This window comes from Rhamphochromis longiceps, linkage group LG3, assembly GCF_057381845.1.
Source record: "Rhamphochromis longiceps isolate RC_006_pf linkage group LG3, R_longiceps_female_GT1.1, whole genome shotgun sequence".
In the NCBI taxonomy this organism is placed as follows: Eukaryota; Metazoa; Chordata; class Actinopteri; order Cichliformes; family Cichlidae; genus Rhamphochromis; species Rhamphochromis longiceps.
In genome coordinates, this window is record NC_140559.1 from 1,772,995 (window position 1) to 1,843,153 (window position 70,159).

Here is a 70,159-nt window from a genome sequence, read left to right on the forward strand (position 1 = left end):
TGGATGGATTAGCATATTAGCACAGATATCAATAAAGGACTACCGTATTAAATAGTTTTACTAACCTCAGGCAGACGGACAGGCGCTCTGCAGGTGGGATTGAGCGTCTGTAGTTGGTGTTTAAGCGGGCGATGCTGGGACCGACGAGGGAAAGCAGGTCCTCAAACTGGCCGACGGTGATAGCGCTGGAATCGGCCGTCATCCAGGCGCAGCTCCTGGAGCAAGTGGTGAAACTCACCAAACTGCTCATGCCTCTGGAGGACCTGATGGACCCAGGTACGGCGAGGACGTCTTTTACGCCGCTGCTCTGCTCTCCACAGTACATAGAGAAGGGAGACTCTCTCTTCAAGCGCTAGCTCGATAGCTGCCATCTTGCAAAGATACCAGTCTGGCACAACTCCCTCCCACATTCCTCCCACATTTCCGGTTCACGCGCGTCAAAATATCATATTTTGAGGCGCGATGGATTTTTCTTGGACACGCGTTGAGACGCGAATGTACACGCGTCAAATTAGGGGCGTTTGGGGCGTTTTATTCGCGTCCATCGCGTTCGGTGTGAACACACCGTTACACCCTGGCTGGATTACAAACTTTAACCATGTGTTGAACTTTGGCCCGGCGTTGATACCTCTTGTTAGTATAACGACCTCTTCTTAGCTTGTATGTATGATGGTGGATAAATGAAATATAAAAACAAATTAACTATATTACAAAAGAACATCTATCTTGGAAACATCAAATGACCGGAGCATAACTTGTCAACTAGTCCGAAACTAAGTTATGCAGGAACAGTCAAAGACACACCTTCTCATGTCACATTTCTATTCATTTCTATATAATTAGATTAGACAATAAAGAGTTATCTAATCTAATTATTCATTCAAAACTCTTATGCATAGCTGTACTTTATACAGCTCATACAGAATTCAAAGTACAGGTTCATGTGAGTATTTAATGTACGGCTCAGATCTACAGAATTTCAGAGTTTCTAGAGCAGACACAGAGCTCACGTCACAACAGGCTTCAGGCGCCATTTTACTGACTTTAACAATATATTACATTTTAATTTCGGTCTAGCTGACATTAGGTTATGTACGCAGCACGCAATTGAACCACATATTTTAGAAGCCAAAGGTTCAAATTAGCTGGGAGCAGCTTCACTTAATTATAACAGTGGTTTTGTTAGGAAAACAGTTGGATACTAAATTGCGCTGACCTCAACGGCTAACGTATCTAGCTAATCGCTACTGTTAGCACAACATTAACAGCAAGCTACAATGACGAGTAACGAAAACAAAACAGTAATAAGGTTTCAATGAAAATGTTTTACCTTTTCCAACAGTCCCAGAATCCAGAGCTTCAAAGTCCAGCAGGTACTGAAGACTGCTATCCGTTTCGCTGTCACCGTCCGTGAGTTTTTTTTCCCGAAAGGTCAAGGCCCGCCGCTCGCACACTCTGTCTGCGCATGCGCATCCCAACGACGGACCCCTCCGTCCGCTCCCGGGAGGTTATAGTATGACGTGTTCTGACGTCACTCTCTCTCTCCCTGTCATTTATTTGGCTCGAAACACATATTAACAAATTGCTCAGTGATGAACAACTACTCAGATCATTTACCTAAGCAGTGCGCTTTGTCAAAACGAAGTGTGTGTTCATTACACTGACATTCTGTTCTGCAATTGTTATTTACTTGTATTTTATAATTTGACTTTACATACTGCTGGGTGGTTTGTAAAGTTTACAATAACTAGTATTATCATTATGCTATATTTTCAAAAATATATAATAATCTCAAAAGCAATGCCTTGGAGTAGAAAATAGTAATGCTTTATTAAAATTTAAAACTAAAGTACAGTATTTGAATGTGTGTATTGTGTCTACTGTTTGCAAATATTTCTAACTTTTATTTGAATATTCAGCTTCCTACCATCTTCTCTTAAAGGGTAATTGCCAGGTATCCCGCCCTCCCCCTTCGCACACACATGCACACAAAGAAAACACACAGTATAATTCACAGCCTCATTATAGTGAATAAATATTTATGCCATTTACACCATCAAACTTAGATTGCTAAGGATGAAGAACCTTTTGTTCTTTAAAGAACCATTTGTAATAGCTGAAGAACCATCCACAAAATAAAAAGGTTCTTTGACGTATGATGGTTCTTTAAAGAACCATGAAGACATCTGAAGAACCATTTAAGAACCATAATTTTTCTGAGTGAAGTTCACCTCTAACATTGCCTCCCTAACCTGCAGGAATCTTCCTGTAAAATGAATCCCATACAAACTTGGTCGGTAAATATATAAACAATTGTCTTTGTTTTCAGACAAGCAGTGTGTGTTTTAATCCTTGCTTTAATGTACAAACTTTGTCCCTAATGTGAAAAGTAAACCTAGCTACTAACAAAGGCTGGAGGGTGAACCATGGAGGTTATCATTGGTGAGTGTAATGTGGGGAAGGAAAGCATCCAGCACAGGGTGCCACGAAAAGACTTTAACACACCAGTAGTGTCCTTGTATGTCTGAACAGGGGTGAACAGCCCTCTGTCAGTTAAATTAAATTAAATTAAATTAAATTAAATTAAATTTAATTTAATTTAATTTAATTTAATTTAATTTAATTTAATTTAATTTAATTCTTTATTGTCCCACAAGAGGAAATTAGTTTAGTAGACAAAACAATAATATAAAATAATAATGACAATAATAGTAATAGAAAGTCACAGGATGGTTATTTGCCATTAAGAAGACGGGATGCAGTAAGGATAAAAGAAACCTGGAGTCTTTTGGTCTTCCTCACAGGTACGCGGCCGGAAGGCAACAACTTAAACTCACTATGAAGTGGCTCATACAATTAGCATCTGGGCCGATACTGTAAAATATGTGTGTACTCATACTCGTAAAAGTTAACTGATACCAAAAAGCTACAACAGAAATGACAAACCACCCTCTGATTAATGAAGTAAGTTGGTATCGGTTCATGGATTGGCCACTAGGGGGACATCCCACGCTAAACAGGCACAGGGTTAGGTGAGTGAGACTGGCGACTCCAGATAAAAAAGAGAAACTGGAGGCTGCTGTAGCTAGACTAAACAAAATGTCAGCAGTGTGGACCGGAACAGCCAACTTTAACTCAGGTTTTGGAAAAGCGATGAAAAATGTCAAGAGAGAATCCACGGGCAGCTTAAATAACAGAGGCTCTGACTCATTTTATCGCTCTGGATGACCAGCCAATGCCGGTCATGGAAAACATAGGATTGCACCATCTTCTCAGCATACTCGAGATGCCATATGAAATTCCCAACTGCCCACACATCAGGGAGATAATGGTGCCAAAACTTTCTGAAGAGGTAAAGACAAGCAGTGTGTGCGCGATGTCAGTCCTCGGTTTAACGGCACAGTGGACTGATGAGGAGTTTGTTCGTCAATGCCAAATACTTTCGTTATTTTGTTTGTTTGTTTACAATATGGACACTCTGCAATAATTTAAAAGTTTATTTTATTCTCAAACCTTATTTGTATTTATTTTATTCCAAACATAAGTGTTTATTTATTATTCTGAAAGCTCGAGACAGTGCCAATAGTTCAGTGATATTTTGTAAAATTACAATGTGGAGACTCTGCAATAATTTAACAGAAGTGCTTATTTTTCACTTGAAATTTTTTGTGGTCATTTTTATTAAGATTTTATTTTTTATCGGCATGGAATATAATAAAACCTGTCTTCCAATTAATTGTATTTGTGTGTGTGTGTGTGTGTGTGTGTGTGTGTGTGTGTGTGTGTGTGTGTGTGTGTGTGTGGTAGAAGTATCGATTTTTGTACTCTGTATCGGCAAGTATTCAGATCCAAGTATCGGTATCGTATTGGTTTGAAACAATTGGTATCGTTGCATCCTTGATAAACATATAATAAACATATAAGAGGAAATTCCTCTAACACTTTACCATTGTAGTCTGTTTTCTCACTCACCCATAACCAATGGTGTGCATTAAAATGCCCACACCATATAATATTTCCTTTCATGTCTATTTCATCCAGCTTATATCTTAAAGTGGATAACTTACTGTAAAGATAAAAGAAAAGCGACTTTTCAAACATAGCGGAGGTGAAAATACATGCGGGCCGGGAGGGCGCAAGATGGCGTGTTGAGCAGTCGTACAAATTAGGAGCTCGTTGAACTTGTCCCAGAATTTACTTTGTGTTCGTTATTGTTTCCACTCGAAAGTAGTAAAATGACTGCCCCAAGTATAGTTAAACCTGCTAAATTCAAACTCGACCTCAAAAAACAAGAAACAACATCGCCATGTGATGGAAAGGAAGACAGCAGAGAAGGAACGGATCATGACTATGTAGCAGTGATGAGCAAAAGGGAACGGGGCAACGATTCGGTTCCATCTACACCTTGTAAGAAGCCTGCAGAAAAGAAAGCTAAGTCAGCAGAGATAAGTGAAAGTGACGAAGTCTCCAATGCTACTATATTGAAAGCGATTGTAAACCTTGAAAAAAGAGTGGACGAGCAGCTAGCTGACCTGAGTGTGCAATGCAAGCAAGCTAGTACGATGCTAGCCAGCCTAGCCAAAGCGGTTCAGTTCAACTCGGAGGAGGTGAAAGAATGTAAACAAAAGGTTAAAGAGTTGGAGAGACGAAACGAGCAGTTGACCAAAGATAACTACGATCTCAAGGAGAGAGTGAGAGAGCAAGAAAGGTACAAAATGAGGTGGTGCCTCCGGATTAAAGGATTAGAAGAGAAAAGAGATGAAGGTGTCAGATCGCTGGTTATTGGAATTCTTGGCAAGATCGCACCTGATATGATATCAAAGCTTGAAGAATCTGTGGATGTGGTGCATAGAGTTGGGAAGAAGATTGAGAACAAGGTCCGACATATCATCATTCTGTTTGCTCTGAGACACGTGAAAGAGGAGATTTGGCGTCGCACCAAAGATTCGGCTGTCTGTAAGAACGGGGGTTTCCACTTCGCTGAGGTACTGCCGCGGGAGGACTGGGAAGAGAGGAGGCGGCTGTGGCCGCAAATTGAACAAGCCAGACGGGCTGGGAAACGGGCCTTTTTCCGGGGTCCTCATGGATACATCGAAGGACGGAGGATCATCGACGTTGAATGAAAGACTTGATGTAAGACTGTATACAGTGGAATATTATTAATGGGACAAAAGAGTTCTACTTAAAGTTAAAGGTTATTAGTCACTGAGTTGGTGACAAGTGTTACAATTTAAACTCATGTTTATATATTTTTCTTTTCTTTTTAAAAAAAAAGTTATTTTCTTAGCATATTCTTATTATGGTTCACTCAAAAATTTCTTTTGGTTCATTAAACGTTCGGGGTTTGAAGGAAATTGTTAAGAGAAAGGCACTTTTTTTATTTTGCAAGGGGCAAAAATGTCACTGTCTGTTTTTACAAGAAACTCACTCTGTGGATGCCGATGTTACCTTTTGGGCTAATCAGTGGGGAGACAAGATTCTTTTCAGTCATGGATCTAACAGATCTGGAGGTGTGGCGATTTGTTTTAATAAGTTCCCAGGGGAGATTATAACATATAAAGCTGATAGTGAGGGTCATTGGTTAACTGCAGTCTTGAAGAGCGAAGGTATATTTCTAATTGTTACAAAACTTTATGGACATAATAATGAGGGTCAAAATAAAAGTCTATTGGAAAATCTAACAAATGTTATTTCAGAGTTTAAAGTTATGTACCCCACAGATTACATCCTAGTAGGAGGAGACTGGAACATGACACCAGATGAATGGATGGACAGATGGCCTCCTCGCTTAGGAAGGAGGCAACAGAATAACATTATTGAGAACTTTTCTAGTGATAATAATTTTACAGACATTTGGAGAAGTTTGAATCCTGGAGTTAAGAATTATTCTTGGTTTAAACCTAATGGAGAAAGCAGGTCAAGACTTGATTATTGGTTAGTGAGCGATGACATTTTGAGGTGTACTTCACAATCTAAAACCTCCAAAGCACCCCTTTCTGATCACTGTTTCATTGATCTTGTCTTAGAACCAACAAGGACGAAACGTAGTAGCAGAGGATATTGGAAATTTAATGCCAGCCTTTTAAATAAGGACAAGTTTTGTGATAAAATTAGACATATAATTATAGATATAAAAAATGATGACTCAGTAGTGGGTAATATACAGAAATGGGAATTTGTTAAATTCAAAATCAGAGAATTCACTATAAAATTCTGCAAAGAACTGAACAGGGAAAAACGGGAATATGAAAGTGATTTACTTCGTGAAATAACTCAGTGCTGTAGTAAAGAAAAACTAAACGTGCAAGAGAAGAATAAATTGATGGAGTTACAATCTAAATTGGACGATCTTTACCTAGAGAAAGCCCACGGTGCCTTTATAAGATCGAGAGCCAAGTGGATTGAGGCAGGTGAAAAGAACTCTTCATATTTTAGTAAGCTGGAAAAGTGCAGACAGCAGAGAAATCTAATCTCAAGCTTGTTGATAAATGGGACTGAATGTAAAGATTTCAGAAAGATTGAAAAGGAAGTCTTCACTTTTTATTCCAAATTGTACTCCTCAGAATATTCAGCAGCTGATTCTGATAGTTTCTTTGATAAGATTCATAATCTCATCCCATGTATTGACAAGCCTTTCAAAGATCTGTGTGATTCAGAGTTTAAAATTGAGGAACTGGATTTGGTGGTCATGAAAATGGCATTAAACAAGTCCCCAGGGACAGATGGACTCACTACTAATTTTTATCAATTCTTCTGGAAGGACCTAAGAACTTTATTGTTTGATGCATTAAAGGAATCGATAGAGAAAAGAGAACTGATGCCGAGCATGAAACAAGGGTTGATAACCCTGATTCCCAAATCGGGCAAGGATAAAAGAATTTTAGACAATTTAAGACCCATCACCTTACTAAACACTGACTATAAGATCCTGTCTGGAGCTGTAGCTGAGAGGCTAAAGAAAGGCATCTCAAACATCATCAGTGAAACACAATCAGGTTTTTTGAAAGGAAGACTAATTCATAACAATATTAGGCTGGTCTTGGATCTCCTTGAATACAGTGAATTAATCCAAGAGAGAGGATACATCCTGTTCTTGGATTTTTACAAAGCTTTTGACTCAGTTGAACATACGTTCATATTAAAAACTGCAGTCTTTTGGTTTTGGAGAGGAATTTGTCAGTGTTATAGAGATGCTATATAATGACATTAACAGCTCTGTTTTGCTAGAACATGGTACATGTTCAAGGTTTGAGGTTAATAGAGGGATAAGGCAGGGATGTAGCAGCTCACCACTTCTGTTCATCATGGTTGCTGAGCTGTTGTCTATTTTGATTAAAAACAGTCACATTGAGGGGTTAACTGTGATGGGTGAACAGATAATAATCAGTCAGCTCGCAGATGATACCACCCTGTTTCTAAAAAATGAAGACCAGATTCCTTTAGCCTTACAGGCGATCAACCATTTCTCCAAAGCTTCTGGCCTACAGCTGAATATTAATAAATGCGAAATTCTAGCTCTGCATGAGTGTACCCTGCAAGCAATAGATAATATACAGATTAAAAAAGAGGTTAAGTATCTGGGCATTGTAATTTGCAAGGATAAGACATCAACTGAAAATAAGAATATCTGTACCAATATAGAAAAGTGTAAGTCTATTTTAAACAGGTGGCTGCAAAGGGACATAACTCTGTTTGGGAGAATTTTGCTAACCAAAATGGACAGTCTGTCCAGACTAATCTATCCAGCCTTTTCTCTGCCCATATCTCCAAAACTAATTAAATCTATAAATAATCTTAATTTTAGGTTCATATGGAGGAACAAATGTCATTATATAAAGAAAAATGATATGATTAAGAATTATGAAGAGGGTGGGGCTAATGCCATTGACTTTGATGTTATGAATGGTGTACTAAAATTGAAATGGTTAAGATCTTTCATTAGGAACAAAAATTCCTTTTGGAACATTATTCCCAGTGTGATTTTTGGCAAAATGGGTGGAATAGACTTTTTGTTACGTTGTGACTTTGATTGCAGTTCGTTACCTGTTAAACTCTCAGCTTTCCATCAGCAGGTCCTTCTCTACTGGAAATTAATCTACAAACTAGAGCAGGGCGATATGGCCAAAAATATTTATCACGATATATATTTGAAAATTTGCGATAACGATATAACCGACGATATAATTGATGCGAGACAAAATACAACTCCACAACATTACTAGCGCAAAAAGACAACCTTCCATTTATATTCACTTAAACAAGAAGCTGGTTTTTATGTACATTAAAGCTTTATAAAAATGTAACAGTGCAAATGCAAATTCCTTGCTGAAAGTTTAACCAAAAGGCATTTCCAGTAGAAATGGGCTGACATATCCTGAGCATAACCATGTATAATATCCACTGAAGTTAGAAAGAGGTGCTTTGCAACATTAAACTGCAGTGTGCAGTACGCATTTTTCGGACCATAAGGTGCACGGGATTATAAGGCACATTAAGCGAAACAAAGCAGTCAGATAAATCAAACTTTATTAAACTCATTCTTCTTGCTTCCTCCATTTCTGTACCATTGATTCCTTAATGTTGAATTCTCTGGCAGCTGCTCTATTCCCATGTTGTTGCAGTATATTAATGACTAACCTCGTATTGTGGATGGATTATCTCAGTTGTTCTCCTGACTGAAGTTTGGTCCGTTTACAGCATCCTGCCATGCGATTGCATTTGTCTCTAACCATGAAGAACCTTAACGTTAACTTTTATAAGTGGAAAAGTGTTAGTGTTCGTCCTCCAGCTTCACTGTTTATGTTATGCTAACATAGCTGTGTCGCTAGCGATCACGTAGCACATCATTATATACCAGCTAGCCCAACTTCAGTAACCCTACAAACGTCACTGCTGTTTAGTTTCCTGTCTTCATTTATGTTGCAAGTGATAGCAGAGCTGTACGTTTGATTTTTTTCAGAAATCTCTCAGTCAGAACATGCAATATCATGCTTAGGTAACTAGCGAAACTAGCGAGCTAACTTCCGCTAGCTTCCTGCTAACTTCTAACTCCGTTAAATGTAATTACTTTTGTTTTCATGGATGCCTGGAAGTTAAACTTTATAGTTACACCTGGTAAAGCAGCAATGCTGATCGTTTTATTAAAGATGAAAGAATTTAGACAGTTTTTAACTCTAAGTGATGCTGCAGTGTTGTTTGACCTGAAACATACGGAGTTTAGGACCCAGATTACTCCCAGATTTAAGAGCATCTTAGTCCGACAAATACGACAATAACAACGGCCGCTTGCATGTTCTGCAAAAAAATGTGCTTTGTTGTGTATCTGACGGACAAACACCAAACCAGTTCCACATCACGGAAGTTGCACCATTTTTACAAACCAATTCTGGTTCATCTGTTTCACTCAACAATCGGCCATGTGCGTATGAAAACAAAGGCACTGCGCATGCGCGTTTTACTCCCATTCTATCGCGATATTTCATTTTCCTATCATTGCCTAACATTATACCGGTATTACCGTGAACGGTATAATATGGCCCAGCCCTACTACAAACATAACTTTACTCCTCACAATACCCCTATATGGAACAACAGGTATATCCGTTTGTGTAGGAAATCTGTGTACGTGGATGAATGGAGATCTAAAGGGATTTGGGCTGTAGCTCATTTTATGGATGATAATGGGGTCTTATTAAAGCATGAGACGTTTTGTGAGAAATTTGATGTAAGATGTACTGTTAAGAGATATAAATCCCTAGTTGTTAGAGGAAAAATGATTCTATGTAACTTTCTTCAAAGAAGCATCCACCTTTAAACCGAGCTTTAAAGAACCTGTGTGAGTCGTTCTTACAGGAGAGAGCTTCAGAGGATCTCTGCAGTCTGCACTCTGAGAAACTCAAACTCTTCTGTCTGGACCATCAGCAGCCAGTGTGTGTCGTCTGCAGAGACTCAGAAAAACACACCAATCACAGATTCAGACCCATCGATGAAGCTGCACAACAACACAAGAAGGAACTTCAGGAAACTCTGGAGCCCTTAAAGAAGAAGTTAAAGGTTTGTGAAGAAGTTCAAGTGAAGTTTGATCAAACAGCAGAACACATTAAGGTCCAGGCCCGACACACAGAGAGGCAGATTAAGGAGCAGTTTAAGAAGCTTCACCAGTTTCTAGCAGAGGAAGAGGAGGCCAGGCTGGCTGCAGTGAGAGAGGAAGAGGAGCAGAAGAGTGGGATGATGAAGGAGAAGATGGAGGCTCTGAGCAGAGAGATAGCAGCTCTTTCAGACTCAGTCAGAGCCACAGAGGAGGAGCTGAGAGCTGAAGACGTCTCATTCCTGCACAACTACAAGGCTGCAGTGGAAAGAGTCCAGCGCTGCCCCCTGCTGGATGATCCACAGCTGCCCTCAGGAGCTCTGATAGACCAGGCCAAACACCTGGGCAACCTGACCTTCAACATCTGGAACAAGATGAAGGACATGGTCTCCTACACTCCTCTCATCCTGGACCCAAACACTGCTCATCCAAACCTCATCCTGTCTGAAGATCTGACCAGTGTGAGACGAGGAGGAGAGAAGCAGCAGCTTCCTGATAATCCAGAGAGATTTGATTATTACATCTCTGTCCTGGGCTCTGAGGGCTTTAACTCAGGGAGTCACAGCTGGGATATTGATGTTGGAGACAGTATACGGTGGGCACTAGGTGTATTTGCAGAGTCTATGCAGAGGAAGGGAAGCATACTGTCTGGATTTTGGGGAATAGTGTTCAATACAAGTAAATATTTTGCATTCTCACCATCCGCTAAAACTGTTCTCTCAGTCCAGAAGAAGCTCCAGAGGATCAGAGTGAATCTGGACTGGAACAGAGGAAAGCTGTCGTTCTCTGATCCTGATACTAACACACACATACACACCTTCACACACACTTTCACTCACAGGATGTTTCCATACATTAGCACTTTTGATGGTGGTAAAGTGAAGGTGTGTCCGTTGAAGGTGTCAGTGTCAGTGCAGCAGATGAGTTGAGGATGATGATGTTTCTAATGTTGTTTCCTGTCAGTGAGTTGAAGCTGTTAAACTGCAGCTGTCCTCCTGCTGCCTCGTTGTTCCAAAGCTCTTTGTTTCTCTTTTAGTTTCACTGTTTCTTTCTGTTTCTGCTGTCCACCTTTTCACATGGAAAATCATTTCACTGTTTCTCACTGAATGACTCCCCAAACTAGATTTGAAATTCTATCAAGTTTCTAATCATTACAAGTGATTCATGTTTTTTATCTGTCTGTCTATTGAGATATATGGAGCTTAATTAAAACATATGAGCTCCAAGCTTGTGTGTTAATAAATGTTTTATATACTCTTCTTTATATATTCTTTATACTAATTTTATATCTTTTTTTAATTCATTGTTTTCGACAGTTAGAAGTTATTAAGTACATAAACTGTTTTTATATTAATTAAAATAAAAGTAGCTCATGACTCAAAAAAGTCTCACATATCTTCACTAAATGTCACAAAGCACAAAGAGATGCAAAACATTCAAATATTCTTTTGCCAGATTGAAACAAAGCCCACCTGAGGTTTGCAGGAGCAGAGTCTGAGTTTGTAGGAGGAGTTTAAGAGCGAAAGATGCACTGAGCCTCAGGATAGCCCAGCTTAAAGATAAAATATGAATAATGTTATAACGAAACAATATTTCACAAATAAGTGTAAACACCATGAACAAATGATCCATCGTGGCATTTGATTGACTTTGTCTGATTATAATGAATTTGAGATCCTCCTACTGTGGAAGTAATGAGTCAGCAAAATGAAAATGAAATCATGTTTAGGCAAAACCTGTTTAAAAAACAAAAAGATCATGGTCTCAAAAGTTGAAGGAAAAACAAATGAAAAAACATTTTGTAAATTATCATGGATTTGAGACCAATACTGGCAAATATCTTTACAGTCCCAAAAGATGTGGAAATGGTTCGCTCCATCTCCCCCACATCTCCAACATTTATCACCTATTCCTCGATATCTTTGTTGAGCAGGGGTAATGAAAAATCTCATAATGCTTTTCCAGCAAAATTCACGTCAAACGTTAGACCCAGTGGTAGCCCACTGTATCTTGCATGCGTGAGCCCAACACTTCTCTGTAATTGTCAAATTACCCTCCTTTTCCCACTTCGCTTTAATATACAGAGTGCTGTCGTTTTTACACCGCCGGATGCTGTTATATAATTTAGAAGTAATTTTGCTTTGCACTTCAGATTTGGTTAGTAATAAGAATGTTTCTACAAATTGTAATTCGTTTAGGTTCACTTTTAAGTTTTGATTAAAATAATTTCTGATCTGTAGATATCTAAAAAAATCATCAGATCCCAAGTCATGTTTACTCCTTAAAGATTCAAAGCTTTGAAATGCACCCTTATGGACAAATGAATAATAATTGGTTATACCTTTTGAAATCCAGTTTTTGAATCTATTATCATATTGATTTGGAGTAAAATCTGAATAATATGCACACCATCTTAAAACCTTAGAGGCATTTTCCAAACCACCAATTTTTATTACTTCTTTCCAAGCTGATATCATTATTTGTAGTATAGGTTTATCTGCCATATGTATTTTATTCTGCAATTTTATGTTCGATATTAAAGCTGAAACTGGTATTTCTTTTACTATTGTTCCTTCAACATCTTTCCATCCGGCAGTGTAGTTTGGACAACAGAGACAAATCAGCGGTCTTAACTGAGCTGCACAATAATATTCTCGTAGACAGGGAAGCCCACGACCTCCCTTTTCTTTCTTTAATTGAAGCATTTTATATTTAACTCTAGCTTTTTTCCCATTCCAGATATATTTTGACAATGTTCTATCCCATACCACAAACTGTTTTTGTGGTATGGTAATCTGTAGAGACTGAAACAAATACAGCAGTCGGGGAAGAATATTTAATCTGATTGATTCAATCCTGGAGTGTAGGTCCAGAAATGGAATAGTGTTCCATCTTTGTATATCTGATTTTATGGATTCATTTTGAGGGGCATAGTTGGCATTGAACATTTTGGTGAAGTCACGATGTATTACCACCCCTAAATACCTAATGCTATCTGCATCCCATTTCCATTTATAACGATTCTTAATTTCGACTGGTGGTTCATAATTTAAAGTTAATACCTGCGTTTTATTTATATTGACCTTATATCCCGATAAAGAACCATACTTTGATAGTGCTTCCATGAGATGGGGGAGTGCCTGTGAGGGACAGGTTAATGTTAAAAGTAAGTCGTCAGCAAATAATGCTAATTTCTGTTCCCCTCCTGGCGTTCGTACTCCTGTTATATCCTGTCTCTGCCTGATCCACTGACTAAGTGGTTCTATAAACAAAGCAAAAAGCAGCAGTGAAATGCAGCAACCCTGTCGTGTCCCTCGTTCCAGTATAAATGATTCGGTGAGGTCCCCATTGATTTTGATTTTAGCTGTTGGTTTGTTGTATAGCTCTGAGATAATATCAATTATAGATTTATCAAAATTAAACTTCTCAAGCACTTTGTATAAAAAGGACCATCTCACTGAGTCAAACGCCTTCTCGGCATCTAAGCTTAACACTAAGGTCTCTAATTTTTGTTTGTCAACTTGCCGCAATATGTGCAAAACCTTTCTGATGTTGTCCTGGGCCTGTCTATGTTTAATAAAACCCGTTTGGTCATTATGTATTAACCTAGGTAATATCATTTCTAGTCTCTTACAGATAATAGATGTCAACAACTTGTAGTCAATATTCAATACACTGATTGGGCGATAGTTGCTACATTCTAATTGATCTTTTCCTTCTTTTGGTATAATGGAAATTATTGCTTCCCTCCATGAAGGAGGGATAATTTTCTTTTCCATTACCCAATTAAATGTCTTTATCATGGTGGGGATCAAATGATCCTGCATTATTTTATACCATTCAGGGCCGAACCCATCTGGCCCCGCCATTTTCCCTCCCTTTAATCTTTTAATTGCCAAGTAAATTTCTTCTTTAGTTATTGTGGACAACAGCATTTTATTTTGTTCCTCTGTCACACCTTGCAACTTTAGACCTGACAAGAAAATATTGACACTAGAGTTGTTATCTACAGGAGATTGGGAGTAAAGTTTTCTGTAGTAATTCTGGAAGCATAGTTTAATTTTCCCCAGTTCAGTTTCTATTTGTCCATTAAAAGGATTCTTTATTCTATGTATAGTCCTCTCTGCTTGTTGCTTCCTAAGTTTAAGAGACAGAAGTCTTAGTGATTTCCTCCCTACGTCGCATTGCTGTTGTTTAATAAAAACGATTTTCTTTTGTATATCCATCATATTTAAATCATCTATTTTTTTCTTAAGTTTTATTATGTCAGATTTGATATCATCATCCAGCATCACAGAATGTAGATGTTGTAGCTCTAACAATTTGTCTTCTAATTGACAACGGTTTTCCCACCTAGATTTTTTCAGGTAAGAGGATATACTAATTATTTTTCCTCTAATTACTGCCTTCAATGCATCCCATAATATTCCTGGAGATACCTCCTCATTTTCATTATACTCTAAATAAGTTTCTATTTCCTCTTTCAAACTCTCTTTAATATTTGGATAATTTAAAATGTTTGTATTCAGCCTCCATAAGGTTGATCTATTTTTGCTATTCGGGCAGATCTCAAGATAAACCGGGTTATGATCTGAGATGGTACAAGCGCCTATTTCACAGCTTTTAATTCTAAATAGGTCATTCTTAAACATGACAATATAATATAGCCTAGAATATACGTTGTGCGGAATTGAGAAGTGGGTATACTTTCTGTCATTTGGGTGTAAATCTCTCCACACATCTAGTAGTCCAAAATCGTCCATAAAATGCACCATTCTTCTTCCAATACTCCTCTGATCGTTTTTTGTGCAATGCACCAGTGGATAAACTGAATTCCAACGACAGAAGACTCCTGTATATCCTTCTGGTCGCAAGTAAAAAGCCTCTTACGAGAAGATGGCTTAAGCCTGAACCACCAACGATAGAAGACTGGATACATTCTGTACAAGGGATCTATACAATGGAAAAAGTGTAATTTTCTCTTAAACTTCAGAGGGATACCTTCTACGGAATATGGTCTAAATGGACAGACTATGTTAAGCATATGAGGTGTGATTTTGTGTATGATGTTACAACCCTGAGTACTACGTAAACCTACCTGCCCTGCTGCCTCCTAACCCTAGTTTTTTTTGTTTGTTTGTTTGTTTGTTGTTGTTTTTTTTTTTTTGGGGGGGGGGGATTGTTTTTGTTCTTTTCTTCTTTTCTTTTCTCTTCTTTTTCTGTCTTCTTTATTTTTCAATTATAAGTTAAAATCTGACAGCAAAGAAAATGTAAAAAGGCAAACTACTGTTATGTTCAACAGCTGTCCCAATAAAAGAGATAATAATAAAAAATTTAAAAAAATCAAGTGCTTTTTTTGAACCTTCAGGCGTTTTCTTTTTTGTCCTCTATATTAGAAGTGTTAACATTACAACAATATGAATTGGGACCAATTTAAGAACGCATACATACAGAAACCCATGAAAGTTTAACAGTGTTTAAGAGAGCTCACGAACACTTGATGGACTGACAGTACAAGCTCTTATGAACTTAATAGGAAGACTTCAAAGTGTAAGAAGCAGTGTGTAGATCACTGGTGCTTACACACTTATCTGTAGTTTGTCACTCATCAAGGATTACGAGAGTTACCAATTCTGAGAGAACTGGGTGAGGCAAGGAGAGGGAAGTGACGGGAAATGCCGTAGGTCACATTAGATGCTGGAGAGTTGACAAGAAAAAAAACTCTAAATGTTAGCTCACAAAGCTTCAGTTATAGTATACAATCAATTGACAAATAATAAACCAAATTTGTATAATCATCTCCATCAGCCTGGAGCACAGGGAGGAGAAATTAGACGCTCTCCAAGAATACAACGACTTTACTGACATCCTGGAATCAGTTGATAGGCGATGGTCCAGCTTGGATGCGATGTTGTCCCTGCTGAAGATTTTACACCAGGAATTTAAATCCCCGCGGGAATCTCTGGAATTCAGCCAGAATAAGGTGGAAATGGTCACTGCTAAAAAGTCCTCGCTACGGGACTGAGTTAAGTCTGTAAATGAGAATGTGACCCATCATAATACAGAAAATAAATGCAGGCCTGTAGTATGAGAGAAAACTATGTGTTTTCTGGTATCTCGAGGTCTACTGAAGAGGATGCAGAAGCAACTAATTAAAAGCTGCGCTCGAGTCCATCGTCTCAGACCTAAGAGGGTGCCGGGAGACAGCATCCTGTTGTGGAAAGACCAGCGAAAAGTTGCATCAAGGAGGTGAAAGGATTGGACTTCAGCATAAACCACCATTTCCCTAAAGAGATCCTGGAGCAACGCAATGTCCTGTTCCTAAGTCTTCATTAATAAGGGCTCTACGTGGACGGACAGCTCTATCGTGACCCTGCATCACTCCCTGGTTATATTAACATCACTGCAGATAAGAATCTGAGATGTTGCTTCAGACACCAACTACACTTAAAGAAAATAGTTCTGTAAAAATGAATTCTTGCTGTAGAAAAAGTTGAAAAATATTCAATATTCACAGCTTCACTAAAAGGATATTTGATTAAATATGAAGATTTTGTAACGCTGTTGTACTTTGTATAAAATCAAAGTTAAAAACATGGACGTATTATTATTATTTATAGGTAATTATTAGAGGTGGGAATCACCATACGTCCCACGATACGATATTATCACGATACTTACGCACGTTACGATATTATTGCAATTTTTAAAAATATTTTGCGATATTCAGATTCTGTACATAAAGGTAAACTTTATCAAAATTCATTTATCTAATATCAAAGTCTCACACTCAGTCTTTCTCTCATTTCAGTCAGTTTTATTGTTGACAAACTGAACGGTTTGTATTACAGTCTAGTCCAACTTAACTGAATGCAACCATCTGGTACAATTATAGCTATTCTGAACTATGCAATTTATGAAAACTATGCAGCCCATTCAGCAACTGAAGAATTTGAAAGTAAATTAAAACAAAATATAATTTTACATTAAATAAATTTTTTTTAAACGTAATTAAAATAAAACGTGTCTTAAATTAAAATAAGTAAACTGACATTTGGACAGTGAAGGAATGTCAGGATCCTTTCTCAGAAAAAGGATCAACACGCTCTGAAGTCAGAGCACAAAAACCTTTTTTGTAACAAAATATCGATTTCTGCTGTCCCTGTATCGATACATTATTAGCAAACAAAATATCACAATACTACACAGTATCGATTTTTTCCCCCACATAGCATAACATAGTAATTATGTTATGATTGTACTGCTTTGGCCCACTTTACATCTAATTAGGCTGCATGTTGCCCTGTAAACTAAAACGACTTTGACACCCCTGATATACACTATAATAACCTGACTGGAACATCAGCATCTGTCCTCTGGGAAGCAGGGAAAGCTGCGATGAGGTAAAATTATTTCTTTCTTCTTTTTTTAATGAAAAAAAGAACAAAAACATTCCTGAATTGGAAAAAAAAAAAACATCACCAGTGGTGTTAGTTACGTTCATAGGAGGAGATCGAGATAGAGAGGGATCCAGGGGCAACAACAAGAGACAACATCGACACATTAGAAAGGTATAATAAAGAAAATAAGTGACACCAAGAAAAGAAGCAAAATCTGAAACCACTTCAATTTTATTGACAATACAAAGGCAGAGTGTAGAGTGTGCCAGAAAAGGATATCACATAGAGTCAAAGGAGCTTGCAAAGAAAAGCGTCTGGACTTCTTTAAGTTACTTGAAGACGTTTCATCCGAGAAGCTTCTTCAGTTCTAAGGTCAAATGGTGGAGAGTCCCAGATATAAACCTAGTGGGAGTATCCCCCCACAGAGGGACAAAAGGACCCCCTGATGATCCTCTAATCGCCTGAGCCAAGGTGTGAAAGCAGGTGTGGGTCCCAATCAGCCAGAGTTTCGGGTGAGTTCATTGTGAAACTTGGCCCCACGTTATCATGCGAATTCCTGAGATCAGATGGCCCAGGATGTGAGTGGGTGTTAAGGCGTCTGGGAAGGGATCTCAAAACTGGATTATAGATGGCAGAGAGTTGGTGTCACAAACCACCGCCTCTGTTCAAAGATGGTCGCTCACAGTGGACATAGATGGCTTCTTTCACTCCTCTTTCAAACCATCTGTCCTCTCTGTCCAAAATGTGAACATTGGCATCCTCGAAAGAGTGTCCTTTATCCTTCTGACCTTAGAACTGAAGAAGCTTCTCGGATGAGAGGTGAAACGTCTTCAAGTAACTTAAAGAAGTCCAGATGCTTTTCTTTGCAAGCTCCTTTGACTACGATGACTGAGAACCTTCACAGAGATATCACAGAACTCAAACAACCTGCACAGAGACCTGAGAACAGTCCACCCATCAGTGCACTGGGAAGATAAAACACAGTCAAATGAGAGTGATATTAATGAAGGTGCCAGTGTGTCTACTGCAACTTTAGCTGCTGCAGTATCTACAGCATCATGCAGTATACCACCACAACCACCTAAACCAACCCAGAGCTCTATAAGAAAGTTTTTGCAGAGGTCTGTGACCCCAGCAAGACAGAACTTAATTGATAAAGACCTGTCCAAAATGATTGCACTTGATTTCCAACCATTTTAGCTGTGGATGATAAAGGATTCAGGAACTTATTCATGCACTGAATCCTATGTATGTTTTCTTGCATGCAGATTGAGGATAGTTTCTTGCTGATGGTTGAAGTCCCGCATAGTCTTGATGTTTATTTTAGAAAGAACCGCATCTTCCACCAGAACACGATGCTGGATTCGCTCACAGGCCTTTAAAATAGAGACTTTCTCTGGACTGTTGTGAGTACCCTGAGGTGAGCATAACCACAAGTGTTTAGTTTAACTGTTGCTCCGAGTGCTGATGTCACGTTGTGCGGGTCCCTAGCACTTGGTCATCTTTACTCTCTGTATAAGAGCAGCATCAACGAGGTCATCCCTGTCAGTGTGGCAGTAGAGGGTGTTGTCCCAGTGGGTCTTGTACAGCTGGTTAAACTATTGTGGCTGCTTGTCATGCCCCTCCACACTGAAGGACCTTGTTCCTCTGCTCAGCGGTAAGTGATAATTTGTCCTCTATCAGGCTAATCTCCACAAACACAGAGCAGAACATTTCCAGCTTTTCAAATCCAGGATGGCTTTTGTACTGCAGGCATCTTCCTGTAAAATGAATCCCATACAAACTTGGTCGGTAAATATATAAACAATTGTCTTTGTTTTCAGACAAGCAGTGTGTGTTTTAATCCTTGCTTTAATGTAAAAATGTTGTCCCTCATATAAAAAGTAAACCTAGCTACTCACACAGACTGGAGGGTGAACAGTGGAGGTTATAATTGGTGAGTGTAATGTGGGGAAGGACAGCATGCAGCACAGTGTCACATACCTCCTCGTCACTCTGCAATGTTTCACCGGGATCATCTGGCTCGGGTTGCTCAGGCTGAACCACCTCCTCCTCAGAACCAGGTCCATCACTGACGATGTCCTACAGAGAGAAAATTACAGTCTCCTCTGCTCTGGCTGAACAAGTACTCCAGTCTGAGTAATTCAGTGGATGTGAGATCAGCTGGGCCACAGATGTTTACTTCTACAGGTTCTCCAAACAGCTGCTGACAGCAAGTGTTGAGGCAATTGATCAGTGCTGCAGAGTAAATCCTTTACCACCAAATACAGCATCTGAGCTCCTCCTTCCACCTTGCAAAGCCACTTATCAGTGAGGACCTGAAAACAACAATAATAATGGAAATGTCAATGACATGACTACAAGTGTAATTTGTCACAAGTATACAGATTACAGCCGTGTACCTGAAATCATGTTAGGAAGTTATTCGTGAAAACCTTCCAGGCTGTTGCTTCCACGCAGACATTTTTAATCGGGAACATCCACGTTGTTTTTTCTTGTGGTACCCACCCTGTACATGTTTGTGTCTGCTGGGTCCTGAATGCACTCCAGGTGTCACTGCTGTGCTGCCCTCAACAATGACACCTGGAAATAAACAGACAAACTTTATGTGATCTTCAGTTTGTCACAATTTAAATTCTTGTTTTAATAACCTTCTGGAATGAGGACTTTCCTACCAGGTGTTTTGAACAGACTCACTCCACCCTCATCCAGCCCAGCTGGAACTTTCAGCTCCTCAATAACCAAATGGATGATCCGAAATGTTTCCTCGGGCGTCAGTGTGACCCTCCGCACATGCTGTTTTACCTGTCCCTGGAAATGTACAGGCAGACAACTGCAGACACAGACTGCATTGTTACTGGGTCCTTTGCTCTGGCGACCCTTATAAGCAGCTCGAGGTCTTCGCGGTTTTAAGGCAGCAGCGCCCCAGCTAGTGCAGACTTAAATGCTGAGTACTTTGCATGAGACTCTGTACGGATGGCTGCATCAAACCAGGGGATCCAGTGAAAGATGTCCAGACACACAACCATCCCACAGTCCACCCGAGGCTGAAACAAGGCCTCTACTACTGATGGTCCCTTTGCACGACAACAAGCATCCAAAATGTTGGGAACAGGCTGATTGGCCAAGTGAAACCTCTCAATGACTCCACATCACATTGGTTCCAGCTTGTCAAAGGACTCCTCACAGGTTAGCACAAAGTGCGATTCATGTGATTCTCTTTATCTGCCGGTTCTGTCTCTCAGAAGGCGTGCAACATTCTTATCCACACCACGCCTGCAAGGACTCTCACAATTAAGATCTTGATGTTAAATTGAGTGAGCGATTGAAAAATTAAAAAAAACTTAAAGCTTTTAAAATACACATGAACATGATGGTCATTTTACTCACTTGCTAGTCAAGATGGCAGGGAACATGGCTTGATGTCCCTCACTGAGCTGTGATTAAATTCCTGAACTCCAGGCGAGCCACCAACCCTCCTCTGCCACTTCTGCCTTTGTCCATGGCCCGCAGCACAGGACCTCAGTAAGCATCATGCACCAGTTGGACACATCACAGGTGTGACGTACCTTAAGTATATAAGGAAGAAGAGGGAAAATGTAAATATGAATCCAGGATAGGGGTTTTACTGTTTACATTGGAGTAAAATATTAATGTGAAATTACACGGTGGTGATAGCCAGACTTATATAGGTGAACCTCCTCACACTCATCAGCTTGAGGATACTTCTAGGAGCACTTTCACACTCCAACAGAGTGCCACAAAAAATATGCGGCTGTGAAAAAAAGAGCTGTACACTGATCACAGCACCTCAGGATAGGGATGCAACGATACCAATTTTTTCAAACCGATACGATACTTGGATCTGAGTACTTGCCGATACAGAGTACAAAAATCGATACTTCTACCACACACACACACACACACACACACACACACACACACACACACACACACACACACACACACACACACACACACACACACACACACACACAAATACAATTAATTGGAAGAGAGGTTTTATTATATTCCCTGCCGATAAAAAATAAAATCTTAATAAAAATGACCACAAAAAAATTTCAAGTGGAAAATAAGCACTTCTGTTAAATTATTGCAGAGTCTCCACATTGTAATTTTACAAAATATCACTGAATTATTGGCACTGTCTCGAGCTTTCAGAATAATAAATAAACACTTCTGTTTGGAATAAAAGAAATACAAATAAGGTTTGAGAGTAAAATAAACTTTTAAATTGTTGCAGAGTGTCCATATTGTAAACAAACAAACAAAATAACGAAAGTATTTGGCGTCCGTTGTGCCGTCGCGCACACACTGCTTGTCTTTACCTCTTCAGACAGTTTTGGCACCACTATCTCCCTGATGTATGGGCGGTTGGGAATTTCATATCGCAGCTCGAGTATGCTGAGAAGATGGTGCAATCCTATGTTTTCAGCGATAAAATGAGTCAGAGCCTCTGTTATTTTAACTGCCCGTGGATTTTCTCTTGACATTTTTCATTGCTTTTCCAAAACCTGAGTTAAAGTTGGCTGTTCCAGTCCACACTGCTGACATTTTGTTTAGTCTAGCTACAGCAGCCTCCAGTTTCTCTTTTTTATCTGGAGCCGTCAGTCTCACTCCCCTAACCCTGTGCCTGTTTAGCGCGGGATGTCCCCCTAGTGGCCAATCTAAAAAACGACAACAAAAATGACAAGCCACCCTCTGATTAATGAAATAAGTTGGTATCGGTTAACTTTTACGAGTATGAGTACACACACATTTTACAGTATCGGTGCATCCCTACCTCAGGAGGTTCTGGTGGGTAAAAACAAATGTGATGTGATTTCATCACCCGTCGCCTCTTTAACACAACAGTAGTGTCCTTGTATGTCTGAACAGGGGTGAACAGCCCTCTGTCAGTGTCCTTTTTAAGCCAGGAAAAGTCACCAGATGGGATATATCAGGATTTTCCCAGAGACACGCCCATCCCTCTGTCTCCACTTGAAACACACACAGAAAACATAGAATACAACACACACATACAAATGCTCTAACTGAAATTGTTTGGATTTCAAATAAACAGCACTTACAGGTGAGTGACTCAAAGGTAATTGTATGGCATGATCATGACCCTGGGATGCAGGTGACTCACTCAGTCAAACTGTGTCATGTTTTTGGACCGTACAGCAGCCTCTGTGGACTCAAAATTATTTTGATGTGACTGTACAGTGGTCTCAAACTCCTTGGACAGGAAAGCTGAGGTCTGCCCAGTTCCCCGCTTGTCAGACTTCACTCCAGGACGAGGAGTGTTGGGACTTTAGTACATCTATAAATGGGATGAACAAGTAGTTTTGTAATTACGATTACTTTGTAGAAAAAGGTGGTTCCCCATCTCTCCGTTTCTTTGTGGGTTTGTCAGTAGTGATGTGACGTTCTGTATCGAGGCTTCGAAGCTTGTGTCGAGTAATGGAGGGGGCGTTTCCGCGAAGCGCGTATCGAGGCTTGCTTCATTTATGGGAGGAGCTGAAAATGATGACGTCCGAAGCCTCGCTGCCCGGCTGTACCACGTGACTGGTTCAGGAAGCAGTTCGAACTTTGCCGCAAATGATCATTTTCCATACTGCCAGTATAAATATACACAGTATACTGCCATCACTACAATATAGGTGTTTTACACACTCCTTTTGTTGTTGACATTTACAGGCTGTGTGCAAAATGCCACACTCTTCAAATTCATGCCAACTAATATTTTTACGTCCAGTAGGTGTCCTGCTAGAGCAAATGAAGCTTCAAGAAGCTTCGCGTTGGGGTGAACCAATTGGATGAAAAGCTTCAGTGCTTCATGAGGCTTCATCTGCCCATCACTATTTGTCAGCTCCGTTCTGCGCCTGTCAAGTATGCTGGAATCATGCATACCGTCAGCAATATCATCGTGAATGTTACACACTTAAAGAAAGTTTACAACGAGCAACATATGCTGACAATAGCCATTCTCAGGTAAATGAGTATTAATGGTTTAGTAATCCTGCCTAGTATGATATTAAATATATGATACACTTACTACTTCATATATCCGACATCGTTTGTAACGAGCCACCGAAGCGGTGCCTTTTCATATTGTCCTAATGGCACCACCAGCTCTCCCAGACACTGCTGACGTGAAGGCGCGTGGATACAATCTGCTCGGAGAAGCTTCTCTGCGTGAGTCAACACAGTGATTTGGCTGAGCAGCTCCAGTGGAGGTTTGGAGAAGACCATACTTCCCACAGTAACGTGCCTCTTTGGTTGTCTTAAGTAGGGCCGAGTGACGACGTGCATCGGGATTAACAACGCGAATTGCTGGTGTCGCCACTGAAAAGACTAGAAATGGCAGTAATAGGTTAGATATTGGCCATGACGTAAAGGGTTGAATGAGCTTTTCATCCTGGTGTCATTTCAGCTAAATCCAGATCCAAATATCTTAAAGTGGATAACTTACTGTAAAGATAAACGAAAAGCGACTTTCCAAACATAGCGGAGGTGCCGTTGTTGTTTTCTGGTGACGCAACTTCCGTCGACAGACGATTGGTAGTCTACAGTGGGCCAGCTCTCCTATTGGTCCACAGTCTGCGGGCGGGGCGAGCGCTTCTAATAATCAGAAGAAAGTTTGAAAGAAAAACTGCCAAACAGCTGCAACACTGAGTCATGCTTTATTTTCTGAACTTCACAAAATGTTTAATTTTTGACCTGCGGTGACAGTCTGCGCTCTGCTGTCACACTCACACATTTATAAGAGGAAGTTGAATGAATCTCCGCCCCACGTGTTTAACACGCAACAAACCAGGAAACTGGCTTTTTTTTTTTTTAATTTAACAAACAATGAGTATACAACATACGAACAGATGAAGTATACAAAACAACAGAACATTAACACAAAAAGCCAAGGGTAAAAGAAAAAGGTAACAGTTATAAGAATACACGCAAAAATTCACATACATATATTGTTTTGAGAGCCTTTTTGTTGGTGGAGTCTGATATTGATTGTATGTACATTTCCACATCCTTAAAATAATGACAGAAATATGGTGTTTTGTTAGTAAACTTAAATTTATGGATAAAAAATTTAGCTAAAAGTATTAACAAATTTATCATATAAAAACATTTATCATACTTCTTGGGGAACTTAAAGAAACAGAATAAAACATTTTCCCATCGTAAAGAAAACTCCCTTAAAATATGGACAATAACAAACCTGCTAAATTCCTTCCAGAATCTCTGTGTAAAATAACAGTACCAAAAAAGATGTGTCACAGTTTCTGGATGATCCCCACAGAAAGTACAATTAGTATTAATGTCCCTTTTAAATTTTACCATGTAGTGACTGGCTGGATAACATTTATGTAGAATTTTAAATGAGACTTCTTTTACCTTATTTACAATCAAATATTTATGGGGACCATCCAGACTGTCTTCCACTTGATATCTGGAACATATCGGTTCCAATAAGATATTATATATGGGAGAGAGACGATATCTTCTTGGAATAAACTACGTATTCTCTTATTACTGTTAAAAAGTTCCTGTGAAAAGCAGATTTTTCCTATTGGTGACTCAGCTGGATCAGGGAGAGTGACTGAGGCAGATATTGAGCTGTCAGTGTTTTTATATAATATTAAAGTCAATGAGGGTATGGCACCAAGCACCATTGAGAATTCCTGAACACTCATTGGAAAATTATATAGTGCAATAAAGTCGTTGTAAGTAAGTAGTTGTCCCTCTTTATTAACCAGCTGAGCCACCAATAGGATCCCATTTTGGACCCAAGTTTCCAGGAAAAGTGATTAATTTTTATATCTCTTTTGTTCCAGATGAGGTATTTGTGAGGTGAGAAGTTGTGTTTATAAATGAGGGTCCACGCTAAGAGGACCTGCTTATATAAAGTTTTTTTTTTTTTTCGAGCGTCGTTCCAGACCATACTCCGTACCACTTGGTGGCGGTAATGCACCTTTCAATTGTTTGCCAACCGCCAGTACAACTGTAAGAAAGAAGAAGAAGAAACTGGCCGTTCTTTGTCCTCAGTGCAGAGAGACGCACAGACGATCAGACTGAGCTCAGACCAAACTAGCAGCTTCCTCTGAGTGAGTCCAGCTACAGGAGAGAAAAGTGGAAAACTCCAACACTGCTGCTTCAAGCTGCTGACGCTCCACACACTGAATGTGAGTTTGAGCAAAAACACGACTCAAAGCAAGTTTCAGTGAAGGTGGTAGAGGAGGGAGGGGAGCCAGGACTGACTGTACTTCCTGTCTGCTGTTTTCAGCTTCACTCACAGACTCAATGGCTTCCAGCTCAGAGGAGGCTCTCTGCTGTCCGGTCTGTCAGGAGGTCTTCAGAGATCCTGTTCTTCTGTCATGTAGCCACAGCTTCTGTAAAGACTGTCTGAAGAGATGGTGGAGAGAGAAAGGGGAACGTGAGTGTCCAGTTTGTAAGGAAATATCTTCAAAGAAGCATCCACCTTTAAACCGAGCTTTAAAGAACCTGTGTGAGTCGTTCTTACAGGAGAGAGCTTCAGAGGATCTCTGCAGTCTGCACTCTGAGAAACTCAAACTCTTCTGTCTGGACCATCAGCAGCCAGTGTGTGTCGTCTGCAGAGACTCAGAAAAACACACCAATCACAGATTCAGACCCATCGATGAAGCTGCACAACAACACAAGAAGGAACTTCAGGAAACTCTGGAGCCCTTAAAGAAGAAGTTAAAGGTTTGTGAAGAAGTTCAAGTGAAGTTTGATCAAACAGCAGAACACATTAAGGTCCAGGCCCGACACACAGAGAGGCAGATTAAGGAGCAGTTTAAGAAGCTTCAGCAGTTTCTAGCAGAGGAAGAGGAGGCCAGGCTGGCTGCACTGAGGGAGGAAGAGGAGCAGAAGAGTGGGATGATGAAGGAGAAGATGGAGGCTCTGAGCAGAGAGATAGCAGCTCTTTCAGACACAGTCAGAGCCACAGAGGAGGAGCTGAGAGCTGAAGACGTCTCATTCCTGCACAACTACAAGGCTGCAGTGGAAAGAGTCCAGCGCTGCCCCCTGCTGGATGATCCACAGCTGCCCTCAGGAGCTCTGATAGACCAGGCCAAACACCTGGGCAACCTGACCTTCAACATCTGGAACAACATGAAGGACGTGGTCTCCTACACTCCTCTCATTCTGGACCCAAACACTGCAAATCCAAACCTCATCCTGTCTGAAGATCTGACCAGTGTGAGACGAGGAGGAGAGAAGCAGCAGCTTCCTGATAATCCAGAGAGGTTTGATCATTCCTGCTGTGTCCTGGGCTCTGAGGGCTTTAACTCAGGGAGTCACAGCTGGGATGTTGAGGTTGGAGACAGTATACAGTGGGCACTGGGTGTATTTGCAGAGTCTGGGCAGAGGAAGGGAGTCATAGGGTCTGTTTTATGGAGAATAGGGTGCAGTGCAAGTAAATACTACACACTTTCACCATCAGCTATCACTGATCTCTCAGTCCAGAAGAAGCTCCAGAGGATCAGAGTGAATCTGGACTGGAACAGAGGACAGCTGACGTTCTCTGATCCTGATACTAACACACACATACACACCTTCACACACACTTTCACTCACAGGATGTTTCCATACATTAACACTTACGATAAAGCTAAAGTGTTGCCTTTGAAGGTTCAGTGTGAGTGGGGCAGATGAGTTGAGGATGATTATATTTCTAATGTTGTTCCCTGTCACTGTTAGACCTCTGCCTCACCACTACATATTTCAAATACAACGAAGGCTTTTACAGATAAAAACATGGCTGTGTCATGGGCTCCCCCGTGTCACCTATTGTAGCCAACCTTTACATGGAGGAAGTGGAAAGAAAGGCTCTTGGCTCTTTCAAAGGAAGAGTACCCAGCCACTGGTACAGATATGTGGACGACACCTGGGTCAAAAATCAAGACACAAGAAGTGGAATCCTTCACTGCGAACATTAACGCTGTGGATAAAAACATCAAGTTCACCAGGGAAGACACAAAGGACGACTGTTTGCCTTTCCTGGACTGCGCCGTGCACATTGAAGAGAACGGCAACCTCAACATCGAAGTTTACCGGAAGCCCACACATACGGACCAGTACCTCCTGTTTGACTCCCATCACCCTCTGGAACACAAACTTGGAGTAATTAGGACCCTACACCACCGGGCAGAACATGTTCCCTCTCAACCTGAAGGAAAAAAGAAGGAACACACACATGTAAAGGAAGCACTCAAAACATGTGGTTATCCTAACTGGGCGTTTATAAAGTCAGCATAGATGCACAGGAAAGAAGACCAGACACCAGCGAGGGAGGATAAGAAGGACAGACGCAACAACATTGTCATCCCCTATGTAGCCGGTGTATCAGAGAAACTCAGGAGAGTTTTCTCCAAGCACGACATCCCAGTGTACTTCAGACCCAGCAACACACTCAGACAAAAACTGGTTCACCCGAAAGATAAAACGCCAAAACACAGACTTAACAATGTGGTGTTTGTTGTACAGTGCAGTGAGGAATGCTCAGACCTCTACATTGGAGAGACCAAACAGCCACTTCACAAGCGCATGGCACAACACAGAAGAGCCACCTCCACAGGACAAGACTCAGCAGTCCATCTGCATCTTAAGGATAAAGGACACTCTTTCCAGGATGCCAATGTTCACATTTTGGACAGAGAGGACAGATGGTTTGAAAGAGGAGTGAAAGAAGCCATCTATGTCCACTGTGAGCGACCATCTTTGAACAGATGCGGGGGTTTACAACACCAACTCTCTGCCATCTATAATCCAGTTTTGAGATCCCTTCCCAGACGCCTTAACACCCACTCACATCCTGGGCCATCTGATCTCAGGAATTCGCATGATAGGCTGGGGCCAGGTTTCACAATGAACACACCCGAAACCCTGGCTGATTGTGACCCACACCCGCTTTCATACCTTGGCTCATGTGATTAGGTAGAGGATCATCAGAAGGTCCTTTGTCCCTCTTAGTGGGTGGGACACTCCCACAGGGCTTTAATCTGGGACTCTCCACCATTTGGCCTTAGAACTGAAGAAGCTTCTTGGATGAGAGGTGAAACGTCTTCAAGCAACTTAAAGAAGTCCAGACGCTTTTTTTCTTTCCAACAGCTTCAATTCCTGTCAGTGAGTTGAAGCTGTTAAACTGCAGCTGTCCTCCTGCTGCCTCGTTGTTCCAAAGCTCTTTGTTTCTCTTTTAGTTCTCACTGTTTCTTTCTGTTTCTGCTGTCCACCTTTTCACATGGAAAATCATTTCACTGTTTCTCACTGAATGACTCCCCAAACTAGATTTGAAATTCTATCAAGTTTCTAATCATTACAAGTGATTCATGTTTCTATTTGATGTGTGAACTATTAAGCTTTAGTAAGCTATTATTAAGTTCTTATTTCATCATTTATAAAGCATTAATTCTCCTTACTGTTCATTTCTAAATGTTTATTCTTGATTAATACAGCCCCATATAACATGTTCATTGTATCATTTTTAAATAAGTGATAAAGTATTTAGATGCACATCTAGCTCATGTCTGTGTGTTAATAAATGTGTTATAAATGCTTATTTTAAAATATAATTTTGTAATTCATTGTTTGCCACAGTTACAAGTTATTAAGCATTTTTTTGTGACCTCATCTAAAGTGAAGTGTAATTTTGCCTTAAACTGTTTTTATAGTTGACTCAAAAAGTCTCACATGTCTTCACAACAGAAAAATGTCACAAAGCACAAAGAGATGCAAAACATTCAAATATTCTTTTGCCAGATTGAAACAAAGCCCACCTGAGGTTTGCAGGAGAAGAGACTTAAACTCCTCCTACAAACTCAGTCTGAGTTTGTAGGAGGAGTTTAAGAGCGAAAGATGCACTGAGCCTCAGGATAGCCCAGCTTAAAGATAAAATATAAATAATGTTAATACGAAACAATATTTCACAAATAAGTGTAAACACCATAAACAAATTGTCCATCATGGCTGATAATGCAGGAGTTTGTAATAGATCCCACTTTCCTCTGGATTGTAGTCTGTTAGCTTTAGTCAGACAAGACAGCATCCAGTCAGGTTCAGTTTCAAAATGCTCCTGAAGTTAAAGAAATACATGGAGACGATTTAGTTTGCTGGGATATGGACGGACATGTGTTTAGTGAGAGCAGCAGTTTGTTGTTGCCCAGTTGATTCTTTATGACAACAATAAATATATTTTTAAACAATGATTCATGTTCAACTCCATATATGAAATGTTTCTGATATTTCAATTGTGGTTGTTTGCATTTGATTGACTTTGTCTGATTATAATTAAAGTGAGATCCTTCTATTGTGGAAGTAATGAGTCACTTCCCTCTCCTTACCTCACCCAGGTAAGGAGAGGGAAGTGACGGAAAATGCCGTAGGTCACATCAGATGCTGGAGAGTTGACAAGAAAAAAACCTCTAAATGTTAGCTCACAAAGCTTCAGTTATAGTATACAATCAATTGACAAATAATTAACCAAATTTGTATAATCATCTCCAACAGCCTGGAGCACAGGGAGGAGAAATTAGACGCTCTCCAAGAATACAACGACTTTATCGAACTCCTGGAGTCAGTTGATAGGCGATGGTCCAGCTTGGATGCGATGTTGTCCCTGCTGAAGATTTTACACCAGCAATTTAAATCCCTGCAAAAATCTCTGGATTTCAGCCAGAATAAGGTGGAAACGGTCGCTGCTAAAAAGTCCTCGCTACGGGACTGAGTTAAGTCTGTAAATGAGAATGTGACCCATCATAATACAGAAAATAAATGCAGGCCTGTAGTATGAGAGAAAACTATGTGTTTTCTGGTATCTCGGGTTCTGCTGAAGAGGATGCAGAAGCAACTAATTAAAAGCTGCGATCGAGTCCATCGTCTCAGACCTAAGAGGGTGCCGGGAGACAGCATCCTGTTGTGGCCAAATTCGGACATTTCAAATAGAAAGACCAGCGAAGAGTTGCGTCAACTTGGACTTCAGCATAAACCACCATTTCCCTAAAGAGATCCTGGAGCAACGCAATGTCCTGTTCCTAAGTCTTCATTAATAAGGGCTCTACGTGGACGGACAGCTCTATCGTGACCCTGCATCACTCCCTGGTTATATTAACATCACTGCAGATTAGAATCTGAGATGTTGCTTCAGACGCCAACTAAAGTAAACAGTTCTGTGAAAATGAATTCTTGCTGTAGAAAAAGTTCAAAAATATAAAATTTAATGTAAGTCAACAGCTTTACTACAAATTAGTTTGGTTTGGTGGCATCCTATTGTTCGTGCAATGCCATAAATGTTAAAGTGCAATACTATGTTGTCAGTTGTTTGTATTTGTGCAACACTTGAATTAAGAAAGCAAAAGTTGTTATATGTTTTGAAAAGGGATATCTGATTAAATATGAAGATTTTCTAATGGAATTGTACTTCTTTGCATGAAACAAGTGAAAAAAACATGGACTTATTATAATTATTAATATTAATAGGTAATTATGTTATGATTGTACTGCTTTGGCCCACTTGACATCTAATAAGGCTGTATGTGGCCCCATGAACCAAAATGAGTTTGACACCCCTGATCTACACTATAAAAATCTGCCTGGAACATCAACATCTGTTCTCTGGGAAGCAGGGAAAGCTGTGATGAGGTAAAATAATTTCATTTCATTTTAAAAAGAAAAAACAAAACAAAATATTCAGGGATTAGAAAAAAAACATGAAATCCTTCGAAGAAGCCTTCGTGTCCCAACAGGAACAGGAAATACTGAACAAACTATGTAAAACTCGAATTAAATGAAGTTATTAATAAGACAGTCAAGCAATAACGCTGGATTGACCGCTGACAACTGGTGAACTCCAGCAGGAATTAGACAGGCTATAGTGATTGAGGGCTTAAGATGCAAGAATGTGGAACATAAAAACACTCTTTATGATGTTTACTTTTTCTCCAAAACTCACAAACCACTCTCTCTGAGGTAATTATATTAATAAACTTTTTTTCAAGATTTTCAGATTATTCAGTATCTATACTTCTTCTGATTAATTGCTCGTTTCATAATTCTTCTTCTACACCACTGCAGTCTGAAAATGTAAACCCCCGCGTGTTATCTTAAAAAGCTACAAAGGACCGAGGACAAAGAAGGACTAGATCTGCCTAACTTCTTAGCCAACAGGCTTAGGATGGTTAAAACATACCCTTTCAGATGGGCCCTGGCTAGACGTAGAACAGGCTCTAACAATAACAGAGAGATTTTGGAACTACCATTTATCAGCTCAAACATCAAATGGCATCAATATCAGCTTCTTCCTGATAGCATGGTGGGAGTTTCTAAAAATGATGAGTCTTCATTAATCCCCTGCAAACATTCACCTATCTGGAACAAACCTGACATATTACAAAACAATAATATGATTAACTTCCCAGATTGCAGTTGTAAAAGAATTAAATACTTGGAACATATATTCTAAGGAACAGACTTTATTCCATCTGACAGACTAGCTATACAGTGTGGGATTAACAAGAATAGATTTTTAGAATATCAACAAATTAAATCTATAGTAAAAAAAACAAAAACAAAAAGGAATTTAAGGCTAATGAAGTTAAATAACAAACACCATCACAATTCCTTAATCTTAAAACCCCCAAAGTACTGTCTAAAATATACAGGACAGTCTCCATAATAGATGAATCTTCCTATTGCAAAATGGGAAGCAGATTTATCAGTCAGTTTAGGCCAAAAGTTCTGGTCTCAGATATGCGTAAAAAGCTTTAAATTGATTAGAAATCCCAGTCTACAACCAATACTGTACAAAACACTACATAGAGTGCAATATACAGGTCAGTGGATGTTCAGGATAGTTTTTAACAACTGCTCACACTGTCACGGGAATACACCTAGCAACAAGGTGTATTAGGAGGATACAGATAATTGTCAGGCAAAATGTCCTCAGTTTGATGAAATAATCCCCTCCCATAATACACCTACCGTAGCACAACACTGGCTTCATAGACATTTATCCTTTCTTACTTGAACAAATTGATCTGTTGGAGGCTGGATGAGTCACTTTGGTAATACAACTGATAAACAGATGTCTTGCCCAGAGGTGTGTTATAAAACTGAGTTTTGAACCCCCCCTTAATGAAGTACCAGCTGATCTATTTGTTAAGGCTAGTGTTTATTTACGGGATGTTTGTGTATATATATACATATACATGTACTTTGACATTGGAGTTGTGTCATTTATTTTTATTGACTATTGCTTCTAATTATTTTGTATTTTGAATACTACAATTGCAGTTTTTCCTCTTTATGTTTTACGTTATTGTGCTAGTGATGTTAATGATGGTAACTCTGTTTTCTTCTGGGCTCACTGGTGGCAGTCAGTGTGCAGAGTCAGGGTAACAGGCTTCATGTTAGCACCCGGTTTGGTAGTGGAGTTATGGACAATTGAGTGCGATCACTGAGGGGCTCCATACTGTTCTGCATCCTCCATCTGTCCCCTTGTTTCCCAACTTAATCTTTAGCAGGACAGGTTGATTTGTTTTTCATATAATTAATAAAACCGTGGATAACAGTACAAATTCAATAGTGCTAACCCTTCTTCTTCAGAACAGCTGTTAGTAAAGCAAGTTTACAATGATGATTAACTTCAGCCACAAGATGGCAGCAGCTGGTCTGAGATCCTTTATCGGAAAGAACAATTCAACTCTCAGGTGTCATCAGAGACAGTCTTCACTTTCAGAGATGAATTCATGCCTGCACTGCCTTGTTGGTCGTAAACATGGCATTATGAGGTTCTTTTTCTTACAGAGAAAGCAAAGACAAAGAGGAGCCGGGAGGCGTGTAGAGAAAAATATTGGAGCTTTATTTAGTATCAAAGCGGAGCGTGTCGTCCAGCCGGAGGAACGTCTCCGACTGCTTCACATGGAAACGTCAGCAGGACGTTTGTAATGACGGAGCTCGTTTCATCAGCTTGTTTTACTTCATTTACAGCAGAAGAACTGAAAGTGTGTGGAGGGGAAGGGATTTAAAGGAGCAAAGCGCTGTTTTTAGAGCCTTAAAGAGAAATCACATTTCCAGTCTGAATCCTGTAAACTTCACACGATGATCCAGCATGAACCTGCATTCACAATCACTTCCTGTGTGCTTTAATTCAACGTCTTTTCACCCCGCTGACAGTCTGTTCGTCGCTTCATCTGCACGTCATTAAAGCCCAGATTCATTTACTTTAAATGACTTTGGACCTCTGAAAATCTGAGAGCTAAAAGAAGAATTTACGAGGCCCCGTGAGACATTTGTAACTAGCGCTCACAGAAGATGAAGCTCTGACTTCTTCTTCATGTGATTCATATATTTCCTGTTTCACACACACTCACAAAAAAGTGTTTTGGATGAGAGACGTGCTGCTGATAGACGCAATCTGCAGATTTCAACCCTGAGTTCAAAATAAACATTTTATCTGTAACTTAACTATTTCATTAATTCATCACAAATATAACCAATCACAGCTCAAGCAGGGTTTATTGTGAAGAAGACGCACTAAATGTAAGTGACAGTTACCAGAGGAGAGATTAGAGTAACAGCTGTGGTTGAAACTAAAGAGCTCCAGCAGAAAAGCTAAAATTGCTTCTTTAAAGTAAACGTTTGTCTTTAAACCATTTCTAATATTAACACTTATGATATGTGACTGAATAATCAGCGGAATGAATTAAACGGCTCCTCAGAAATAAATAGATTTGTTCTTTTTGTTTGTTTCACATTTGAAACACTAAGTAATAAGCAGTCATTAAACAGCGGTTAGCAACAGCACTCGAAATCACATAAATCACTGAACTATTATTGACAAAAATACAAAATTCACAACAAATACACTCAATATGAACTGAAACTAGAACAGGTGTGTTAGACTTTTAATTTGGAAGACATTCTTTTTTTTCACATTAAAAGTCTTCCAGGCTGGGCTGCTCTTCTCAGGCTTCAATGTACAAAAGTTTAAAATCTGAGGCGTGCTGCATGTAAACATCTGTCTGAACCTTAACTTTGTCCTGTTATTACAATGATTCACAGTATGATGGCTGAGTCTTTCTGAGTAAATGAGCTCAGACTCACGAGGGTCCTAAAGACTGAGCGACGGTCTGAGAAAGGAGGCGCGTTCGCAGGATTTATGATTAATGAGCCGACAGCAGGAAGAACAGCGCTTTGTCCCTTTAAACCGGGGACTGAGAAAAGCAGCAGAGACGAGAGACAGCAGCTGGACGACCGACAGGAAGAGGATTTAAGACTTCATCTGACAGGAACCAATTATCAATATGTGATGGATCAGCTTCATCGACAGAGACGGGAGTAAACAAACAGGCGATGTGCTGCAGAGAGAGAGGGAAGAGTCCAGACTCCACAGGTACAAGTGTGTGTGTGAGAGAGTGTGTTGGGGGTGTGTTTTGAAGGCGATGTGCCCCTCCCTCCCTCCATCGGGCTCAGCATCTCTGGGGTCAAAGATCATCACATGCCCTGCCTGATGCTCTGGATGATCTGGAAGATGGCTGCAACAAACACAAAGGAGGCATTAGCAGCAGGTCACATGACACAAAACTAGCTCATCCGTAGACACAGAGAGACGCTGACACCTGTTTTCTTAAACACTCTTAAACTGTATTATTGCTCAGTGAATCAAACCTGGAAATTGTGGCACAAACGTTCAAAAAACAACCACAAACGACGCAAAGCAACGAGCCACGATCGCTTCCTGAGTTTTACTCCGAGGGCTGGAGGCCTGCCAGCCGCCTGTGTTTGTCACGTAACACTAGCTACTGTATTTTAAAGAAGATAAATGTTATGAAACGGAGGTACCAAACAACCGTGTGCAGCGGAGATAAGATCGCATGAATCATGTGACGTGTGAACGCGCTTGAAATGATGGCGAGGTGATGTGCTCTGTTGTTGGCTGCAAATGCAGAAGTCTCTGCGTTATCACTCTGCAGCTGCTCGTGTGGTTTCACACGTGTTCCTCAACAGCGAGCCTCCTCACCAGCTCGCAGTGGAGTCTTAAACAAGAACACTAACCGTCCAAAGACTCCGAGCGCACGCAGTCATGACGGACGTGTTTATAGCAACGTTTCTGTAAATGTAAATAAAAGCACAGTTTGTGTTTCATAAGCTCCTCGAGTCTGTGAGGACTAACTATGAAGCAAAGACCCAGGGACACAGTGTGGTTTAGAAACCTGTCAGTGAAATAAGCACAGGTTTCCACCTTAAATGAGCCCGGGCTCATTTAAGGTGGAAACCTGTGCTTATTTCACCGTCAGTGTTTCTTCAGGTGTGGATGTTCCTGAGCACACGCAGGATCAGGTCGGTTTCTAATGCAGCGCTGACACCAACATTCACACTGTGCAGCCAAATCCATCAAGTCATGAAATCTCAATGACGTTATGAACCACATATGATGGAATCCACAAACATCTGTAAGAAAGTTGTTACTGTTCAACTAACGCAGCCACCAAAGATTCAGCTTTTTTCAGCAACACGATGCCAAAGCACATTGTTGTAAAAGAGCCCAGCTGCTACTGACCAGCATGTAGACTTGAACGGTCACCCACTGAACTTTATAAAACCCAACATGTGAGCAAAGAGCTGCTTGAATCCTAGATAAAGTGAAAAAATGAAACATTATGGTTTCAAACCACAAGCTTACAACCTAAGATTATGAACACGTAAAGAGTTACGTTAGAAGAACAACGGCCACAGCTCAGTGGGAAACATGCTCCTCTATGTCTCCATCTACCTACACGGTTACCTTCCAAGATATGTGCAGATCCACCTACTGACAAACCTGCTGCATCCATCTACCAAACTATGTTCCCACCTACTTATCTACCTATATACCAACCCATATCTAACTACCATCATACCCTCTACCTGCCTAAAATCTACCTACATAGGTGTCTCTGTACCTAAAGCCTCTCTATCTATGCACCTACCTGCCACTTCTACTTTGGCTCTCGGAGGAGGCGGACGCACTTTTCTCCTCTCCCTTATCTTCCCTGCTAGTTCTTATGTCCTTGTCTAGTCTCGTGTCTTTTTTGTATTACTTTCCCTGGAACACTCTCTCACAGTCTGTGTCTAAAACCTAAAAGAGAATTATGGATTTGATCAACTGGTCTCTGAATGCTATTGACACCCTTTAACGAGAAGTCTGGGCTCGGGAGAGCCCGAGTGCCCTGGAGGGACTTTCCCTGCCGGATACACGATGGACGGGTGGCAGAGGATCGTGTGCCTGGCGGGACTGTCGATCGAGGACGCTGAAGATATCTACCTATTCGGAACCATGATAACAGGGTTCTTGCTGATCGGAGCTGGCTTGGCCCTGGCTTATCGGAGAATTAAGAGAGCAGAACCGGCTGTTCAAACCCCCACAAGGCTGCCCGCTGGGATTGGAACGACAGGCGCGACTTCTCAGAAAGGGCTCACTGAAGGCAGCATGGTTAAGAGCTTGGAGGCGCTTACGACTGCAGTGATTGCTCAGAATAACACCTCTGAGCGCATGTATGTTGGATTACATCAGGAAAGAATCAACTCAGAACAACATCTCTGGGCGGAGCTGGATTACACCTCGGATCAGTTGGCTGCGATCGTGAGGTCTCAGAATCTGCTATGTGAGCAAAAAGAGTGACAAGACCACAGAATCGACGGCTAATAACATCACGGAGAAGCTCGCAGCTATTAACGGGGGACTGAGAGACCAGTGTCGGAGTGTTAAAAAACAGCTTGAAATTCTCAATTACCATCATAACCCGGCTACCCCTTCGGCGCCAGCTCAAGGCTGGAGCCGAACAACAACTCCCTGATAACGACTGTGTTGAGTCTGTTCCTTCCCATTCCCTACAAGGTCACCTGGGTTGGCTGGTAGACTGTTTACTTAGCCTGATAGGGTGAAGGACACTGTCTCAGCTGAACTATGGACACGCACACACATACATATACTGATACTGATAAGCACTCACTGACGCATCGCCCTCCCTACCCCGGATCCAACGCCACCTCCAACGCTTACCTCCCCTCTGATGTGGACATCGGGTCAGCTGGAGGCGCAGTCGAAAGATTTCAGCGGTCCCAGATCAGATGTACACACTGGGACTCTTTCCCATGTTGCTGTCTGTGTTTATTGTGTTATGGTGTGTTGATACCTGTGCATTCCTGTATTATCCTTTTGTGTTGCACATTTCAATGTTTTTTTTCCTCGCTACCTGGCCTGACCTGTCTCCCCAATGTGATGTTTGTATTGTATGTACGGCCGGCAAGGTCTGTCATCTCGGTTGTGGGCAAAAGACCTGCAACTGACAAATAAAGGCTATCTCATCATCTCTCTCATCTCATTATACCCACCCACCCATTTACCTACCTACTTAACTACCTGTGTAATGATCCATATACCTACCTACTGATATATGACTTAATCTACTTTACCAACTGTCCTGTTTATCTTATCCATAGGCATGTATTCATATACTTACCTATGGATAAGGATGGATGTGCCTGCCTATCTACTGAGGTATTACAACTAGAGACACCCCATTGAATTTGATGATCAGTGCTTTAATAGAGGACTCTTAATAGCTTTTTATCTTCAGAGGCTTTGATTGTGATTGCAGTAATAGTAACGATCGCAGTTAATCCAAAAAGTAAAGCAAACATGTTTCTCTCTCTCCAGGTTTATTGTCATGTTAACGAAGAGTGTTGAGCCTTGTAATACTTTTTATTCACACACATGCTCCTAAATAAATGTAGCAATCTGCACATGTATTTTTAGTCGCAAATGTGAAACTTTCACAATGTCCAGCACCGCCAGCATCAACTTCCTGTCCTTATTCCAGTAACTCTAATACTTCTTTTAGTATGAAACAGTCAAGTCTTCTGCTGCTGGCAGAAGCAACATTAATCTGCTTAATGAGCAGGAACATCACGGGAAACCCAAACCGGCTCTATGCCTCAAAGCCACGGCACAAACAGAGATTCTATTGTGACCTACAATTAAAAAACAGGCTGAGAAAAGCAGGAGAGCCAACTCCCATCTATTTAAAGCGACTGTTTTTTGACATGTGTTACCAAACGCTAATTAGAGATGGCAAGTCCTGACTGGCAGCGATAAAAGTGCAATCTGTCACAGGAAGACCTTCTGACTCCGTATCCTGCAGGCTGAAGACAAAACTTCTGGGGAAAAATGTGACTCAGAGTTTCGAGAGCTGATAGAGTTCTGCAGAAACGCCACAGAGATAGGATCAGCTGAGCGGGAAGCAGAGCCCGTCTGCATCAGCAGCTGTATCAACATCTGTATCACCTGCAGGGGAGAAACTCACCTGATCCACAAACCACAAAGACGAACAGAGCGAGCAGCCACGGGCCCACCGGAGACTTCTCATCGTTTACTGGCCGCTGGAAAACACAGAGAAACCACGCACCGTCAAAAGCGTCCCGTGGAAGCCTTTTGAGTTTTACTTCTACATAGAACTTGGTTCTTTTTATTCTGATGGTAATGATAACACCTCGTGGTGAAAACAGGCGTCTTTGGTGTTTTCACAACACTTCTCTTATGATACCTTTACACTGTTTACATTATATGCGACTTTGTTTCACACATTTCACTTGCTTAATCCTGAGATTTAAGCTTGTGCTTCATGAAGCCTCGTTTATGCAGCAGGGTGAGTAAAGTAGAGAAACACGAGGTGAGACAGTTCTAACTGGTTTGTCTACTGCAAGGACAGACGAGCTGAAAAAAATGACATTTTGTGACAGGTGAGATGGGAGTGTTGGCAGGTCAACGCTAAGAGAAAACCGAAAGTCTCCAACAAACCAAAGACAACCTGAGAAACCGAACTGTAGACAGGACGGGCAAACAGAACGTGCGACAGCCGCTGAATATTTCAGCTAACATCCCTGCTGTAATCGTCCCGTTTCAAAGACTTCTGCTAGCAAATGAAAAGATTTCCGTGGACAGTCAGTGTTTACTGTGTTCACCTTAACGTCTTGAGATCCATTCATGCCTCAGAGCTCCAAGCTCTGACCTTTGATTTATTTTAAACACTAGAACTTTAAAAATGTTTAAATTATGTAACCCTGTTAAAATAAAACCCGTCATGTTACCATTTGCAATATGTGGTACAACGGGAAGGCCACTTATACCTCAAACCGCTGAAGACGTCACGTTAATATAATAATGAACGCAGCGCTGGACATTAATGGCACACGTAGTTGCCTAGTAACGCACACTGTTTACATACATTTTGGCTGCTGTAACATAAGCTAAAGTTAGCTCGATGTGACTGAGCAGCAGGGACCATGTAAAGATGCCAGTATAGCCTCAGCATTGGTTGATTCACGTGGTGCTGCTTCAATGAAATAGTCGTTGTGCCAAAGCAGTGCAAATATCACTAGAACTGTAATAAATGTATATTTAAACCATATTTTATGAGGGGTTTTACAGGTATTCAAACATCAAATACTTCTTTGTTCATCAAACAGAAAACACAAGTAGTTCTGTTGTACGGTGTGACACCACCAACTGAATCAAGGCAAACTGTGGTTTTGTCACAGTCGCCCACCACACACTGTAAATATCCTGAGCTAGCGTGCCTGCTGATGGCACGCTAGCTAAATGTCTCTGAATTTAAGCTTCAAAAGTACAAAACTGGGTGTTTACAGATGTTTACTAAATCACATCTGTGGCTTCGAGTTCCTTGAGAATCGCCTCACAGTAAAAAATGTTAGGCTGACTCTGTGTGTGTCACACTCATAACTGCTCACACACACACAGCTTTGTGTGCGCTCAATGTTGTTACACCTGCCAAACCAGCCACTCTGCACCAGACTCCATTTAGAAAACAGCTCATTTAACGCTGCTCTCTGTCTGCACGGACAGAATCGAGCATCTGATCTTCATTTAAACGGTCCGAAGCCCTTTGTTAAATTCGGCCTGCGTGTGATTCCCTAACATCACCTTCTTTGACACAAATTCTGTTTTAAATGTGCGCACTGAGCTGCACGCCTCCGCCCACTCCATCTGTTTACACCTCATCACACAGAGGGGATGGACGATTAAAGCCCCCCAAAAGCTCACAAACAGCCGACAGCTTTATATGTTTGTGCCGATTGAACACCACAAAATAAAACTTTAATATATTAGAATAAAATCGTATTTCTATAAATTACAATCGAGCGGCGCGCTAAAACTCCAGCTTTCCTGAAGGACTCTGGCTCTCTTTAAGATGACACACTAAACAGCCACTCACAGTGCGCCAGCAGCGGGACCTCTGTTACTATCCCACCATTTCACTGGTTTTTAACAACAATTACATGCAGCATGATGGCGACTGTGATGGTAACAGAGCTCCGTGGCTAACTTAGCGAGCTAGCTGTTTCCTGGATTCGACTCTAAATAAATCAAATAAACGTATTTAAATGCTCACTTCTACACGAACATCACATCTACAGACCACACGCCGGCCACAGCCCACGGGCTCTAAGTTAACGGGTCAGCCGTTAGCCCTGGTTTCCCTACCGACGTTTTCTGGACGTGTCCCCGCTGTGTGATCGTCTTGCTGTGTCGCTCGTTTGCCACTTTCATCCGCTGCACTGCCGACATGCTTCAGGCTTATTGACCGGTGCGGACCAGGAGGACGGAGGAAGAGGCGGGAACAGCCGGGATCCAGAGGCAGGAGGCTCGCTGGTAGCGGAGGAGAACGTCCGGGAGGAGAGGACAGTCAGCTCGTTCTGTTTCCGTGTTACCGTCAACGGTTTGGTTGATGTTAGCTGAGCGAGCCCTGACCCCGGAACTACTGACCTCGTCACGTGACAGGGAACAGCCAAATGTCTGCATGCTGCCCCCGAGAGGCGGGAACAACCTGTGCATGTCAGAAATTTCACCAGAAATACAAAAATAATTATATATTCTTAAAAAACGTAGAAATATTCAAAATAAATGTAATATTATTAAACAATTACTGAAACTGGTTCAACATGAGGAAGTCTTATGAATGTTTGCAGATGATGTTTTGATCTGTTGGGAGAGAAGGGAGCAGGAGGAGGAGAGAGAAGAGGAAATAAGACAGATAACATGTGTGAGGATGAGGCAAGTGGATAAAATGAACGTGCGAGGAGTAAAAGGAGTGACGTAGATGAGGTTCCTGGGGTCAACCATCCAACTGACAGTGTACAAGAGAGGTGAAGAAGAAAGTGCAGGCAGGCTGGGGAGGATGGAAACGAGTGTCAAGGGTGATTTGTTACAGAAGCAGCAAGAGTGAAACAGAAGGTTTATAAGATGTTAGTGAGACGTGCTGTGATGTTTGGTTTGAAGACGGTGGCACTGATGAACAGACAGAAGGCCGAGCTGAATGTGTTAAGAACGTCATTGGGAGTGATCGGGATGGAGAGGATAAGAAATTAGGAAGAGCAGTTTGGAGACAAAGTTATAGAAGCAAGGCCGAGATGGTGTGGACATGTGCATAGGATGTTAAAAATGGAACTGCCGAGCAGATAAGATGCACTGTGGCAACTCCTAAAAGGAGGATCCAAAAGAAGAAGAAGAAGAAGGAAATCACTTTGAAATGAGTGGTGATTAAATTCAAGTTTTAGGTAACCTGTCTAAAAATGTATTTCTTCTTCTCAAGTTTCAACTTAGACCACCTTAATAATAATAATAAGAAGAAGAAGAAGATTATCTTTTATTATTTCCAGTCTTTTTCAGTGTGAATGAATGACATTTTCTCTAACAATGTAATGATATGATCATTTTTGTATTTTAACCTTTAACCGGTAAAATTATTAACGCGTCACACATTTTATGATGTGTTCCATACACCACCAACACCATGAACCATCCACTGATGTAAATGGCACTCTGTTCAGAAAATCCTGACCAAAGAAGAATTATAATTAAGAAAACTTGGTATTTGCACAAGATATTAATATCTATCCAAAAGAACTTCATGATCAACTTTTAATAGAGCTGGTCATATCACTGACTTCAACTAGAAGCTTCAAATTATGAGATAAAAGAGAAAAACTGATAAATGAAAAGTGGCAGTGGACTTATCATAAGAAAGCTTTAGGAAATATGTAAAAGGAAGTCAAGTGATGTCTTCACTGTCTGTTTCAAAATAACACTCCAACAACAGTGACACAACTCCAGTGAACTGTTGCTTTCATTATATGTTTCATAATCTTTAGTTTAATAGTTATCAGGTTTATCGTATATTTGATAGTCATATGTAAAAAACCAAACAAACAGACAAACAAACAAAATGTTTCCGATGTGAAAGTGCAGCACCAACCTGCTACATTTGACTGTGTTGACGAGGACTGACTATATTATGTATTAAAAAACATTACGGTCAAATCATTTAAATAATATGATTTTTTTTTATATAGAAATAATTTGTAACCCTAAAGAGTAATATTTATGAGAAGGTCAGTAAAACAAACAGCTGACCTGTTTATTTATCACAAACATGTTTATGATAAATTAATTTGACGAATACTCAGACACGTGTTTTTAAAAACACTTCTTCCTTGTTCTAGCTTGGTTTTAGTGAAGCATGCTGTGCGCAAACTTAGGTAACTGCACTCACTGGCATCTGCCACATGAGGGCGCACTAATAACACAAACTAAAGGAGTCTCACGTGGAGACAAGGTAATAAACCATTTCCTAAAGAAACAGATGAAATGAACACAGGGTAAAAGAATAACTTTCATTACCTTAAACATCACAGAGCATCTTATAGTCTGCTATAAGTTTTCAAAACCAGATCACAGGCAATAAGAAGTAACCCTTGTGGCAAGGCTAATAAAAGTCTCTCCCGTTTTCTTGCTCATTTGCTGTGATTCTGTCTTTTCTGTTAAACTGCATCTATAAATAACTCACTTTGCTAAATTTCATACAATGGGATAAACCTGTAAAAATGATCCCAGTGAGCCAAAAGCTCAGGCTTCAGACTTGCTAAACAGTCACCTTACACATTACTGTTTACTTCATAACAGCCTGACATCATCTCAGTGGAGTAAGTAATTACAGTAAGGTGAAAACAGTTGAAATTAGGCTTTTATTTTAAAAACCTAGCATTGACTATTATTTTGGTCATCTCATAACATTAATGCATCTTCATAACATGCTTGAAGAGATATTTTGAAACTCATATGTCAAAACTTGGGAGCGATGTCACTCTTGAGTTAGCGAGTTCTTAAAAAGTAGGTTTTCTTTTGGTTCTCAGAAAGGTAGAGCGGTCCTGCGCAGTATCTTAGCTGTTCCTAGGACCGCGCTCTTCTGGACAGAGATCTCCGATGTTGTTCTTCTCAAGCTCTTCCCTGAGCCCTTGGTATTTCTCAAGTCTTTAACCTCAAAATGTTTTCCTGGTTAAACAACAGATAAATACATTCCTGCTGTTACAGAGCCATAATATGCATTCCTATTTAGGATTCTTCTTCCTTGTTGGAAGCACCATAATGTCCGTTCAGTGTCACCATAAACAGGAAGTTCACACAGTAAAAACTGAAACTTTCATTAATATTAATGTTGTAATAAATATCTGTGTGATGTTATTTACCTGTTGAATCAAAGCAACATAAGCCCAGTGAGGTTTTCTCTGTAGTTTATTGTTGCCTGCAGTCCGTCCACACAAACACACACATACCTGCATGTTTAACACATGGTCGTCTATTAAGCTGCTTTCACACATGCCCCACTGTGATCAGCTTTCCAGTACATCACCCGACAGAGACACATGTAAAAGCGCAAAAATGTGCAACACTATCAGATTGGACATTCATCTGTCTTTAACCTGCCATGTCCTGCACACATTATCCAGACTCCGCCCCTCACTGGAGCAACACAGAGTACTTCCTGTAATGAAAAGGCGTGTGAAGTGGATCATTTCCTGCTGTGAGCTAAATGCCTAATGTTCTTACACACACAAATATATCTACATGTTTAAAACATGTTCGTCTTTCACACACACAGAGTCCTGCTGGCTGCACTGGAGCCAGGCGTCAAGGGTCATTAGTACGTTTCCTTTAGTCCTTTATTAGTAAAGATCCAACATGAAGTCTTTGCCCAGTGGAAAAATTCATCCTTCTGGAGGTCAGAGGTCATGCAACGTCAGGCGGAGCTTAGGTCGTAGTGTAGTTACCATGGTGACACATATGTCTAACAGCCCAGACCACTCATGGACCCAATACGGTCCATCTTCATCCCAAAGCATCCTCTCCCTCCCATCATCGACTTGCGGCTCCACCTCCTCATCTTGGTCTGTTGCCGCAGGAAGTTGAGAAAGAACTGAGGGACTGCTTCAGTTCTGCTGTTCACTTGCTTTGCAAGGGTGTGGCTCACAGGCAGTACTGCAGAAGGAGTTGTGGAGGTGAGCTGTCCAGCTGATCCCTCTGTGATGTCATCAAAAGTGGGAGTGGCCAAGATGAGAGTTGAAAGACGAGAGCCAAACAGAGAGTGTAAAACCTGAAATACAGTCAGTAATCATCTGTGTGATTCACTGCCTTTTCTAGTGAATGTTGATAACTGTACCTCAAGTACACAGAGTAGTCAACTAATCAGATTACTCAGATTACACACTGGTCCCACATAACAGAACTTAGAGTAAGCCATATTATATATTTGTTAGTACTCTTGTAACGATGGGTCCATTAACCTTTGCCCCATATTTGAGTCTTTAAAACAAGTCTTTAAAACATCAAACAGATGACATTTTTTAAGTGTCACATTTATCTTCCTATTATGTGTCACTGATCGGTGGAGCACTGAAAAATCTTGCACAGACTCACTTATGCTGATGACACCATGCTGTTAATCTAAGATCATCTCTGACTATGAGATCTGTTTCATTGTATCTCTTTATTAAAGCTGACATAATCAATAAAAAGAGCAGAAACTATCGATGAAGACGATGAATGAAGATAATGAGGACAAAGATAATGATTAAAATAAAGGGTGTAAAAAGAGAATGAAGGTAATGATGAAAAGGAAGTTCTCCACTGACCTGTTTGTTGTCTCGTTGAGGTGACGGTTTTAACTCCGCAGCAACAGCGAGGAAGAGGAGGAAGATGAGGGAAATGAAAGGAGATGAAGCAGCAGCCATCTTTGTTTGTACAAAAAACATTTAGTTAAAAAAACACACCACCGTGACTGTTTTTAACCTATAAGCTTTAAGAAGAACATGAAATAGCTGAGTTACGTGTAGCTCTGACTGAAGGTTATTAAAGCCTACAGCGCCATCTATCGGTCAGAGGATTGCTGTGACTTGATAAAAGTGAATATTGTGGTGAAATAACCTGATCAGGAGATAAAAACTGATTGGGTCAAATTTTGTTGTGGTATTAAAAAAGAAACAAAAATATATTTTTAACATAAATTTGAATTTATTTGTGCATCTTAACAAATTTGTAGCTTTATTCACGTTTGTACAATTCTGTTTTTTTACAATGTGGTCATGAATAGTTTTTTTAAATTGATTATTACAGTCTCAGATTACAGATGTAGATTAGAGTCTACCAAACTGAAGGTGTTTAGATTTTTATTATTGAATTCAATTCAATACAATAGAGTTAAAAAACATTTTAAGTAAAAGAAGGCTAGAAAATTTAGACTTAAAATAAATTTTGATTTTTGTTATTTTATTATTAGATATGAATAAATCTTCATTGGGTTATGGGAGTTATTAAACTGGATTATTTAGTAAATTTCAATTTAGATTTTCTTTAATTTGATGAAATATTTTTGAAGTTTAAATGTCATTTTCTGATGTTTATGTATTAGTAAATTTGATGATTAGGACAATAAAGAAGCAGAACTTACTGACAAACAGTTTCTCAAAAATATTCCAACAAAAATCAAAGTCAAATAAAAGATTCTGCTGGTCGTCCGATCAATCCAACTGTTTTTCTCCAATCACAGTAATTGATTATCAGTCTCAGAACAAGTCGTATAAGCTTTTTTTTTTTCTTTTTTTAACTATCACTGGTGTCTGTCCTGTCTCATCTCAGGACCAGTCAGTATCTGTGTGCCGGCGGCGGGCTGGCACTTTTATACGACTCGGCGCTATGATGTCACACATTCTTACTGCTGTCACCCCAGACAACGGGTTCACACACTCACAACGACGCACACACAGATGAATGTGGACTCAATGGATGCATGTGTTACAAAAAACACTCAAAAAAACAAAATAGATAAAAATATTCAATCGACAAAGTTTAATCATGAAGTTCTGGAGGAAGTTCAAGGAATCCTTGAAGAGGCTTCTTTGGTTTGAAATAGTTTCCTTTGGTGTTTTAAAAGCATCTTGAAGTCCTTGTGGTGTTTCAAAGACCATAGAAGTGTTCACAAGTTTCATGAGGGTCTCAGATTGTCCTCATTGTAGCTCCAGGGTCTTACCTAGGTCAGTTTGAGGTGTCTTTACAACATTCAATGACTGAAAGGGTTGTGGGCCTCCAGATGTCATCTAGTGACCTGTAATAGAGCTAAAAATGTCTTGGCTTTGAAAACTTTCCAGGTGAGACAAACCCTCAAAACTACTCTCAAACATCTAGATGTTCTTGAAGAAGGCGAAATCTTCCATGAGTAATTAAGAACACAATAAATGGAAAGGAACAGGCTCATACAGTCCTGGAAATGGTTCAGGGTTCTTGAAAAGTTTCCAGGAGTCACAAATAGGTGCAAGTGGTATTTGAACATGTTGTAAAAGTCATGACAGGAGACAGAATGGGCCTCCTTCTACTGTAGTTTCAAGTGTCTATTGTTGTCATTGAGGAAGTTCCAGGAGCACTTTCAGAGTTTCTGGAAACAGATGTTGTTAAAGACGCGATTGCAGTAGGGTAAGTTGGAAATAGTTTATCTGATTTAGTCACTAAAGTACTAAAAGTATAGTAAAGAAGTATAGTCTTTGAAATGTTTCAGGGCTCTTGAAGATTCTGAAGGTAAAAAACAAAACAGAAAACTTTCTAGTTCAGGGGAGTCAAACATAATTTATTTTGTGAATTAACAAATAGTTTTTATAACTATAATTATATAATTAAAGGTCAGTCTGGACAATGACATACCAGAACTTTATTTTTCCAAACACATTTATTTCTAACAATTTAAGCTCAAAGAGTTGTACTGAGAAATTTCCTTCTTTACTCTGAAGAACTTCTAGGAGATTCTAAAGAGCTTTCAGAAGAGAAATGATCCTGCAGGAGGTTTAGGTATTCTTTGTAGGCTAGTTCCACATATACTTGACAAAATTCATTGAGTTAAATGGTTTATTGGTTCAAGGTTTCCAGGAAAAGTTTAGTAAGTTACTGAAGGTGTTGTAGATGTTCTTGAGAGAAAGCCAAAGGATGTGATTGTCCTTAAAGAAGGAGTTCTAGACTTTCTTGAGAACTAAAAGTCAGTAAAGATGTTCATGCAGACTAAAATATGTTCCACAAGTCAGCAACTTGTGGAACATTTTAAGGTACATCGAGATTCTCCAGCAGTTGAAAATAGAGAATCGAGCATGGGGAGAATCAAATAGATCCTGCACGGTCCTCAGGGTCCTTAAGGGAAAATTTGATTTCACTTCCAGGATTCTTCCAGATAGAATGAATGACTCAATCAGTCTTTCAGGGGCTTCCGGGATTCCTGGAATGACTTGGGTCTTTTAAGTGAGATACTTAAAATCTTCCAGGGGAATATGAAGATAATCCTGGAGTCCCAGATTAAGTTCCAGATGTTGAGTTGAATCCTAGAATATTCGGGAGCCGCCATTATAACCGCACCCAAAAGAAAGGATAGCTTCGCCTTTCCCTCCGTCTCCTTGTGACCCCTGACCCCAGTCGTCCCGTCAGCTCATAAAGCATCACCGTGGAGACTGAGTCGTGGTTTGCAACTATTTCCTGTGGAACGGGGCGGGGCCACAGAGGTTCACATGCTCCGAAGGATAGGTGTGTATGTATGGGTGTGTGTGTCTGTGTGTGTTTAATGACCCCCTGCTGTCTTTGTCCTCATCAGACAAAATCCCGCCCCCCATTCAACCTCACACGTCATCAGCCACGCATAACACACACACGCACACAAGGGCGGAATAACAGATCATCAATCACCTCATTAGAGAGGAAGATGGGTTATTATGTGTGTGTGTGTGTGTCAGCATGACAAGCAGGAAACAACAGCGCCTTTACTTCCAAAGAAGGCCAATCACAGGTCAGAGAGCAGCTTGTTCTTAATACAATAACACAATATTTACCTTTGTGTCACTTTCGGTGCATTTCAGCCCGACCAGTGCTGTAGGGCTGCAACACTGCACTGTAACACACACAGCTGCAGTTTTGCTGTTCTTACACAGCGATTGTAAAGTAACAAGTAATTATTTCTAAATGAGTTTTGATCGTTTTCAGAGTGAACTTCGGCACGGCTGCTGCTCATATCCAGGCAACAGGCTGCCTTCAGCCTAAACTCCTCCACCAATCAGCATTGACGTCACACCAGCGTGTGTGTGTGGACATGAATAGTGGACTCCAGTTGAGTGTGAGAAATCTGCCCTTCGTTCACAAGACTGAACACATAAATGTTTCACCTCTTTCTCACCACAGGATTTTATTTAAAGCTTATTTTCATATTAAAGATATTTATTGCTAAAACCTATTTAAAAACCTTCCAGAATAACCGGAAGCTATCAGCAGACCTAAGAGACCTGATCGTGGGCCAAAATAGGCCCTACAATGATGCTTGGAAGGGGAGGAAAAGGAAATGCAGATGGAGAGAGGTATTCTAATGAAGGCCGAAGACCCTAGAAAGCACCAAATGCTGCAGGAAAGAAAACTCATCTTTAAAGAAAGAAATTTCAAGGAGGAAACGAGTTGCTTTCCACCACTGGAGACTACCCTTAGAGAATAAGTGACACTGAACTGGCATAATGTCCTTTTAACTTTCATGATCAAAGCAGAGGCTGTTTGTAGCTGTGGGCAGAGCTGAGCCAAGTGCACTGAAAGAGTTCAAAGATTTTTAATGTTAAATGTTCAACTAGGAAGAAAAACACACTTTAGCTGCTCATAAATAAACAGGGATCCATACACTGGCATATACAAACTGCTTTGAATCAGTTGGTTATTCTTCATTGTGAAGCGTAGGAGTTTATCTGATGTAGTAAAACAGTCGTGCCTCCTGTTACACTCGTCGCACACGTCTCATTTGCATCTTTTCTGACTGCTGCAGGAAGCTGAGAGGGAACCTGCAGCTCTGCAGCTCATCCACTTCCCCTTTAGATGCATTGCTCAATCCTTATGTACTTTCATGGTATAACAACACTGAATGTGCAGCCTAATGGCATGAAAACCAGCCCCTTATCTAACACTCAAAGCTTATCTGTAGAGATCACGCAAGCTAAGATATTCACTGATGCTTATATGGCTAACTATTTTGACAAACAAGGGTTTTAAATGTTTGTCTTAATCTTATAGATAAGACCGAGAAACGTTTTCTTTTCAAATCCTCTTTTAGTTTGTAGCACAATAAAAATCACATGTGTAACAAGACAGAACTTTAATTCATTACAAACATTATGTAGGAATATTATTTCTAAATAACTGGACACGGATAATGACATGATATAATATACTACACTATTTCTAACCAGGAAGCTTAGTCTCATGTTTTAGGCTGAACGCAAAAGGTAGATATGAAACCTAAGAGGTCAGCTCATGTGTGACATATTTGAATGGCCCTACATCAGTCCCCGTGTCGTCAGGAAGAAACTCTGTAGCATTATCAACTTAACCTTTCGGGTTGATCAGAGCTTGCAGGAGGTGTCAAATTACACTTTATTTATAAAGTACTTCATGTTGATAACACTCGTTTTATTTTTAAACCACTGTAGTTGTCTAGTTATAAAGCATTTGTCAGTTTGACATCACCAAGTAGTCTTTGAAGACCTTGTTGGATGATAGCCCCATCTTCAAATTGTCAAAATGATCGTAGACCAGAGGAAAAAAAAACCAAAAAAAAAAACCAAAACACTCAGACAGGAAGTAGATTCATAGATGTTGATTCCTAAACGAGTTCTTCCGCCTTTTGGATCCATTTGTGTCAGATCTCATTAAACAGATGCTGATCAATCACCTAGCCAAGCCCAGAGATTGTCTGGTCCATGTTGGTCACTATGAGAACGCCTCACGGCTGGAATCAGCTTTGATAAAACCCATTACTGACTGCTGTGTTATCCAGGCTGCCTTTTTACTGATGCAGTTCAGATAATTGTTGGGTGGCTAAAAATGCTGATATACATTAACCAAATAGAAATGTCAATGGGAGGGAGAAAACTAAAGAACCCAGCCAACAAGGGGACATGAACCCAGAACCTTTGTCCAACCAAAAGTTTATTTTGTTTGTTGGTGTTTGGCTTGATAACTTCCATTTGATTTGTAGGAGTTACAGAAACACATTTGAAGCACACCTGAGGATTTTGAGGTGGAAAGCTGAAGGAAAACTTCAGAATATCAGTCTTTCCTATTAGGAAGCGATTAGTTGTTCACGTCAAGCAGAAGCTTGTTCTGAATGAGTTTTGTTCACCATTGCTGGTGAGGATCTGTACATGCATGATGCATTGAAGAGCTCAGCTCTTTAAGAAGTTTGAATGTAAAAAGACTATAAGCAGCCTAAATGAATTAAACTCGGAGATGTTTCCTTTTCACTCTTTAATGTTTGTCTTTTGTATAGAAAACATCATTAATGGAATTACATCTAGAGAGACAGTCAAGCCCACTATGACCTCTAACCCCTCACCCCCAGTGGAAAGGGGCAAGAGCCTTCTGGGGTCATCAGGTGTCAGTCAGTTGCCACAGCGACAGGAAGGCAGCATGGTGCTTTAGTTGATCTTTGGGTGGCGGAAGTCTTTGCCAGCGAACTTGGCCTTGCCTCCAAGCTCCTCCTCAATCCTGCAAGTCAGAGGTCATGATTAGCTGTGCTTTGTTTTTCTTAAACGTCTACTAGCCTGAGAATGACAAAAATCCTAAAGTTCTTACCTCATCAGCTGGTTGTATTTGGCCAGACGTTCTGACCTGCAGGGGGCACCGGTTTTAATCTGAAAGAAACAGTAGAATGAGATCAGCACTGGAGTTGTAGTGACCCAGTTTCCTACCCAGCACATTTAATCAGAAATAGGACCAGACAGTTCAATAGTGGTTTCCCTGCTTTTATGCAACCACTTATTTAAAAAAGGCACAAGTCACATTTATTCTTCTGCCTGCAACTGACCAGTGATTTTCCCACAAGACTCAAAACTTTGGGTCTTATAAGTACTGATGCACTTTAATTTTCATTTTGAGTCAGACCTCTGTAGATAATCAGTGTTCATATCAGTCCTTGATTATCAAGGCATTTTGCACACACCCAGCAGTTAAGATTCAAGTGATTTTCTTACAATTTTGCTTCAAAATGATCTTAAATCTTTCATTCAAGCTCAAATACATGAAGCAGTAGATTGACCAGCCATGTGTGAGCAGTCTGGCTTTTTCAAATGACTTTAAGGGGCATTTTTTGTTTTTAATGAACAAAAACTTCAATTATTCTTTGTGAACACATTAATCTCACTGAGACTGTCTGATGAAGTTTAAATACCTGTCCAGTGCAAAGTCCAACCACCAGGTCAGCGATGAAGGTGTCTTCAGTCTCTCCGGAGCGATGGCTAACCATCACACCCCAGCCGCTGCTCTGAGCCAGCTTACATCTGACAGGCAGATACATTTAATTAACTTTACGCAGAAAATGTTAATGTGGACTAAAACGACTGGTGTCTTACGCCTGGATGGACTCGGTGACAGAGCCAATCTGGTTGACTTTCAGCAGCAGACAGTTGCAGGCCTTCTTGTCCACTGCCTGCTGGATCCTCTTTGGGTTGGTGACAGTCAAGTCGTCGCCTACGATCTGATTAGAGCAGAAAAACCGACGTGTTACTATAGTAACACTATATTCCCGTTACTGAAGGTTTTCCTTGAGTTCTTCCAGGAAGAACTAGCTTGTATACTTGAGATTCCACAAGGCTAACAAATGTCTAGGGATGCCAATGATTGTGGCAAAGAGGGAAAAAAAAAAAAAAGAAGAAATCGAATGACAGTGAGGTTGTGTCACATGTCTGCATGCCTGTGTGCACCTCACCTGGATGTCTACAGAAGAAGTGAATTTAGCCCACTGCTCCCAGTCATCCTGGTCAAATGGGTCCTCAATGGACTGGACTGGAGAAAGAGAGACACTGAGGAGAAAGTTTCCACAGTAGAAATGCCACAGACACCCAACAGGCTCAATGATGCTACGGTGCTTAACAGTTACATGAATTCAATTGGAAATGTGCACACTGCACAAATCTTTGTGGTTCTCCAAATTATCAGTTGAACATCACACATTTTTAAATGGAAAAAATAAATTTAGAACCTCTCTAGAGAGATTTTAGAGCATTTTTCCTGCAATGAACAAGAAGGCAGCCTGACCACTTCCTGAACTCAAAAGGCTTATTTCACTCCCTCAAGAGCTCAAGTGAACTAAACCAAGTAAACATTTTGAATACTTCTGATCCAAGTATTCAAAAAGGAATTTGAGTTTCATACTTGGCAGCCTTGTTTGAAATTTAAATGCTTTAAGAGACCAATATATTCCATTCCAAAGACATTCGGTTAAACCACAGACTCAAAGCTACAGAATTAGTTTTGTTTCCTAGGTTTGTGAAAGACATTTGAAGACCATAAATCAAAGTCAAATCTCAAGCTCAATTTGACACATCAGTGCAACATTGGTTTAGTTGTCCAAATTCACTGCAGTTTCTCAAAGGTCATGGCTAAACACATCTTGTCTACATTCAGGATGCGAACAGATCATCACTGTATGTTCTGAAGTCATTCAGTGGTCATAGCAGCAGCTCTAGTCAATCTTACCAGGGTAGTTCTTGATAAAGCTGCGGTAGAGGTCACCCAGCTTTTCACCAGAAATGTGTCTAGAGGGGTCATCGGGGGACTTGAAGTCCAGGTCGTACTTTCCATTGCGGAAGAACTCTGAGGCGGCCACGTCCATGCCAATGATGATTTTGTCAGGGTAACCGGCCTTCTCGATGGCACTCTTCAACAGCTCCAGAGCTGTGAACACAAACTCTCATTGTTAGAAGTCATAATAACTTCAACCTTGAGTTGTGCCAAATGTGTATTATTAGTTTTCTAGTAATCAGCTCAACCACTGGTTAATTTAACTGTCTGACTAACTGAAGCAGCAGCAATACACACAAGTCTGCTTTAAATTCTATTGCATTAGCAGTCACATCAGTCCCAAGATAAACTACATAACGTCACTGCGTGGTCACGTGCAGCTCTCACCCTCATTATTCTCCAGGATGTTTGGAGCGAAGCCTCCCTCATCTCCCACGTTGGTGGCATCTTTTCCATATTTAGCTTTGATGACATTCTTCAGGTTGTGGTAGACCTGAAAACAAAGTATTTAAACAGTTAGACATCGGTTTTACCGTTCATAGCAGAAACATTGCAAGAGGGCAGGGTTTAACCTCAGCTCCAATCCTCATGGCCTCATGGAAGTTGGAGGCTCCAACTGGCAGGATCATGAACTCCTGCATGGCCAGTTTGTTTCCAGCATGGCTACCACCATTAATCACATTAAAGGCCTGCAGAAAGAGAAAGATTCTAAAAATACCATCCATATGCAAACTACCCAAACATAAGTTACAAAACACCTCTGGAGCTTAAATGAAACCACTGAATTGAAAATAAAAATCTGGTGCACAATAAAAATTGTCCAGAGGCTCACTACAAATTTCCCATAGGCTTGCACGTTAATAGCAAACTAAATAAAAAAAATAAAAATATAAGTAAAGTTGAGTCAAGAAGTTTGGGTCTTTAAAGCCAGTTTTCCACTTCACTTAAGCACAAGCCCCTCCCACTCACAGGCACAGGTAGGATGACATCTTTGTGACCAGCAAGGTCAGCAATGTGGCGGTAGAGGGGAACTCCTTTCTCTGCTGCTCCAGCTTTACAGACAGCCAGCGACACACCCAGGATGGCATTGGCACCAAACTTGGCTGCAAACAAAGAATCAGACATCCTTGCTTCAAAACAATCTGCATACAGTTGCACAGTACGGCCAAACTACCAGGTAAAGAGGGTCAAGAAATCCTCCAAGTTGTTTGAACTCATCTGTGTTTCCCCAAAAGTTAAGTATAAATATAACATTTGAATACATTCAGTACATGAATGAAGCATGAAGAGTGTTAAACCACGACTCGAGGGATGTCAATTGACTTTCCTTTACACGATTTGAGGGTTTCTCAAATATAATTGTGGGTTGAAATATTCTTCTTTCTAGTGAAGAGCTGATTTTAACCTGCCACTAGAAAGGTTAAACAGATTGTTGAGTCCATGGACTCAGGTTGAAGTTATTACAGTCATTTATTAAAGTCCCATCCTTCAGTACACAAACTTGGCAGACACAACTTTAAGTGCAGTGGAATTTCTTAATTTCCTCATGCCCAGCAAGTTAACATGAATGGTGATCCTCAGAGTCCATACCAGGTGTTCACCTGAATCAGTTACAATGTCAGAGGATCACAAATCTTAATGAAATATTAAGAAATCTGTCAGATGGCACATTTATTTCAGGCTATATAGACGGGTGCACCAGTATACCTGTATAAATGCCAAAGAAAGCAGTGCTTCCAGCTTTGTTTTCACTCTTTTTCTACAATTCACTTCAGCAGTTCATTTCCTGTTAAATATTTTGTTTACCCAGTTCTTATAACCTAATATTGTTTGGACTGGTTTTAAAAGAATTTGCCATTTTACGTCGCCACCCTTTTATGTAAAAACATGGAAGAAACAAATCTTAAATTCAACTACTTTTATGAGGCGAGTTTCTAAGTCCTTACATTTGTTTTCAGTGCCATCCAACTCCAGCATGAACTTGTCGATCTTCTCCTGCTCGACGACGCTGAGTTTCTGTACAGATGGGATGAAGTACCATTAGCCTGCAGTGAATCCCTGCAGTAGTTAAAGTGTATTAGCATCAAGCTAACATCAGCAATCCAACTTAACGGATACCTTCTCAATCAGCTTGGGGGCAATCTCCTTGTTGACATGCTCCACAGCCTTGACGGTACCTGCAGGGAAACACAGGTGTTAGCAGCTACGCTAAAAGTAGCATTAATGCTATCCCCAGCCCCACACACTTGACTCCTCCCACCTTTGCCCAGGTAGCGGCTCTTGTCTCCGTCACGAAGCTCCAGAGCCTCATGGACTCCGGTTGAAGCGCCGCTGGGAACAGCAGCCCTGAACAGACCTGAGGTGAAGTTTGACCGTCAGGTTACTGAACTCGCTGCAAACAGGAAGTGCGTCATGGTCAAAGTGACAGCTGCTCACCTTTGGCTGTCCACAGGTCCACCTCCACTGTGGGGTTTCCCCTGGAGTCCAGAATCTCACGAGCGTGGATCTTGGTGATAGACATCCTGACTGAAGGGGGAAGAGAACCAGGTGATTAGTTCAAATACAAAGAATCTTTTATAGAAGTGTCATCCGCACTGGGTCAAACATTTGTTTCATCTGAAATTTGACATGTTACTAAAAAAAAAAAAAAAAAAATCCCCGTGAAGAGGTCAGATTGAGTGAGAGACCTGCTGCAGAAATCCTGTTTAATGCCATGATGCCTCCATGATGACCTTTCTTATCAGACTCCACCCACACAACCAATCACAGCCCTGCACTCCTGACTGACAGCTACAGGGCTCAACAGAAGAATGGGAGAGACCATTCTGCAGGCACGAGGGGGGCATCATAGTCTGGCTGGGTTATTTATACCAACACCAGCCGTGTGGGAGCCTTTGACTTTTCCCCTGACCTTTCTGCAGAGGTCATGACTTCCTCCCTGCTGTTCTTGAGTTACACAGACTCTTATTAATGCTTGTGACATTTGAAGAGGCATTTCTGACTGAGCTGATATTAGCCTCCACCATGCATGACCCACTTCACCTCACAGCTGAAGGACTGGGCTTTATCTGGTTGCTAGGTCTCATACAGCAAGCTCTTCTGATTCTGTGCACACTGAGAAAAGCTGCTGTAGTAAAAGTGTTCTGGTCCAACTGTGTGAGCAGGTTCAGAGCGTCCGTCACATCTGCTGCGTGTTATGTAAGAGTGTGTCTGGGCAGATGCCATTTGAACAGCTGAGCTCTTACAGTACACTCCAAACCCCTGATGGCTTTTACAAACACTGTACACCTGCTTAGAGTTGAACTTGGCTGCAGATGAGTGTGGGTCAGCCAGCCTCTTTCAGATCTGCTTTCAGAATGAATAAACTGACTATAACAGCGGCAGTCTGACAAAGTCTGTTAAACACGAGGCACAGCAGCTCCAACCAAATTCTGAAGTCGCTGATCCTTCGAAGAATTAAAGTGTTTTTCCTGTACACAGGTTGGGTACATCTGAGCACCTAGATGTTGTTTTGATCCTATGTCAAGTCCAAGCAGATGAGTCACTGAAGTCTTTAAACTTTTAGGGGAAATCTGTTAAAACCCCGTTTTGTTATCATGAGTCTACCGTTAAACGTCTCAGGCAGATGGAACGAGGCCTGTTCATGCTGGGTGTGCTGAAAACTGAGCGAATTAAAGCTGACTGAGGACACTTAAATGCACACCAACTACTCATTTCACAGTCTTCTCACGTTTCTTTAAAAGGCATCACAATAACGCTGACCACTAAAAACAGTTTTTAGGTAGCTTTGTTCATCAGGACTTTCAGCCGTCAAACCCAAGACACTCACCTCTGCAGCTTCTGGCCTTAACAGCATACAAGAGGCTATAACTAACTCTCACAATGCAAAGCCAATCATATTATTAAGTTACTCAAGCATAAGTATGTTTATCGGTTTATGGTTAGAAATAAAATGATGAGAAAGGCACCTTCATTGGTTTTTACTACATGCAGGCCCAGCAAGTGGCCAACATGCTTTCTGGAGTCAGCTGTGAATACATTCAAGTCTAGTGAGTAACAGAACAGCTCACATGAGATCAAGCATGTGGCACCACGGGTCTGTGAGCTGCTCCTGCTCACTGTTGGTCAGCCGTGGAGAAGCATGAGTTTTAACATACAGACTGGGTCACCAGTATGTAATATCTCAAACATCAGACCACTGAAGGACGATGGGGAGGGGGCTTTACATCGATAATTAGCACAATAGCTTTAAGTCCATGAGCGCTCACATTAGTTATATTTACAGTGATGCATTCAGGGGGAGAGAGACTAGTCCACACATGGCTGCTTTGATACAGAAACATCATTTTGAAGGATTAGTGCCCCCCTTAAACCACACCCCTGTCTCCCAGACCCCTGAGGGGAGGCTACGCCTCATTTTAAGGTGCAGAGTGGCCATTTAGACACCCAGCAGGTCACATTTAAACCACCTGTGATCATTAGCTTTGAGTGAAGTCTGCTGCTAGACCATGTGGGACGAATGAAAACCTCTTTTATTGGCTGAATGAGCCTTAGCAGCCTAGCAGCGGGGCAGGTTTAGGGACACTTTGTTTCAGCCTGCTAAACAAACAAGAAATGAACCAATAACACAATAAAATGTCTCCAAGTGTAAAAGTTATCACACAGAAAGACGAGCGTTACACTACAGATGAATCAAAGTCACTCAGCAAGTAGAAAGTCAACAGAACAGAAGTCTTTTCAAAATGTAATAAAACCTTTTCCTTTAAGGTGAAAAGTCAGATTCAGGAAGTGTTGCTTGGAGTTTATATAACCTGCTTAAATGTGTGCAGATCTGAGCTCAGGAGGACTTTTAAATGCTAAAGAGTCACATTTAAAGCTCCCTGTGAGCACATGGAGGGTGTCCGTCCGTCCACGGACTTTGAGCCTCTCACGTCTGTCTGTCAGCTCTGTGACCTTCAGCCCACTCAAAGTCAAACCTTTCAAACTTTGTTCCCCTTCCTGCCATAAACAGGAACAAAATAAGTCTCCAGAACAGGAACTTAAGTTAGCACCTCAGGAGAACTTCTGCAAACTGAGCTTTCAGAGTAAAAGTCTAAAACGCATGCCACCAAACCAGAAGCAGTCTGAGCCGGACACAAACAGGAAGTTACTTAAAAGAGCTCCAAGCAGAGCCCTCAGCTGTCTGCCGTCCCAGCTTACCTGTTCAGAGGCAGTGAGCACGAAGAGGGGGCCGTCTGTCTGACTGTCCGACTGACGTGGAAAGTGTCTGTCTGTCCCCCAGCAGGGTTTTTATAGCCTCTCCCTGCAGCTGCAGCAGAAGGAGGAGGAGGAGGAAGGAGGGAGTGTGTGCATGTGACAGGACGGAGGCAAACAGAAAAACCTCCCGGCTGTAGTTAATCATCAGATCCTCACTGCTGTTTGCCGTCTCCAAACATAATTATAAGAGCCTTAATCTGAGGCTGTGTAAGTTTGGACTGCAGTCCTAGTGTAACATGCTCAGATATGTAAATACTTCCTGAACACACACATTTCTAGTGCTTCCCAAAGAGTCAAAAGGAAAATCACCAGCAGCGTAACACAATCCAGGAAGTCTTTAAACTCGGGTACAATGAATGTTTCTGTCCGTCAGTTGCTCTGAAATAAGAGCTTAAAGACTTCAGGGGACATGGATGCACTGGACCAACAGTGTGATATAATCTTTATTTAACCCAAAAGTCATTAAGTGCCCGTGTTACTGCAGCCAAAACATTAAACACAGCCTGCAACACACAAAGCAAAGGCAGGAGAGCTCAGGTAAATAACAAAATACATACATAATAATAATGAAAATGAAATGGAAAAGTCTGAAAATAATGTAAGAAATGTATAAAACCACCTCTTTAACAGTAATAATAAATAAGAATCAGGACCGGCTGTGCTGCTTTAAAAGGAACTGCTCTTTGATTTTATATCTGCAGAGACGATTTGAATCCAGGAAGTGCTGCGACTCGAACACTCGAGTGCTATCATCACTGTTTAATTTAATGCTTTCAAACACAAGAATCGTTAAACAAATGTGGCTCTGTGTGCATGATCTAATCTAAAACTTTAAAATCACTGTGGCGCTCACAGAACCCCAGAGCTCCGGCTCATCTGAGGGAAAACATCACATGTTAATTTGTCAAATAAGCAGTTTGTTAAGGTTTAATATTTATTCAGAGGAAAACCTAAAGAAACGAAATCCCTGATGACAGAGAGGACGGCCTTTACTCTGAGGAAGCCGTCAGTGTGCTGAGCATGTGGAGGCTAAATAAAAAGAGGCGTTTATTTCGTCTCAGAGGGCACTCCAACTGTTTAGACCGATTACTTTTAAGTAAAAGTTACCCAGTTTAACTCTGTTTTATGTCCCTCATCTTTAAAGGGCAAAGAGGTTTTTCTTATTCTGACTTTCATTAAAAAATACACATAATAAAAAAAACCTGAAACCTCTTAAATTCCCATTTGATTTCTGCTTTTTTTATGTGTCTTTTTTGTGTGTACCTGATTTAATTGTGCTTAAATGCAAAGATGTTAAAGGTGTTTACACCTCAGTGGTTTCCTGGTTTAGTGTTTCAGTCCCATCTGTGATTAGAAAACGTGTCTCTTTGGTTGACAGCAGCGGAAACCTGCAGTCGTTTCAGGTACACAAGCTCAGACTGGTGAGGTTTAACGACTGTATCTGCATATTTAAATTGCATTAAAGCTTAAAGTTTGCATTTTTACAGGCGTGGCCTCTTTGACTCACAGGTGCATGGCGACACGGGCAGCTGCAGCAGCTGATCACTGAACACAGGTACGAGTTCAGAAAGGTTTCAAAATACAGCCCAACTGTTGAAATCCAGCAGACTGATTAAATGAAACGATTTCGTTCATCATTTGTGCGAACTGGTGTGACATGAACTTTCACAGAGGACTTTCCTCTTAAACAAAAGCCACAAAGGAAACAAAAGTTTACATTTCTACCATAATCCAGTGAAAAAAGGCACAAATTAGCTCAAAACATCACAAGAATGAAGGGGAAAAAGTCTTTTTGTGGGGCCCAGTTTTACTCTCAGTGTGCTGAATGACTGTTATGCTGTGGGGTGAACAAGAGTGATGGTCCCTAACGCTCACAGAGAAGGTTAAAGTTCATCTAAAGGGGAAATGTGAGACCAGCTCAGCAGTCACTGCAAAGGGCAGTAACCCCAGCACACACACACACACACCTTACCCTTTACGCTCACCTTTAACTGTACTTCACACACACCGAGTGTCTACACGGCGGCCTGTCCAGCGTCCCCGGTGCCTTTACTAAATATAACTGCACTTTACTGGAGTGGTGGGGGAGGGGCACACTCTGTATATGACACATAGTGTAAGTTCTCCTGCAGCATTTGATCGTACTGTCTGTGTCAGTAAAGTGGAAGTTTGTCGCTTAACTTCACCGTGACGTGTAACTGTAGTTCTGCAGCAGTACGAGGGGGCTGCAGTACTATAGCAACAAAATCACATGTTGCACTAGAAGTTCACAATTTTATATTTCAATAACACCACTTTTAGTTGTACTACTCTTAGCAGTAATAATTTATGTTGCCTTTTAACCACATACACAGATGTTTGTTTTTATACACCTGTGGGGACTCGTGTTTACAAAGGTCTCCAACTAAAAGGTGAACAGCAGAGTGTTTGTAAGGGTTTTTGGCTGGTGCCATGTTGATCTTTTTAGAGTCAGGCGTGGCCATGTTTGGATGAGAGTTTGGAGTGCTAAGTTATGACCTTATGCCATCTTGCAGGGTTATAAAGTCGCGTCCATGGACTGAATGAGTGCACCACACGGGCACAGAGATCAGCCTTTTTGGGCATCTTGTACAAACATGTTTACTTCAGTTCTACGTTTGGACATTTTAACTTGGGAGATCATGGGGACTGAATTACTGTTGGAGGCCCGAGTGGACATTACAGGAACTGCAGTTTTTAGCATTTCAGCTCTTGTCTACAGGTCAGAGGTCAGCCGATCGGTCCCTATAAAGCACATTCAGTACTAGTGTGTTTGGTCTGTGTTTTCAAACATTTTATAAGCTAAGGTATGTTTTCCCGTTTCTTCAATTAGATGATATTCTCAGCTGCCTTAAAATAAAAATTTATTTGAAAGAGTGCATCATACAAAGCTCTAAAGTTAGCCACACCTCTTCACTGAGGTAAGACTTTTATTCCTCTTCTGCTTAGTTTTCCTCTACATTACTTTTAAGCTGTCTGTGCTGATATGCTAACAAGGTTTCTGGGAGAACTATAAGGATCTTTATGCATATGGGATCATATTTAAAGGGTGAGTTCAAGAAGAAAAAGTCATTTGTGGGCGGCTATGCTTGGTATATTTTTACTATGTTACTTTTAAATCAAAATAAGAGCACATTTTTACATTATAGGGATATTTCAGAGAGTCCTCATGCCTTTGAAAGACTAAAGAGCCATGATAACCCTCTAGGTTAACATGTGCCCACACATGTGTAGGATGACACATGTCTGGGCTTGTACAGTTTTCATTGTGAGAGCCATTTTTAGCTTGACTCCAAAATAATGCGAATGTTTCTACATTATGAGAATCTTTTTCAGTCATTGTCATGTTCACACCCACAGTTAACCCAACACACGTGTTTTTGGACTGTGGGTGAAGCTGTAGTTCCCCTAGAGAACCCAAACAAGCACAGGGAAAACAAACAAATTCAGTCTGGCCTGGTTTTGAGGTGGAGGGCATTTTTTCATCCTTTTTTATAAAGCCACAAAAGCCTTTTCTGCTTCATAGTAGAGTGTGAAGGGAAGGGAGGCGGGAGGTGTGAGGGCTCATATCTGGTTTTGGAGTCAATTAGTTTTGGACTTGACAAGCCAGTATGTTAATGTGTACAAAAAGCAATTTGGATGTGTGCACACATACCTGTGCAGGTTTTAAACCAGAATAATGAAGACATTCAGCATGTGATGATATTTATGTATGAAGAGGAAGTTTTGTATTTTATGGAAAAGTTGGCCTTTTCTCCTTCAGAGCACTCTTTGAACACACAAACATGGCTTTGAGGTTCAGGTTTAGATCAGGAGACTTGATAAGGCAGTGAGTCAATATGGGCCCAACTTATACAGAAAGACAAGTGCGTGTATTGTTTAAACACTATATAAGCTCTAACAAGGAGTTGTACGTAATACTAATACTACAACTTGTTGTGGCATATTTAATCAAATATTAGGTGTGATGCGCGTATATGAGTGCACTAGGCTGTCTTATTTTTTAGCTGTGTGTCGCACAGTAAATCAGCCCCTGAAGAAGAGGTGTTTGTAGAAAACATTTGAAGCACACACACACACACACACACACACACACACACACACACACACACACACACACACACACACACACACACACACACACACACACACATATAAAGACACCCTCACAATGTAAGTATAACCATGTTTGTTTTTATTTCATTCAAGTGTGCAATCAGTTTTCACAGAGCTCTGATTGGACGCTGGTCAATCGCCACTGTAGAAAAATAATGGTAACACTATGTTCCTGCGTTAAACATGAGGTGTACTCTCAGGTTAAAAGCTACCACACGGTAACTTAGACCAGAGAAAACACTGATTCATCTCTACAGCAGGAAACACACCTGAAGATTGAAAATGACTTAAAAAAAAAACAAAAAACTAAAGAAGCTCAGATGTAGAAACACAGGGAGGAGGGTAGGGGAAGGGAGGCGGGAGGTGGCATCCATCTCATGTGGTGAAGGTGACTGTCTTGTCCTAATAACCAGCCTTCCTCAGGTACTCAACGATTTTGAACACCTTGCTGGATAGCTGACCACCAGAGGCGTCTTTCGTGCCCTTGGCTATGACTATCGCTGTAGAGACAGACAGAAAGCAGGAGCGTGTCAGCCTCAGAGATTTGGAGTGAATTCAAAGGATAAAAATGTGCTGAGTCAACGGGAACATCTTACCTGTTTTTGCCTTTCCGACACATACGCTGAATGTGTTTCCTTCGGCGTCTGCTGAGGTCTTCAGGTCCAGCGCAAAGACTGGGTCAACGTCCATCTGGTCTCGGATCAGCCGGCACCTTACTCCACCGATGTGAACGCCATTCTGAGCGAAGCTCGACCGGTCGTTAGCACCCAGCTTCTTGATCTCATCGACCTAAAAAAGGGAAACAGAGCGAGAGATAGAGATTACCATACCATCTTCATCCGCTTTATCTGAGGCTGGGTCGCGGGGGCAGCAGCCTAAGCAAAGAGGCCCAGACCTCCCTCTCCCCAGCCACCTCCTCCAGCTTATCCGGGGGAACACCAAGGCGTTCCCAGGCCAGCCGAGAGATATAATCTCTCCAGCGTGTCCTGGGTCTGCCCCGGGGCCTCCTCCTGGTGGGACATGCCTGGAACACCTCACCCAGGAGGCGCCCAGGGGGCATCCTTGTCAGATGCCCGAACCACCTCAGCTGGCTCCTTTCGATGTGGAGCAGCAGCTGCTCTACTCTGAGCCCCTCCCGGATGGCCGAACTTCTCACCCTATCTCTAAGGGAGAGGCCAGATAGAGATTAGTGGATCTATTTAACTGAGTCCTCCAAATTCCCAGCCACCTTGAAGTACCCACCATGACCAGCATGGGCTCTTCTCCTTTTACAGCCTGAGTTTATTTAAATCTCACAATAAAAAAGCAGCCGCTGTGTGCGGAGGATCATAAACAAGCGTCGGAATAGGAAGCTAAAGTCATTGAAACATGATTTAATGTGGTGTGACCATTGTGAGCATGCAGAGTAGGAAGTGAGAGAGAGAAAAACGACATTCTTGCTCATTGGTTTGTGTGTTTCCAGCTGGAATCGGAACAAATAATAACTTTGTTGCGCCGCCTGTTGATACTGGTTTTACTGGTTTGTCTGAGCTTTGTTAGTGTGTCACACTGACACAGCTGACTCACTGGCCTAGTTCAGACACCATCCACTAATCAGAGTGTTTTTACCAGCTCTGAGGTCACAGAAATGTTTTCATTTAATGCATTTATCACAATTAAAGTCATTTTTTCATGATTATGCATCTGTGAGATATATATATATATATATATATATATATATATATATTCTTTTAACTTGAAAATTAAAAATGATCTAATGTGGTTTTAGGACTGCATCACATTTATAGGTTCAGGTATTGATTTATCTATTAAATAATCCTGTGTTTCAGTTACCTATTAACTGCATCATTAATACTGCTAATTAGATTATTTTAAATCAGAAAAATAAAAAAATACAGTATAATCAATAATTCTAATAAAAAGAAAAGCTTTACTTTACGTTTTTATATTAAAAATAAAAGATTATTATCATAGTATATAATAATATACACTGTTATGGGACTGCATTGGATTTCTGTTTTTTTTTTTTCTGGATTTCAGTCTGGTTTTATTATTGAAATGAAATTATTAATCAAATGTATTTGTTGAAAGTTGAGATGCGGTTGAAGAAGTTGAAGTGTTGACTTGCAGAAATAAAACGTGATCGCTGCTGTCAAAGAAACTGTCGCTGCACTTTGCTCTGAAGCAGCAGAGCTGAATCACATGAACTGTGATGACAGCTAGTTTCACATCTGTCATGTACGTGGACAGATTTGACCTTTTGAAGTGTTTCTTCTCAGAAGGAAAAGTTTTCACTGCACTTCATTTCTCAGAAAACATGTTTTATGAGTGAGGCTCAGAGAGGAAGGAGGCCTCGAGTGCCTTCAAACTCACCAGGAAGTACATGCATTGTAGCTTTAAACGCAGTCTGCGTTAGATCTCCATTTACACATATGAACCTGACATGCTTAGATTTAGCATGACTTCCTCTTTCTGAGGCCTTCTTTAATTAACAAACCTGCACAGCGTCTGATTCAAAGCTGATCACCGCCAACTGTTTTTGATTTAAACTCAGATGTGCTCGGGCTTCAGCCTCACGTGTAACTGAATTCACACTTCCTGCTTTCTGTCAGCTTTGCTCCGCAGGTTTCTGAGCTCACACGTGAGATTTAACCATCGCTCTGTTTTTGTGGAGACTTTTCTGAGAAGTGAAGGGAGCTGCAGGAAGATCGAGGAGGAAAGAATGTGAGGACGACAAGTCAAGACATGAACACACACACACCAAAATGCACACGCTGCTGCCTGCACAGGCAAAACCACTTCCCAAAAAACATCAGCCAATCAGAGAGGAGCCCACTAGTGAGTGTAACAAACCCACGCAAATGCACACAGAGTGTTTTTAAAAGCAGGAACGAACTTCTTTAATTTTATAATTTAAAGTTTACAAACTGTAAAAAAGACAAATCCTGCAGACGTGTGTGTCCATGTGTGTGTGTTTGAGACATTGTGCAACACTCCACTCCGTACCTCAGTGTGTGTGTGTGTGTGTGTGTCTCAGAAACAAGAAGTGATCGTCTCGTCTTCCTGTATTCGCTGTTTTTCGGCATTGTCTCCTTATAAGGTAGTTAAAGCAAACGCACAGCACAAACACCCAGAAACTACCGGAAGCTCACAACCGTTACGTAGCCTGCTCTGAGACATTAGCATTCATCTTTTTCCATTTCCATTTTCCAAAATGTGTAGAAAAACGAGCACCTCAGGTGAAACGTTTTTTGTCACACTGAAAGATTATTTTATGGAAATTAAATAAAACCTAAAAACCTTTAATAGCACGTGTTTTATTTCCAGTTATAATTACCACCATTTCCAGAAAACTACATGTACTGTAGCATGTTTGTGCTTTCTGGCAAAAGTTAAAACGAGGGAGTTTAAACACATCTCCTGAACTCCTGAAAAGTTGTTTCTACACCTGAACTAAGATCAAAACTAAAAAAAAAAAACATAAAAAAACATTTCTCTTTGTACTTTTAAAAATTAAAAGCTAAGGGAAGAAGCCAATGAGCTGAGAATTGTCATCTTGTTGCTCAGTGACTTTCCCCTTTGAAGCCAAGCTTTAAATTTCTGACTTTTTTTAAAAAACCTGTATGGCACACGTGTTTTCCTGCAGCACCTGAACACAGCACTGAGAGCGGGAAGTGAGCTAGACAGGCAACAAACTGAACACACCCAAAGCTCAAGAAGAAGACACGGACATGCAAAATAAGAAGCTGTTTCCAAGAAATTTTCTCATAGCAACAGAAAATGAGCCAAAGGAGTGGCAGTTTGTGCAGGTTGATGTCACCAGTCTGAGCAAGTTTTTGAGTGTGAGGTTGTTTGAAAACTCTTGGCAGAAGCTTTAAAGGAGGAAGTGGACTTTTTTTTTACATATATTTAGCAGTTTGTAGAGGCAGGAAGAGGAACAGTGTGGGTTTGTGTGTACCGTGACTTGGATGCCGGGTGAGCTGGCCCAAACGCTCTCCTGCCCAGCTGTGATTCCACAGATGGCTGCCTCTGACACCGGGCACGTCCCGCTCTGGTCGGGCGTCTTCAAGTTATCAATATAACCTTGCCACGACATCCTGATCAATAACACACACACTGATCAATAACCTCGATTCACAAGCACCAAATCAATATTACCTTTAGCTATGTGTGAAAGAGAGAGAGAGAGAGAGGTGGGACAGCTCGCTAGCTTACCTGTGCAGGTAGAGTCTTGGGTGTGAGGAAGAGGGGAGAGAGCAGTCGAATGCAGAAAGAAGGAAGAAGAGTTGTCTTTTATACACCCAACCACTCCCAGCCTGCTGGCAGCTTCCTCTCTCACTGTCACTGTTGAGTGAGAGAGTCGCCCGACCCCTCCCCCTCTCTGTCACTCTCTCTCACTCACCTGGGAAGTAAAAAAAAAAACAAGGAAGTGATTTGATCAGCACACAAACATCCACTCATTTAAACCTCTAAAACATCAGTCCTGTAACCCGCTGAGCTGTAATCGGTCAGTCGGCGTCTCTGTGGAGAGACCTGCATTATTAAATTGAACTGTTAACCAAGCATTAACCTCCAGTGCTGAAAAAAGGCACGTGCAGTTCCTCTAACATCCACTTGAAGCAGTGAGTCAGTCAGCATAGACTCACGTTATACTGTCCAACTTTACTGCAGATATAAACCCATTTACAGCCTGATTTGATGTAGTTTTCTGACAGGTTGTGGAGTTCCACACGGCTCTATTATCGGTCCTCTGCTTTTTATTCAACTTTGTATTATAGTCTTGTTTTTAAAAGCACATATTAGGGAGGTTAATATTTAACATATTGAAATTGTATTAATACTTAAAGTTACATTAGGGTGTTGCCTCTTTGATGGACAGGTGGGCATAGATGCTAGATTGTAACTCCATCTCAGCTAACTGGACTCCCTGAACTGGACCTCTGGACTGTGTATATGCTGTTGGAGCTGTTTTAACATTTTTTATGCAATTATCAAAACAATAATATGGCTGCTGTGTCAATAATTGTACTGAGAGTCCATGAAGCTCCAGTTTTGGTAACATAAACGCTACTGAGCACTAATTAACAGCTGTCATCGTGTGACATGATTGTGTGTGTGCTCCCATACAGTCTGTGGATGTAGCTTTTTAACCAAGCTTGTTAGCATTAGCTAATAGCTGAGTGCACCACTCACCTCTTTTCTAAATTTGGTCACTTCTGGCTCAAAAAATCCCCAACTACCTACAATATAGCAGCAGTTTTGATCAGTGGGATTGAACACAGTGAATTGCGCTTTAACTTGAAATGAGAATTACAATATTTGACAGTGACTGTTGTGTTTTACTCGCTGTAATTTGTGAACTTTTAGTTCTTGTTCTCTGATCAGACATAATATTAAATACTTATAAGAGTGAACAAATCTCAAAATACACGCCATAAACATGCTTGTTTCAGCTGTAAAATTGGACATCTTAACATGGGAGTCTGTGTGGTCGATATCTTCGAGTGGACATCTGAGGCACTGCAGGATTTTCTGCTAACCTCAGGTCTGGGACTGGGGTTAATGGTCAGATTGCACTGTTAGTAACTAACCTAGTTATCCTTAATCTCTTAGTGAGTTCGTGCAGCGGAAGGTTTGTGAGGTGTGAGCAGCTCAGTTAAAACCGTCAGCGAGCAAGAAGCTGCTGAGAAACTTGTCGTCCCACACAAACCACTTCCTCCTGACGCGTTTCACTTCACATCCACTCCCATGGCTGAGATGTAGCTCACATTCAGAGACATTAAAACACGCGACCGTTGTATTAAAGTAAACCTATATTGATCCCCAACTGTTAACCTTAGACATCAGCAGCCTCACCCACAGTTGCAGTGCATTGTGGGAGCTGCAGTTCAGCAGAGGTGACCTAGAAGGCAGATTCAGTGAAAGCCATGGCGTCTCTATCTGCTCCCACATGCTGCATACCTCAGGTTAACACACACACAGACCACACACACATACCTGAGCTAGTTCAGGCCTGTGTGTGTCAGCGGCGTGTTTAAACACGACGGTCATGCTATCACTATCTAGTACTCCCACCCAGTCACAGTGTGTACTTTTACGACAAACCAACATGAATGAAGTGGTTTTCATGAAATCAGTAACACGAACTGGAGGAGTAACTTCAGGGTTTTGCATCTCTTGGAGGACCGGCTCCTCAGCAGCATGCAAAGAAAGGGAAACAAGTCTAACGGGTACAGGGTCTCTACCTCTGACTCCAGGCAAAAGGGTTTGTGAAGAATGAAAAACATGTTGAAGCATCAGTCAGGTCCAAAGGGAAAAGAAATGTGAGGTGAATTGGGAGGGACAGGTTGATACAGGCCGGCATGTAGAATATGCATACCCTGAGGAAATGCTCTCTTTCTGCCTTTCTGCGGCAGGAAACAGGAACCAAACCTCATTGACATTTTGTTCGATTTTACCTTAGACTGCAGTTTGACAAGACTCTGATCTTCTCTCATTCTTGTTCCCACTCATGTGCTACTAAACTTCATGTCATGATGCTGCCTATGCAGTATCATATCCATCACACCTTGATGCAAAGCAAAGTGAACGAGTCACGCTGACATGAAGATGAAATGCTCACAGATCACAGAGGAGGGAAGGCTGAAGGATCCGCACTGTCAGAAAGTTCATTTAAAAATCTGTAAAAGAAACAAGTTTGGACACTACAGAGTGACAGAAAGCTGTGCAATATGCTGTGGTTGTTAGCAGAGCTTAAAGTGAGATATGGCGGGTGTGGCAACCCTTAGATTGCCTGCAGAGTGGTGAAAATGATCACTTCACAGAGTAATTTGCACTGTGAGCTCCTGTAGATTCCTCTTTGTGTGCAGGCTGTGGTCAGCTGACTTGCTGCTGCTGCTGCTGAGGTTTCCTGTCCTTTGTGGACAGTTTTTAACCAGCTGAATTCAATAAGTTAAAAATAGATGTTATATGAGCTTCAACAGCCGATTTCCAGCACTGTATGAAGGTGGTATACAAATCAGAATTCAGTGAGCCACTCTAATCAGCATCGTCATCTTAAATTTAGACTGATGTCTGCCACTTGATGTAACCTTCAAGTAACCTTGACCATGAACACCGCAGTCTGCGAACGTCACCACAATACTGCAAACTAATCAGTTCAGTCTGCAGTAAACGCCAAACGGTCTCTGTGTTCACGCAACATTCCACATGACAGGTAAGAACACAAACTGAGAAACACATCATATCTGATATCTGATTTAACTCCTTTTAAAGTGTTGTTTT

The 70,159-nt window shown here is 40.9% G+C and overlaps 7 protein-coding genes, 1 long non-coding RNA gene and 1 pseudogene across 26 annotated transcripts in view; 3 read left to right on the top strand and 6 right to left on the bottom strand.

The window, feature by feature from the left end:
- The window catches only part of LOC146672479 (uncharacterized), a 1,948-nt gene extending 1,391 nt beyond the window's left edge, over positions 1–557 (bottom strand). Inside the window, exon 1 of the mRNA XM_085386932.1 lies at positions 66–557. Within this exon, the coding sequence (XP_085243058.1) occupies positions 66–325 (260 nt within the window). The 5' untranslated portion in view covers positions 326–557. The remainder of the gene's footprint in view (positions 1–65) is intronic.
- Positions 558–9,792: 9,235 nt separating this feature from the next.
- On the top strand, positions 9,793–11,472 carry LOC146672480 (nuclear factor 7, brain-like; the record flags this gene model as incomplete). The annotated part of the gene is made up of 1 exon (XM_085386853.1): positions 9,793–11,472. A coding segment is annotated over one exon (1,224 nt), but the record flags the coding sequence as incomplete, so codon positions are not given.
- Positions 11,473–17,343: 5,871 nt separating this feature from the next.
- On the bottom strand, positions 17,344–24,306 carry LOC146672481 (uncharacterized). 18 transcript variants are annotated; one of them, XR_014908240.1, is made up of 6 exons: positions 23,966–24,296; positions 20,163–23,847; positions 19,890–20,070; positions 19,746–19,805; positions 19,389–19,569; positions 17,344–19,247 (listed from the first exon to the last, which is right to left on the bottom strand). It is a non-coding gene; the product is annotated as an uncharacterized LOC146672481 (long non-coding RNA). The 18 variants fall into 18 exon arrangements; XR_014908236.1 differs by having other exon boundaries at positions 19,670–19,805; positions 23,966–24,295; XR_014908230.1 differs by having other exon boundaries at positions 19,389–19,805; positions 20,163–22,487; positions 22,640–23,847; positions 23,966–24,292.
- Positions 24,307–25,402: 1,096 nt separating this feature from the next.
- Positions 25,403–29,723, top strand: LOC146672482 (nuclear factor 7, brain-like). Its single transcript, XM_085386436.1, has 2 exons — positions 25,403–25,682; positions 25,784–29,723. Exon 2 carries the CDS (start codon positions 25,801–25,803, stop codon positions 27,172–27,174), a length of 1,374 nt encoding a protein of 457 aa, XP_085242562.1. The 5' UTR covers positions 25,403–25,682; positions 25,784–25,800; the 3' UTR covers positions 27,175–29,723.
- On the top strand, positions 27,394–29,723 carry LOC146672483 (uncharacterized; annotated as a pseudogene).
- A 3,624-nt stretch (positions 29,724–33,347) lies between these two features.
- On the bottom strand, positions 33,348–41,317 carry LOC146672484 (stress-associated endoplasmic reticulum protein 1). The gene is made up of 3 exons (XM_085387143.1): positions 41,057–41,317; positions 38,859–38,934; positions 33,348–35,048 (listed from the first exon to the last, which is right to left on the bottom strand). Exons 1-3 carry the CDS (start codon positions 41,138–41,140, stop codon positions 35,008–35,010), a joined length of 201 nt encoding a protein of 66 aa, XP_085243269.1. The 5' UTR covers positions 41,141–41,317; the 3' UTR covers positions 33,348–35,007.
- A 2,808-nt stretch (positions 41,318–44,125) lies between these two features.
- On the bottom strand, positions 44,126–46,538 carry LOC146672485 (C-type natriuretic peptide 2-like). Its single transcript, XM_085387070.1, has 3 exons — positions 46,356–46,538; positions 45,541–45,639; positions 44,126–45,002 (listed from the first exon to the last, which is right to left on the bottom strand). The coding sequence occupies exons 2-3, from the start codon at positions 45,637–45,639 to the stop codon at positions 44,697–44,699; spliced, it is 405 nt and encodes a 134-aa protein (XP_085243196.1). The 5' UTR covers positions 46,356–46,538; the 3' UTR covers positions 44,126–44,696.
- A 4,658-nt stretch (positions 46,539–51,196) lies between these two features.
- On the bottom strand, positions 51,197–58,812 carry eno3 (enolase 3, (beta, muscle)). 2 transcript variants are annotated; one of them, XM_085386457.1, is made up of 14 exons: positions 58,685–58,812; positions 55,922–56,011; positions 55,746–55,841; positions 55,604–55,662; positions 55,432–55,501; positions 54,455–54,588; positions 54,058–54,174; positions 53,873–53,978; positions 53,441–53,638; positions 52,671–52,747; positions 52,315–52,439; positions 52,134–52,242; positions 51,539–51,597; positions 51,197–51,451 (listed from the first exon to the last, which is right to left on the bottom strand). In XM_085386457.1, exons 2-14 carry the CDS (start codon positions 56,004–56,006, stop codon positions 51,382–51,384), a joined length of 1,305 nt encoding a protein of 434 aa, XP_085242583.1. In that variant the 5' UTR covers positions 56,007–56,011; positions 58,685–58,812; the 3' UTR covers positions 51,197–51,381. The 2 variants fall into 2 exon arrangements, with proteins under 2 accessions (XP_085242583.1, XP_085242576.1); XM_085386450.1 differs by lacking the exon at positions 58,685–58,812 and adding an exon at positions 56,173–56,215.
- Positions 58,813–62,933: 4,121 nt separating this feature from the next.
- On the bottom strand, positions 62,934–67,243 carry pfn1 (profilin 1). The gene is made up of 4 exons (XM_085387057.1): positions 67,091–67,243; positions 66,834–66,972; positions 63,472–63,664; positions 62,934–63,375 (listed from the first exon to the last, which is right to left on the bottom strand). The coding sequence occupies exons 2-4, from the start codon at positions 66,969–66,971 to the stop codon at positions 63,278–63,280; spliced, it is 429 nt and encodes a 142-aa protein (XP_085243183.1). The 5' UTR covers position 66,972; positions 67,091–67,243; the 3' UTR covers positions 62,934–63,277.
- Positions 67,244–70,159: the final 2,916 nt, after the last annotated feature.

Bases quoted from the DNA above. Each gene is read 5' to 3' on its own strand.
- eno3 (XM_085386450.1), bottom strand. From the start codon at position 56,200: ATGGCATTAAACAGGATTTCTGCAGCAG. The intron at 55,842-55,921 runs GTGAGCAGCTGT...ACTTCACCTCAG, and splicing joins GGACCTGTGGACAGCCAAAG to GTCTGTTCAGGGCTGCTGTT. The intron at 53,639-53,872 runs GTGAGAGCTGCA...TTGTGTTCACAG, and splicing joins CATCCTGGAGAATAATGAGG to CTCTGGAGCTGTTGAAGAGT.
- pfn1 (XM_085387057.1), bottom strand. From the start codon at position 66,971: ATGTCGTGGCAAGGTTATATTGATAACTTGAAGACGCCCGACCAGAGC. The intron at 63,665-66,833 runs GTACACACAAAC...TCCCTTTTTTAG, and splicing joins CACCCGGCATCCAAGTCACG to GTCGATGAGATCAAGAAGCT. The intron at 63,376-63,471 runs GTAAGATGTTCC...CTGTCTCTACAG, and splicing joins TGTCGGAAAGGCAAAAACAG to CGATAGTCATAGCCAAGGGC.
- LOC146672484 (XM_085387143.1), bottom strand. From the start codon at position 41,140: ATGTCGGCAGTGCAGCGGATGAAAGTGGCAAACGAGCGACACAGCAAG. The intron at 38,935-41,056 runs GTAGGGAAACCA...TGTGTTTTCCAG, and splicing joins GACACGTCCAGAAAACGTCG to CGGCCAGTAAACGATGAGAA. The intron at 35,049-38,858 runs GTGAGTTTCTCC...TGTTTGTTGCAG, and splicing joins CTTTGTGGTTTGTGGATCAG to CCATCTTCCAGATCATCCAG.
- LOC146672485 (XM_085387070.1), bottom strand. From the start codon at position 45,639: ATGGCTGCTGCTTCATCTCCTTTCATTTCCCTCATCTTCCTCCTCTTC. The intron at 45,003-45,540 runs GTCAGTGGAGAA...ACTGTATTTCAG, and splicing joins CTCAACGAGACAACAAACAG to GTTTTACACTCTCTGTTTGG.
- LOC146672482 (XM_085386436.1), top strand. From the start codon at position 25,801: ATGGCTTCCAGCTCAGAGGAGGCTCTCTGCTGTCCGGTCTGTCAGGAG.